This window comes from Molossus molossus, unplaced genomic scaffold (assembly GCF_014108415.1).
Source record: "Molossus molossus isolate mMolMol1 unplaced genomic scaffold, mMolMol1.p scaffold_m16_p_8, whole genome shotgun sequence".
NCBI lineage: Eukaryota > Metazoa > Chordata > Mammalia > Chiroptera > Molossidae > Molossus > Molossus molossus.
The window spans coordinates 4,693,639-4,759,655 of record NW_023425402.1 but is presented as its reverse complement, the minus strand read 5'-3'; the positions used below and the strand labels follow the sequence as shown (position 1 = coordinate 4,759,655).

General features: G+C 54.9%; 5 protein-coding genes and 1 pseudogene across 9 annotated transcripts; 3 read left to right on the top strand and 3 right to left on the bottom strand.

Annotated features, from left to right (window-relative positions):
- Positions 1-14,324: 14,324 nt before the first annotated feature.
- On the bottom strand, positions 14,325-18,584 carry RING1 (ring finger protein 1). Its single transcript, XM_036248400.1, has 7 exons — positions 18,453-18,584; positions 18,221-18,352; positions 17,093-17,253; positions 16,777-16,992; positions 15,670-16,059; positions 15,015-15,288; positions 14,325-14,739 (listed from the first exon to the last, which is right to left on the bottom strand). The coding sequence occupies exons 2-7, from the start codon at positions 18,296-18,298 to the stop codon at positions 14,638-14,640; spliced, it is 1,221 nt and encodes a 406-aa protein (XP_036104293.1). The 5' UTR covers positions 18,299-18,352; positions 18,453-18,584; the 3' UTR covers positions 14,325-14,637.
- Positions 18,585-20,231: 1,647 nt separating this feature from the next.
- HSD17B8 (hydroxysteroid 17-beta dehydrogenase 8) lies at positions 20,232-22,393 on the bottom strand. The gene is made up of 9 exons (XM_036248852.1): positions 22,311-22,393; positions 21,949-22,166; positions 21,733-21,849; positions 21,529-21,621; positions 21,352-21,437; positions 21,147-21,231; positions 20,874-20,916; positions 20,609-20,683; positions 20,232-20,415 (listed from the first exon to the last, which is right to left on the bottom strand). Exons 1-9 carry the CDS (start codon positions 22,354-22,356, stop codon positions 20,399-20,401), a joined length of 780 nt encoding a protein of 259 aa, XP_036104745.1. The 5' UTR covers positions 22,357-22,393; the 3' UTR covers positions 20,232-20,398.
- A 199-nt stretch (positions 22,394-22,592) lies between these two features.
- SLC39A7 (solute carrier family 39 member 7) lies at positions 22,593-26,380 on the bottom strand. Of its 2 annotated transcripts, XM_036248850.1 has the most exons (8): positions 26,288-26,380; positions 25,579-25,981; positions 25,321-25,489; positions 25,106-25,159; positions 24,819-24,971; positions 24,529-24,669; positions 24,133-24,329; positions 22,593-23,473 (listed from the first exon to the last, which is right to left on the bottom strand). In XM_036248850.1, exons 2-8 carry the CDS (start codon positions 25,978-25,980, stop codon positions 23,201-23,203), a joined length of 1,389 nt encoding a protein of 462 aa, XP_036104743.1. In that variant the 5' UTR covers position 25,981; positions 26,288-26,380; the 3' UTR covers positions 22,593-23,200. The 2 variants fall into 2 exon arrangements, with proteins under 2 accessions (XP_036104743.1, XP_036104742.1); XM_036248849.1 differs by having other exon boundaries at positions 25,579-26,362.
- A 191-nt stretch (positions 26,381-26,571) lies between these two features.
- Positions 26,572-33,168, top strand: RXRB (retinoid X receptor beta). 2 transcript variants are annotated; one of them, XM_036248844.1, is made up of 10 exons: positions 26,572-26,977; positions 27,652-27,905; positions 28,403-28,559; positions 28,887-29,066; positions 30,153-30,325; positions 30,730-30,859; positions 31,055-31,187; positions 31,291-31,394; positions 31,727-31,832; positions 31,970-33,168. In XM_036248844.1, exons 1-10 carry the CDS (start codon positions 26,749-26,751, stop codon positions 32,115-32,117), a joined length of 1,614 nt encoding a protein of 537 aa, XP_036104737.1. In that variant the 5' UTR covers positions 26,572-26,748; the 3' UTR covers positions 32,118-33,168. The 2 variants fall into 2 exon arrangements, with proteins under 2 accessions (XP_036104737.1, XP_036104736.1); XM_036248843.1 differs by having other exon boundaries at positions 26,577-26,977; positions 31,303-31,394; positions 31,970-32,368.
- A 1,146-nt stretch (positions 33,169-34,314) lies between these two features.
- On the top strand, positions 34,315-64,085 carry COL11A2 (collagen type XI alpha 2 chain). Of its 3 annotated transcripts, XM_036248154.1 has the most exons (66): positions 34,315-34,619; positions 37,234-37,383; positions 37,518-37,728; positions 38,176-38,338; positions 39,729-39,920; positions 41,376-41,453; positions 42,076-42,138; positions 42,817-42,996; positions 45,100-45,159; positions 45,258-45,299; positions 45,503-45,565; positions 45,864-45,938; positions 46,411-46,497; positions 46,734-46,790; positions 46,950-47,003; positions 47,089-47,142; positions 47,237-47,290; positions 47,472-47,525; positions 47,677-47,730; positions 47,809-47,853; positions 47,980-48,033; positions 48,434-48,478; positions 48,647-48,700; positions 48,888-48,932; positions 49,112-49,165; positions 49,390-49,434; positions 49,630-49,683; positions 49,787-49,831; positions 50,031-50,084; positions 50,732-50,839; positions 51,784-51,837; positions 52,102-52,155; positions 52,243-52,287; positions 52,368-52,421; positions 52,506-52,550; positions 52,680-52,733; positions 52,832-52,885; positions 53,049-53,102; positions 53,497-53,604; positions 53,990-54,079; positions 54,259-54,312; positions 54,620-54,727; positions 54,851-54,958; positions 55,094-55,147; positions 55,251-55,304; positions 55,489-55,596; positions 55,830-55,883; positions 56,125-56,178; positions 56,387-56,440; positions 56,586-56,639; positions 56,957-57,064; positions 57,373-57,426; positions 57,602-57,655; positions 57,792-57,845; positions 58,508-58,561; positions 58,807-58,914; positions 59,004-59,057; positions 59,200-59,253; positions 59,492-59,599; positions 59,728-59,781; positions 60,061-60,096; positions 60,269-60,322; positions 60,413-60,680; positions 61,186-61,298; positions 61,597-61,803; positions 63,005-64,085. In XM_036248154.1, the coding sequence occupies exons 1-66, from the start codon at positions 34,538-34,540 to the stop codon at positions 63,143-63,145; spliced, it is 5,211 nt and encodes a 1,736-aa protein (XP_036104047.1). In that variant the 5' UTR covers positions 34,315-34,537; the 3' UTR covers positions 63,146-64,085. The 3 variants fall into 3 exon arrangements, with proteins under 3 accessions (XP_036104047.1, XP_036104048.1, XP_036104049.1); XM_036248155.1 differs by lacking the exons at positions 41,376-41,453; positions 42,817-42,996; XM_036248156.1 differs by lacking the exons at positions 41,376-41,453; positions 42,076-42,138; positions 42,817-42,996.
- LOC118622085 lies at positions 53,615-53,712 on the top strand (annotated as a pseudogene).
- Positions 64,086-66,017: the final 1,932 nt, after the last annotated feature.

The window sequence follows — 66,017 nt, the reverse complement described above, 5'->3', positions numbered from 1 at the left end:
TTGATGCTGGTTTCTTTTGCTGTGCAGAAGCTTTAAGTTTGGTGTAGTCCCATTTATTAATTTTTTCCTTTGTTTCTCTTGCCCTAGGAGACTTATCAGTGAAAATTCCACTACATTTTGACATTATGTCTGAGATTTTTCTGCCTACATTTTCTTCTAGGATTTTTATGGTATCACGGGTTACCTTTAAGTCTTTATCCATTTTGACTTTATTCTTGTGTAAGTTGGTCTAGTTTCATTTTTTTGCATATAGCTGTCCAATTTTCCCAGCACCACTTACTGAAGAGACTGTCTTTTCCCCATTTTATGCTTTTGCTTCCTTTGTCCAATATTAATTGAGCATACTGTCTTGGGTTGATATCTGCATTCTCTGTTCTGTTCCATTGATCTATGTGTCTGTCTTGTGCCAGTACCAGGCTATTTTGATTATGATGGTTTTGTAGTATAACTGATATCTGATATTGTGATCCCTTCCACTTTTTCTTCTTTTTCAAAATTGCTGTGGCTATTCGTGTCCCTTAGGGTTCCATATAAACTTTTGGAGTATTTGTTCTGTATCTGTGAAATATGCCATTGGTACTTTAATAGGAATTGCATTGAATCTGTAGATTGCTTTGGGTAGTATGGACATTTTAATGATGATTTTTCGGATTCATGAACATGGTATGTTTTCACCTTTTTGTATCTTCCTTTATTTCTTTATTCAATATCCTGTAGTTTTCTGAGAACAGGTCTTTTACCTCTTTGGTTAAGTTTATTCCTAGGTATTGCATTTTATTTTTCTTGCAATGGTAAATGGGATTTTTTTTGGTTTCCCTTTCTGAGTGTTCATTATTGGTGTGTAAGAATGCCACTGGCCCTGGCCGGTTTTGCGGTTAGAGCATTGCCCTGCAGACCAGAGAGACCTGGGTTAGGTTCCTGCTAAGGGCACGTACCTCGGTTGCAGTATGTACCCGGCCCTGGTTGGAGTTGTGTGGGTGGCAACCAGTCGACGTGTCTCTCTCACATAGATGTTTCTTTCTCTCTCTTCCTCTCTTTCTCCCTTCTGCTCTATCTGAAGATGAATGTAAAAATGTCCTCGGGTGAGGATTTATTTAAAAAAAAAAGAAGAAGAAGAATGCCATCGATTTCTGGATGTTAATTTGTATCCTGCTACTTTGCCAAATTCATTAATTAAATCAGGTAGATTTTTGATGGAGTTTTTAGGGTTTTCTATCTACAATATCATGTCATTGGCAAATAAAGACAGTTTAAGTTCCTTCTTTTTAATTTGGATTTCTTTCTTCTTTTCTAACTGCTGTGGTTAAGATTTCCAGTACTATGTTAAATAAGAGTAGTGCAATTGGGCATCTCTGTCTTGTTCCTGTTCTTAAGGGAAATGCTTTTAGTTTTTGCCCATTGGGTATGATGTTGGCTGTAGGTTTTTCATATATGGTCTTTATTATGTCACAATACGATCCCTCTATTCCCACATTGCTGAGCATTTTCATCAGAAATGGGTGCTGGATTATGTCAAATGCTTTTTCAGCATCTATTGATATAATCATATGGTTTTTGGCTTTCATTTTGTTTATGTGGTGTATCACACTTATTAATTTGCAAATATTGTACCTACCTTGCATCCCTGGGATGAGTCCCACTTGGTCATATGAATAATTTTTTAATGTATTGCTGGATCTGAATTGCTAATATTTTGTTTAGGATTTTGGCATCTATGTTCATCGGGGCTTTTGGCCTGTACTTTTCTTTCCTTGTAGTGTCTTTATCTGGTTTTGAAATTAGGACTATGCTGGCCTCATAAAAAGAATTTGGAAGTCTTCCTTCTTCTTGAATGTTTTAAAATAGTTTGAGAAGAATGGGTATTAGTTCTTCTTTGAATGTTTGGTAAAAACCCTCTGAAGTCATCCAGGACTGGGCTTTTGTTTGCTGGGAGTGTCTAGAATACATCTCCAATTTCCTTAGTAATTATTGGTCTGTTCAAGTTTTCTATCTCTTTCTGTTTCGGTTTTGGGAGACTGTAATTTTAGAAATTTGTCCATTTTGCCTAGATTGTCCAATTGCTCACAGTATTTTTGTTTGTTTTGGTTTATTTCTTCCCATTCCCCAACCCCTTTCCCTTTGAGGTTTGCCAGTCTGGCAATGAATTTGTACTTCTTAATCCCTTCACCTTTTTCACCCATTCCCCTAGCCCCCCTTCCATCTGGCAACAAACAAAAAGTTCTCTGTATCTATGAGAATGTTTCTGTTCTGCCTGCTCATTTTGTTTGTAGATTCCATTGTCTATTGATGTACTCATTGCCGTTTTGTTTGTTCATATGTTTTATCTTTTTCTTCAAAAAGACCCTTCAACATTTTATATAATAATGGTTTGGTGGTGATGAACTCCTTTAACTTTTTCTTGTCTGGGAAACTATATGGCCATCGATTCTAAATGACAGCTTTACAGGATAGAGTAATCTTGGTTGTAGGTTTTTGCTTTTCATCATTCTGAATATTTCTTGCCACTCCCTCTGGCCTGCAAAATTTCTTTTGAGAAATCAGCTGACAGTCTATGGGAACTCCCTTGTAGGTAACGAGCTGCTTTTCTCATGCTGCTTTTAAGATTCTCTCTTTGTCTTGAACCTTTTGCATTTTGATGATGATGTGTTTTGGTGTGGGCCTCTTGAGGTTCATCTTCTGTGGGACTCTCTGTGCTTCCTGGACTTGTATGTCTGTTTCCTTCACCAAGTTAGGGAAGTTTTCTGCCATTATTGTTTCAAATAGGTTTTCGATTTCTTGTTCTCTCTCTTCTCCTTCTGGCAACCCCAAGATGCGAATGTTGGCACACTTGAAGTTGTCCCAGAGGCTCCTTACACTATCCTCATTTTTTTGGATTCTTTTTTCTTTTTGCTGTTCTGATTGGGTGTTTTTTGCTTCCTTACATTCCAAATCAAAGGTTTGCTTCTTGGATTTACGTACTCTACTATTGAATCTGTGTAAATTATTTTTTATTTCAGTTAATGCCTTCTTCATTTCTGACTGTGCATCCATCATTTCTGACTGGTCCTTTCTTATGCTCTTGAGGCCCTCACTAAGTTCACTGAGCATCCTTATAAGCAGTATTTTGAACTCAGGATCTGTTAGGTTGCTTATCTCCATTTCGCTTAGTTCTTTTCTTGGGGTTTTGTTCTGTTTTTTCATTTGGGACCTGTTTCTTTGTCTCCTCATTTTGGCTGCCTTTCTGTGTTTGTTTCTGTGCATTACTTAACGAGCGGCATGGGGCTAGCTGAGTACAGATGCTGCTTGTTTGAAAGAATTTAGGAAAACCTGAAGCAGGATCCAAGACAGGCCAATCCTATGGTTAAGCAACTGGCAACAGCTTGGGTGGGCTTGAAAGTTGGGTGGGGCGGGGCCTCAGGGAGTCACCAGGGCGGGGCAACCAGTGTGAGCCAGGTTGCTGGAGTCCCAGATATGGTGACTGTCTGCCGCCCCAGGGAAGGGCTCACCAAAGGAACAAAGGCCTCCGACAGCACGTTTGTCCCGGAGAAAGCCCCCTCTCCAGCCCTTGCTCCAGTGCCAAACAGCTCAATTCTTCCCTGTATGTCTCTGGTGCCCCTCGAGCTGCCTCCCCTCTAAGTTTAGAGGAAGGGAGTCCAATAAGTTCGTGCGCAGGCCCTTTAAGAGGAGTTGCCTGGGGCTCCAGCCGCCTCAGCCTCCCTGAGCCTTGGTTCCCACTGGTTTTCCAGCCAGAAGTGATGGGGATTCTCTTCCTGGCACTGGAACCCTGAGCTGGGAGCCTGGTGTGGGACGGGGACTCCTCAGGCCTCAGGAAGGACCTTCCCAGCCGAGGTGTCCTCCTGATTTTTATCCACCACTCGTGGGTGTGGGACCAGCCTGTCCCCTCCACCCTCCTACCAGTCTCGATGTGGCTGCTGCTTTAATTCCGTAGTTGTAGGACTTCCATTCAGCTTGATTTCAGGCGGTTTTGAATGATGGATGTTCTGTAGTTTAGTTGTAACTTTGATGTGGTTGTGGGGGGACATGATACCGCGTTTACCTACCCGCCATCTTGACTGGAAGTCGCTCATAGTATTTTTTAACAATCTTTTGTATTTCTGTGGTGTCAGTTGTTATTTCTCCTCTTTCATTTCTGATTTTATTTATTTGGGTCATCTCTCTGTTTCTTGGTGAGTCTGGCTAAGGGTTCATCAATTTTGTTTATCTTTTCAAAGAACCAGCACTTTGTGTCACTGATTGTTTTAATTGTTTTTTAAATTAAAAAATTTTTTTTTAGTCTCTATGTTGTTTATTTCCATTCTGACCTTTACTATTTCTTTCCTTCTACTTGCTCGGGGTTTTTCTTTTAGTTTACTTTCAAGTTATTTAAGTTGTGGAGTTAGATAGTCAGAAATTTTTCTTGTTTCTTGAGGTAGGCCTGTAGTGCTATGAACGTCCCTCTCAGGACTGCTTTCACTGCATCCCATAGATTGTTGTGTGTTCATTTTCATTGATTTCCAGGAAGTTTTTTATTTCTTCCTTGATCTTCTTGGTAACCCTTCATTGTCTAATAAGGTGCTGTTTAGCCTCCACGTGTTTGAATGTTTTTGAGTGGTTTTATTGTAATTGATTTTCAGTTTCATGCCATTGTGATCTGAGAAGATGCTTGACATGACTTCAGTCTTCTTGAACTTGTAGAGAATTAGTTTGTGTCCTCGTATGTGGTCTGTCTTTGAGAATGTCCCACGTGCACTTGAGAAGAATGTAAATTCTGCAGTTTGGGGGTATAATCCTCTGAAAATATCTATTAAATTTATTTGATCTAGTGCATCATTTAAAGTCTCTGTTTCCTTGTTAACTTTTTGTCCAGAGGGATCTATCTAGTGATGTCAGTGGGGTGTTGAATTCCCCTGCTATGACTGTATTGCTGTCAATTTCTCCCTTGAAGTACTCCAGAAGTTTTTAAAATATATTTTGGTGCTCCTATATTTTCACTGATACTACACCTAAGGCAAGAGAAAAAAAGGAAAAAATGAATAAATGGGACTACATCAAACTAAAAAGCTTCTGCACAGTGAAAGAAACAATCATCAAAATGGAAAGGGAACCCACTATATGGGAGCATAATTGCCAACAATACATCAGATAAGAGGTTAATTTCCAAAACTGATAGAGCACTCATACAACTCAACAAAAGGAATATAAATAATCCAATTTAAAAATGGGCAGAGGACCTAAATAGACATCGCTGCAAACAGGACATACAAATGGCCAAGAGACATATGAAAAAATGTTCAACATCACTAATCATCAGAGAGATGCAAAGTAAAATGACTGTGAGGTATCACCTCATACCTGCCAGAATGGCTGTTATCAACAAATCATCACACATCAAGTGCTGGTGAGGGTGTGGAGAAAAGGGGGCTCTAGTACACTCCTGGTGAGAATGCAGACTGGTGCAACCACTGTGCAAAACAATATGGTGTTTCCTCAAAAAATTAAAAATTGAACTGCCATTTGACCCAGTGATCCCACTTCTAGGAATATACCCTAAGAAGCCTGAAACACCAATCAGAAAGAATATATGTACCCCTATGTTTGTTTATAGCAGCACTATTTATAATTGCCAAGATCTGGAAACAGCCCAAGTGTCCATCAGTAGATGAGTGGATAAAAAAATCTGTGGTACATATACATAATGGAATACTATGCAGCTGTACGAAAGAAAGATCTCTTATCCTTTGAGATGACATGGAGGGACTGGAGAGTGTTATGCTAAGCAAAATAAGCCAATAACTCAAAGAACTTATATGCATATGTGTATAACCAAGGGACATAGACAACAGTGACTTGGGGGTGTGTGGTTGGGATCAGCAGGAGGGTATCAATGGGGATAGAAAGAGAAACATCTGTAACGAAAATAAATTAATTAATAAAAAAAGAAAGAAATCATGCGTATCCACCAAAAAGATAAAAATAACTAAAATAGCCCTGGCCGGTTTGGCTCAGCGGTTAGAGCGTCGGCCTGCGGTCCTGAGAGACCCGGGTTCGGTTCCCGCTAAGGGCATGTACCTCGGTTGCAGTTTGTCCCCGGCCCTGGTCGGTTGTGCGGGTGGCAGCCACTCGATGTGTTCCTTTCACGTCGATGTTTCTCTCTCTCTCCCTTCCTCTCTCTCCCTCCCACTCTACCTGAACAAAAAATGGAAAAATGTCCTCGGGTGAGGATAAAAAAAGAAAAAAAAAAAAATAACTAAAATAAAACAAAGCATTACACATATGGCTAAAGCCCATCCCATCACTCCCCTTTCTGGGTGGTAATTATCATTCTGAAGTGCTGGGGATTATTTCATGCATATTTTGTACTTTTAACAAGTGTTTACTTTCCTAAATATGTATCATTGTTTTGTGCATTTTAAAACTTACATAAATGATAGCATACAACATCCATTTTTGCAACCTCTTTTTTTTAAAATTTTTTATCCTCACCAGAGGACATTTTTGCATTTATCTTCAGATAGAGCAGGAGGGAGAGGAAAAGAGAGAGAAACATTGACGTGAAAGGGACACACTGAGTGGTTGCCACCCACACGACTCCAACCAACTCCAACCGGCCGGGGACAAACTGCAACCAAGGTACATGCTCTAAGCGAGAACTGAACCCGGGATTCTCTGGTCCCCGGGCTGAGGCTCTAATCGCTGAGCCAAACTGGCCAGGGCTTTGCAACCTCTTTTACTCATTGTATTGATAAATATGGCTATGATACATTTATTTTAACTGCTGTGTTGCAGTCCACTGTAAGAAGAAACCACAGTTTATCCTCTCCTTTATTTTAAGGACAGATTAGCTTGTATCCATTTTTTCTTGCCTATCAAATGGTACTGCAATGGTTCTTACCCTTGCCTCCTTGTGCACATGTAGAAATGTTCTTCTGAGAAACACCTCTAGAAGCAAGGTTTTTGGGTGTTAGAGTGTGTGCATTTTCATCAAGTATTGCTAAACTCTTTTAATTTGTCATAGCTGTTCATACTTCAACACAAAATTAGGAGTTCCTATTGGTGTTATCAGAGTGATTTTTAGTTTGCCGATTCGATTTGTGTCAAGTAGTATCTCATGGTTTTGACTTGCATTTCTACATTCCCAGTGAAGTTGAGAATCTTCTCAATGTTTATTGGCCATTTGGTAAATAGAAATAATTAGAACTCATATTCTTGTATCAACATTGAAAGTTGTTTGCTATTCCTAGAGCTCTTTGGTGTTTGCCTGTCATAGCTTTTGTTCATTTTCTCCTGCCTTGTCCTTTTCTTATTGATCTGCAAGAGTTCTTTATAAATCCTAGATAATACCTGTCCTTTGTTAGTCATATAAGTTGTAAATATTCTCTAAGTCTGTGGCTTATATTTTTATGTTATTATGTCTCTTGTCTTATAGAAATTTAATTTTTTTGAAATGTATAGTCATGTACCAGTCTTTCCTTTTACTGTTTGTACTTTTTGTATCTTAAGAAATCCTTCTCTACTCTGATATCATCAAGATATTACCTTGTATTTTCTTTGAACAGTTTTTAGCCACCTGAAAGTTATTTTGGGGTATGTTGTAATGTAATTTACTTTTTCCCATTTGGATAGCCATTGAACCCAAGACCATGTAACAAATAGTCCATCCTCTCCCATTGACATCTGTGCTGTTCCGAGTTCTTATGCCTTTAAGGGTCTGATTCCAAGACGTTCTGTTCTGTGCCAGTGGTCTGTCTATCTGCCCACATGCCAGAACCACACTGCTTTACTTATTTATTTATTTATTTTAATTTTTAATTTTTTAAATCTTTATTGTTGAATGTATTACAGATGTTCCTCATTTTCCCCCCATTGACCCCCTCTTCCCCACTCCCGCCCCCTTCCCGCCTTTTCCCACACTGTTGTCTGTGTCCATTGGTTATACATATAAGTTCTTTGGTTTATTTCTTCCCACCCCCAACCCCTTTCCCTTTGAGGTTTGTCAGTCTAGCAACGAATTTGTACTTCTTAATCCCTTCACCTTTTTCACCCATTCCCCCAACCCCCCTCCCATCTGGCAACCAACAAAATGTTCTCTGTATCTATGAGAATGTTTCTGTTCTGCCTGTTCATTTGGTTTGTAGATTCAATTGTCAATAGATATGCATTCATTGCCATTTTGTTTGTTCATATATTTTATCTTTTTCTTCAAAAAGACCCTACAACATTTCATATAATAACGGTTTGGTGGTGATGAACTTCTTTAGTTTTTTCTTGTCTGGGAAAGTCTTTATATGGCCATCGATTATAACTGACAGCTTTGCAGGATAGAGTAATCTCGGTTGTAGGTTCTTGCTTTTCATCACTCTGAATATTTCTTGCCACTCCCTTCTGGCCTGCAAAGTTTCTTTTGAGAAATCAGCTGACAGTCTATGGGAACTCCCTTGTAGGTAACTAACTGCTTTTCTCTTGCTGCTTTTCTTTTTTTCTCACCCAAGGACATTTTTCCATATTTTGTTCAGATAGAGTGGGAGGGAGAGAGAAAGAGAATCATCGATGTGAAAGGGACACATCGAGTCGTTGCCACCCTCACAACCCAACCAGGGCTGGGGACAAACTGCAACCGAAGTGTGTGCCCTTAGCAGGAACCGAACCCGGGTCTCTCTGGACCACAGACCAACGCTCTAACCGCTGAGCCAAACCAGCCAGGGTTCTCTTGCTGCTTTTAAGATTCTCTCTTTGTCTTGAACCTTTTGCATTTTGATGATGATGTGTCTTGGTGTGGGCCTCTTGGGGTTCATCTTGTTTGGAACTCTGTGCTCTCTGGACTTGTATGTCTGTTTCCTTCACCAAGTTAGGAAAGTTTTTTGCTATTATTGTTTCAAATAGGTTTTCGATTTCTTGTTCTCTCTCTTCTCCTTCTGGCACCCCCAAGATGCGAATGTTGGCACGCTTGAACTTGTCCCAGAGGCTCCTTACACTATTCTCATTTTCTTGGATTCTTTTTTCTTTTTGCTGTTCTGATTGGTTGTTTTCTGCTTCTTTATATTCCAAATTGATGGTTTGCTTCTTGGATTTACTTACTCTCCTATTGAGTCTGCAGAACTACACTGCTTTAATCACTCTAGCTAAGAATCAGGTTATGATATATGGTAAGGCAAGTACTCTGGTATTTTCCCACTTCAAACTTGTTTCGGCTCTTCTTGGCCATTTACTTTTCCATAGGATTTTTAAAAACAGCTTGTCAAATTCCATAAAATATCTTGGAGTTTTTATTAGAATTGTACTGAAAATATAGATTTGAGAAAAATTACTTTTATATTGAACTTTCCTCTTTATGAGCAAGGCATATCTCTCTTCTTTTATGTCATCTTTTCAAAATGTTCTCCAGTTAAGTTATAATTTTCTCCATAAAGATTATGCACACATTTTGTTATATTTATTCCTAAGTATCTCATAGTTTTTGTTATTACAAATGACATTTTCTGAAAACAAAATCTATTTGTTTATTGCTGTGGTTATAGGTATATTGATGTTTGTATATTCATCTTCCCTCCAGAAAGGGATATATTAATTTTGTTTGTAGGTTCTCATATATTATCTTTGTAAATAATCCATCATCTATATATAGTGATGACTTTATTTCTTCTTTTTCTAAATGTGCCAGTTCAGACACCCCCAACAGTAAAAAGAAATAGTAAAAACTAGTATCCTTAAAAATTTTTTTTCTTTATTGATTTTAGAGAGAGAGATGGAAACATCGATGAGACAGAACATCAATTGGCTGCCTCCTGCATGCCTCCCACTGAGGATGGGCCCACAACCTGGGTATGTGCCCTGACTGAGAATCGAACCAGCGATCTCTTGGTACATGGGTCCACACTCAACCACTGAGCCACACCAGCCAGGCAAAACTAGTATCCTTGTATTGACCTTGGAAGTTATTTTCTACTCCTAGTAAGCTAGATTTTTTAAATATCATGAATTAGTGTTAAACTTTATCCAATGCATTCTCTGTACTTACTGGGACAATCATATATATATAATTTTTTGTTGTTGGTAATCCTCACTGGAGGATATTTTTCCATTGATTTTTAGAGAGAGTGGGAGGGAGAGAGAAACATTAATGTGAGAGAGACACCTTGATTAGTTGCTTCCTGCATGACCCCAACCAGGGCTGGGGATTGAACCTTCCAGTCAAGGTATGTGTCCTTGACTGGAATTGAACCTGAAACCCTTTGGTTCATGGGCCAACACTGAGCCAAGCTGGCCAGGGTGAATCACATGTTTTTTACCTTTTTCTAATCTTCACCTAAGGAATGCTCTTATTGATTTTAAAGAAGGGAGGGAGGAAGGGAGGGAGAGAGGGAGAGAAAGATTGATGTGAGAAACATTAATCAGTTGCCTCCCATATGCATCCCAGTTGGGGATCAAAACTGCAACCTAAGTATGTGCCCTGATCAGGAATTGAACCCACAACCTTTTGGTGTATAGGATGACACTCCTAATTGAGCTACCTGGGCAGGGCTGTTTTTTTTCCTTTTAATATGTCAATGTCATAAATATTGTTAACAGGCTTTTAAAGTAGACCATCCTTGCATTCCTGGAATAGACCCTTCTTTGTCACACATGCACATATACACACATGCACATATACACACAGTTGCACAAACTCCACTGGATTTTGTTTGGTAATATTTTATTTAGAATTATTAGTTTTAGAAGTGTGATTGGCCATTTTTTCCAGTTTCTGGGACAGTTATATAAATAAACAGTTTCTCTAAGTCTGGCCAGTGTGGCTCAGTGGACTGAGCATCCTCCCATGGACTGAGAGGCCCTGGTTCAATTCCCAGTCAGGGCACATGCCCGGGGTTGTGGGCTGCTCAGTCCCCAGTGGGGGGCATGCAGGAGGCAGCCGATTGATGCACATTGATGTTTCTATCTCTCTCCCTTCCTCTCACTCTAAAATAATCAATAGAAACATTTGAAAAAAAATTGGTAGAATACATCTATAAAACTGTCTAGGTACTGTGTATGTGTGCATTTTTAGCTTCTAGTTCAATGTTAGAATTTATAGATCTGTCTAGGTTTTCTATCTTTTGAGTCAGCTTTGAGTACCTTGCTTTTAATTTCCCCACCTCTTCAGGACCAAGACCTCACCTCCTGTCCCCAGGAGGCTAAAACTCAGGCCCTTAGTTAAAAGAACCAATTCTCCATCAGCCCCCTTCTGGTAACTGTAGCCCCAGTCAGATCATCCTCTGGTTTTCCATTTCCTCTTTGTTTTTAGTACCTGGGATTTTGCTTTCCTTTTGAGAACTCGGTCATATATTTAATTTTCCTCATATTGTATCCAGTATTTGTGGGTGGTGGTGCTTTCAGACTTCCTAATTCTTCTATTTGCTTTGATTCTGAAGTTCCCATTTTATAGATAAGAAAGCTAGGGTTCAGAGTGGTTTCACATCCTGCTGAAGGTCACACCAATAATACTGTTAACCTAGTTACTGAACCCAGACATTCTGGTTCCTGATCATTATTCCATGCGGCCTTCCAAAGCCTGAAGCATCTAGCCCCTTGCCCCAGATCCTGGCACTGATGCATCCACTTGACCAATATTTCAACTCACTATTCACGGAGTGTTCAGTTCCAGGTCCAGGGAGTGGAGAGTGAGCGCGCGGCCACGCCCCGCGCCTGGCAGCTGACCCGCTCAGGGAAATGCACACTCGCAACCGTGCCACATGCGCAGTAACCGGGCACTGAGCTGACTGGGGCTCCAGTTACCAGGAAAGGTACACCGTGGTGTGGGAGCTCAGAAAAGGGGAATTTGACCCCAAAAGGAAGGTTAGGGTACCTTCCCTGAGGGTGGGGTAAAGAAGCTGAGATCTGAAGAATGAAAAGGACCCGAGAGATGGAAGAGCCGTTCAGGAGGAGGGTCCAGCCTCTAGCAGGCACCGAGGCTCCCTGCGGAGGAAGCACAGGCGGACAGGAAGAGAGAGGGGCCTCGGGGCGGGTGAGGGGAGAGTGAGAGGTGGGAGCTGAGGCCAGAGAGGCTGGCTGGGCCACACCTGGGAGGGCCTTAGAGGCCAGGTTAGGGACTTGGGTCTTCAACCTGCGACCTTTGGGAAACCACCCAATGAGTTTAAGTGGGGTACCTGAAACAATCAGATTTGCATTTCAAAAAGGTCTCTCCTACTGGGCGTGAAGCCTGTATTAGAGAAGCCATTCCCTGCCACTGCAGCTAGCGCCAGGATTCAGACCAGATGGTCCAGCGGGTGGCTGAACTGGGCGGTGGAGGATGAAGAGTGGACAGAGGAGAGATATTACAGGGGATACAGTTGATAGGACTAAATGCTGGATTCAGTATTGAGATGCGCACCGTGAACACCTCTCCATCAAGTCCTTGGTAGGCAGGGGCCATATCATATGTGTGTGTATAATATCCAGGTCCCGGAACAGGCCCGACCCATGGCGGCCTCGATAGTATTTTCTGAAAGTGTGAAACTGGCTAGTGGTCCCTAAGTGATTTATTTTAACTGTGAGGGTCTTGAATTCCTTCTTGCCCAGGTCTGCCTGAGTCTAGTACCAGCCTTTCTTTCTCCACCTTGCTCCTTTGCATTGTTAGTTATTCCCCTACATGTATCTCAGTCATTATCAAAATAGTCAAGTTCCCTTTTGTGTACTTTGTATCTCTCACTTTGTCTAGCCCATACATGCAGACTTAACTGTGAGAAGCTGATGGACTTGGGGGAACTAACCCAGGGAAGCCAAGACTGGAACAGAAGCTGAGCACCACCTTCCTCCACACCTCCAGCCAGACTGGGGAAGAACACCTGGTCAGGTAGGATCGTTATTTTTTCCTGGTAGGTGGGTAAAGGAGACTTACCTAGGTCAACACTTCGGTGTATCTCCCCCACGGTGTCACCTAAGAAAACAGGCACGTCTGCAAAGTTCACTGTCATGGGGGCACAGGAAGGTGAGAGGACACTGGTTGCAGAGAGGGCGAGAGGAGAAGTGCGAGGTTGAGAGATGAGGAGGGATAGAAGGGCTGTGAGGCGGAAGGACAGGTGACGGGGCTGCAGGCTGTTCCAGAGTGAAGAGGACGGGAACAGAGACAGAAGAGGCTGCCGGGTCAGTTAGGTCTGGGGAGAATGAGTGGGGTGACGCTCCCTGGAACCAAAAGCGAAGCCCCCCCAATTTCATACTCTTGGCTTTCCTCTCCCGACTCCTCAGCATGTTTCTCTTTGAAATTCCAGGAGCAACGCCTACCTTCCTCCCGCCCCAACATGCCCTCGCGCCGCACTCCCTGGATACCAGGGGTGGGGATCAGGTTCCTGGGAGGTGGGTGTAGAAAGGGGCTCCTTAGAGGGTGGAGGGGGTGTTGTCTATTTCTGCCAGGCGAGACATCTCGGGGTGATCCCAGGTCTGTGGTACTCGCAGAGACGGAAGGATTCCCGTGCGTCTGCGGTATGGAGGGTGCTAGGAATGAGGGAGTAAACTGGAAATCCTGAACGTGCACTGGGGTGTCCCGGCCGGTCACACCGAGGCCGATTCCTCCGCCTGCAGAGAGCCAAGCAAGCCACAGGAATTTGGGGCGGATCGAGGTGGGGGTGGGGGGCGAAGGGCAACGAAAACAGGAAGTGAGGGGCAGAAAGGCTGAAGCTGGAGAGGGAGCCAGGGAACGGCCGTTCTTCCGGGACAGGCGGTTCCTCCTCTCCACTCGCTGCCCTCAGCCCTGCACCCCTGTCCTGGGCTCGCTCTTGGAAACCTGGCTTCACTTTGATGCCCCGCCGCTCGGCTCACAGCCGCGGCCCTAACAGGCACCAAAGGACAACTGAGGCGGCCCTCCCTCCCTCCTCTCTGCCCGAGCCACCCCTCCTCCCAGACACCGGGTGGCCAAGGAAGTGAAGCTGGGAGGTTCTCCCAGCCTTCCCCACCTCCCTCTTTTCTTCCCAGCTGTAGAAACCGAATCATTGCAGTGAAGGAGTTCCCCGCTGGCAAACCTCACCGTCCTGTCCCCCTACAAACATTCCTTACTCTCGAGCTACTTTCCTGCTTTCCCTTTGGAACTGAAACTCTGATTTCAGCCTGGGTGACAGGGTTTAGGGGGCCAGTTTGGCACCTGACTTCGCATACCTCTGGGCTCTTGCTCCTGTCTCTACCAGCTTCACTGATTGTTCCTCCCTATTTTTGTACTTGCTATTTGGAGGTTCAGAAATATGGGAATTATACACCTTGAAAAACCTTTGACATTCCCCCCCATTTCCAAGGCTGATTCTATGTGACTTCTGGGCTTCCCTCCCCAGTTACCCCGCTCCCTTCTAGTACACCCCTGATAAAGAGACACACAGAACTGCAGGTTTCAAAGAGGAAAAAAAGCAAAATTGTTGTTGTTGGTAGGAGGGCATGGAAGGAGGGCTCTTCACCTTACCCAGCTGTCTTGTAGATGGGCGGTTTGAGGCAATAGAAAAGGCAGTCGATGTGGGTGCGTGCCCCACTCTGTACAATATAGAAGAATCTGATATACTTTGTATAAAAGCCACATGTCCTCATTTGTGTCCTCTTGCTGGCTGGCCAGGCTGGGGAGGGTCACTGGGGGACAAAAGCTGGGGTGGTGGGCCAGGACACAGGGATACCCCAGGGTCCCCATCCTCTGGCTGTCCCCTTGTGGGGTCACTTTGGATCCTTGGTGGGGGCATAGCAGAGCTCCAGTGGCCGGGACACTTTCCAGAATTTCTCATTCACCAGCTCCAGCGTCAGAGAGCCATTTAGTGTCTACAAAGGGAGTGGGCGAAAGAGGCAGGGGAAGAGAAAATAAAGTTGGAGAAGACAGTCAAGGAAATGAATGAGAGGCGATCAGGGGAGGAGGTAAGAAAAAGAAATAATGAGGAGATGGGGCAAAGCAGGAGCGCGTGGAGTGACAGAGGAGAAGGACAGGGAAGGAGAGGGAGATGCAGAGGAAGAGAGGCCAGAGTCAAGGTCATGGCTGTGTGTGGCCCCAGGCCACCCTTCCCTCTTCCCCAGACCACTGCCCTCTCAAAGGCTCTCACCGTGAAAGCTCCACCCCCGGGGGCGATATAGATGGTGTACTGCTTTTCACTGACACCCTCCAGACTGGGCAAGGCAGGCTCTTCAGGGCTGTCACCTCCTCCGGCACCCCCACCTTCCCCACAACCCCCATCAGGTCCCCCAGCATCAGAGGCGCCCCCTCCAGGTCCTCCTGGCTCCCCGGCCTCTTGCTGCTGCCTCCGCTCCAGGGCTATGCGCAGGGCCAAGTACTTGGAGAGATGGTCCACGGTGGCATTCCCAGTTGTCTTCACATACCTGCAGTGGGAAAGAGGGCACATTTAGGGCACAGGAAGCCTCAAATGCAGAAGAGAAGTAGGGACTTTCCAAAAGGGTCTCTGGGTTAGGGTTTCTTTCTTGGCTGGGTAAAGCCCACTTTTTTTTTTTTAGTGGGAGGGAGAGAGAAACATCGACGTGAAAGGGACACATCGAGTGGTTGCCACCTGCACAACCCAACCAGGGCCGGGGACAAACTACAACCGAGGTACATGCCCTTAGCGGGAACCGAACCTGGTCTCTCTGGACCGTAGGCCAACACTCTAACTGCTGAGCCAAACCGGCCAGGGCGAAGCCCACTTTTGATGGGAGGCTATGTGATCTTTGGTTTCTCAGTGGTCTGGGGAAACACAGGGCTCTCACCTAGTCTGGCAGTATTCTCCTTTCTCCACGAGCAGTGGGTGGGGCCGGAACACGAGCTCAATTTCTCCACCTGGCTCCGGGGGACTGGGGGCCCCAGGAGGGCTTGGGGGACCCAGGGTACCCCCTCCCAGGGTCCCTACCCGGTCACCAGAGTCTTCAGAACCAGCGCCACCACCCACCCCACCAGTGCCTCCTCCCCCTGTCCCTACACTGCTCCCCCCTGCACCCCCTACACGGCGTCGCTTGGGAGCAGGGCCCGGGGCAGAGTCAGGTGCAGAGTCTGAGCTCACATCCTCCCCATCCCCCTCTCCCTCCCCGGGTTCTCCTTCCCCTCCACTCATCGTGGTGGTCTGATCTGACCCAGGCATCGGCCGCCTCACACGCTGGGCCCTGTAGAAGCAAGTGGTTGAGGTTAGAAAGCATCAAGGGTAAGGGGTTTAGACTTTAAACTTGAGATTGAAGAGATTGGGGAAATCTTAACGATGACACCTGATATTTATTAAATACTACCTATGTGCTAAACACACTGCTAAGTGTTTTGCATTGATGGCCTCCCATAATACGTCTTACAAGACAGGTAATTACATTAGCTGTATTTTATGCCTGAGGAACTAAGGCTTAGAGAGGTTAAAGAACTTGTTTGCGATCACGGCCTCTCACCTTTTCAAAGGCCCGTCCAAGCACCGGTAGGTAGCATAAGCTTATAGAAATGCAGAATTTCAGGCCCAACTCCAGACTTACTGAATCAGAATTTGCATTTCTAACAAGACCCTTAGGTAATCTGAATACATATTAAAGACTGAGCAGTGCTGGCCTAGCGGGTGACCAATTTCCCAGGGTGTGAGTCCGGAGGTCATACTCTAAATCACTTCACTGTTCTAACTTATAGAAAGTTAGAAGGTGAGCCATTTTCTTCTTAAGAATAGCCGTGTCAGTTGCTAAGAAGCTGCGATTTACATCCATGACTTCAAAGCCTGACAGTCAGGTGACAGTTAGCTCTTAGGGTGCTAAGTCTTAGAAGATGGCAGGCAGCAAAGTCAGCACCGGGAGTCTGACCCGCGGATCTGTCCCACCAGCCCTGCCACCGCTTCGCTCCTGGTCCCGAACCTGTGCATGGCCTGCATGCGCAGCCCTTCCTCGATGCTGGAGCTCAGTGCCTGCTGGTTGTGCAGGCGGCTGAGTCGGATGAGCACCCGGTCTTGGTGGGCCTCATATTCCTCCCGGCTTGGATAGATCTTCGAGATCAGGGCATCAAAATTAGGGTCTGGTCGCAAAGACCGCTTAGATACCAGCTTCTTGCGGCAGGTAGGGCACTCCTTGTTCCTGGGGTGGGAGAGAGTAGGTCCTGAGCAGTCAGTCACCAGGGCATTGAGGCCTCAACTCTGAATCTTTTACCCCATCTCAAATCTGTCCCTCCTATTACCCGCTCCGCAGGGCTGTGACAATGCAGTCAGAGCAGAACCGGTGGAGGCACTCCTTGGTGGTCATTGTATTCTTCAGCATGTCCAGGCAGATGGGGCACATGAGTTCTGAATGCAGCGACCGAGGGGAAACTGCAATCTCTGTGCCATCCATGATAGCTTCCTGGAGGCATCAGCGAGTGGAAAGGTGGTGGTGGATTGGGGGTGGGGGGGAAAGTTTTAGAAATAAGTGGTCCGCCCTGGCCAGGTAGCTCAGTTGCTTAGAGCACTGTCCCAATACCAAGGTTACAGGTTACTCCCTGGTCAGGACACATACAAGAAGCAACCACTGACTGCATAATACGTGGAACAAGTCCAAACTTCTCTCTCTCGCCTTCCCTCTCTCTCTCAAATCAATCAATCAATCAATAGATCAATCAATAGAAAACAAAACAAACAAACAAAAAAGGAACAAGTGGCCATGGAATGGCAGTTTTGAAAAATACATGGAGATGGCAGAATCTGGGTATCCCATGTTGGCCACTTGAGAAAGACGGGAATTCTGAGAGAGAGAGGGAGCTACTGATTTGGAGGGAATGGAGAACAGAAAGAAGAATGTCCTCTAATTAAGAGTAGGAGCTTTGCAACAGGAGGATCTGAGGTTTGGAGAGATACCTGAAGAAGGTTGGGGGCGGGGGCACAGATTTGTGGTTTGAGGAAGACTTATTCAACAGAATTTCTTAAAGTGTGGTCCTGGTACTACTTATATCAGACTCTGGGGCCCCATCCCATTATTGTATAAGAAAGTTGTTGTGGGTGGGAGGCAGGCCCAAAGCTCCATTTTCAATAAACTCCCAAGGTGAGTCTTATAGGCACTGGTCTATGACACTGAACTGAGAAACAGGAAAAAGGTCAGTGCTGTCTGTTTACTATCTTTCAAAAAAAAAAACAACAGTAAAATTTGCTCTCTCTCTCTGGCTGTTTTGAGAAGTAAATGAATATGAAAGTGGTTTGAAAAGGTTAAGATGATTCATAGGTAGGGCCAGGGTTCAGTAGAAGGGGCAAAAAGTGGAAAAAAGGTGGTGAGAGGAGGTCTGTGGGTCGAAGGGCCCGGGGACAGGCAGTGAGCTGTGAAGGGAGAATCCCGTCACCTGCGGGGTCCGGTGGAGCTCATACAGGCTCAGTTCCCACGTTTTGCTGGCATTCTGGGCATTCGCCGGCGTCGTCATGGTGACCGAGCACAGACCCCTGCCGGGGCTCCGCGGAGGAGGAGGAGAGGTGGGCTGGGGAGAGGGGGAAGGGAAGGGACAGGGTTAGGGGGCCCCTCGCGCAGACCCCGCCCCCCGGAGCCCCACGCCGTTCCCGGCCAGCGCGGCCCCTCACCCGGCTCCCGCCGTCCGCGCCGCCGCCGCCGCCGCGCCCGCCCGGGTCCCGACTCCGGGCCGAGTGCGCTCGGTCCGCAGCAGCTCTCAGACAGCAGCTCCCGCCGCCGCCGCCATGGCCCGGGCGCTGGGGCCCGACGTCACTTCCGCCTGCCGCTCCGCTCCACTCCCCCCACCGGCGGAGACGTCACCCGCCACTCGCGGCACGGGTGGGACGCGACGTGGAGCCGGGGTTCCCCCGCCCTCGGGACGCGCCCGCCCCACTCCAGGAGCGGCGTCCCCCGCCACGTGGGACCGCGGTCTTCCGCCCCGGCCCAGCACCGTCGCGCGGCCACCCTTTGCCGCCGTCCCTTCCCGCGGCCCCCGCCGGGCCTCCGCTCCGGAGGGCGGGGCCTGGGGTCGCTCGGAGCCCTGGAGGGGACGGGATGGGGGTTGCAAAAGGGCCACCTCCCCCACTCCGCATCCCCTCGCGGCTCGGGGGGACTGCTCCTCATCCCCACCCGCAACTTCTTCGTAACCCCAGCCCGGGATTCCAAGGGGACGCTGCCGAGGATCCTCTGGCGCTCGGTCCTCCAGTCCTGTGAATGCAACTAAGTCCCGAAGTGCCGGGATTCCCCTTACCACCCTGGGGCTGGCTCCACCCTCCGCTTGGCTCTCCCAGACCCTCCGACCTGCTCTCCCCGCGAGGTTTGGGGGCGGCGGCTCGGGACGTCCAGACTCAACTCTCGGCCGGAGCCAGAGACTCGAGAATTGCGTTTGGACAATCAGGAGCCGCGGCCCGGGCGGGGGAGGGAGGCGCACGGGAGGAACGGGGGAATGGAGACACCACGCGGAAGCAGGGACACACACACAAGATGGGGCCCCTGGCGGGGAGGGGGTGTGCGCGCGCGTGTGGAGCGGGGCACAGGGGCCGAATGTCTGGAGTGGGAAGCGGGCGGAGGCCTCCTCCAGGACTTTGAAGTAAAGGAAGAGGACCCGGAGGCAAGAGAAGAGGAAGGGGCAGAGCGATCCCCATTGAGGGAAGGAGATGAGAGGGATACAGGGGGAAAGAGACCGTGATAGGCGTCCCCGTCTCCTCCAGCCTGAGCTCCCGGACTTGGGCTGCAGATGCCAGGTGTGGCCTGTTTCTGGGACAAGGCAGCAGTGGGTCCCCTCACCCCCTCCCCCAGTTACCCCCTACTTCCCTGTCCTCTCTCCTTCAGTCCGTGGCCAGTCCTTATGTGGGCTCCAGAGTCGATTAGCGCAGACCCCCTCCCCTTCCTCCTCCTCCTGCCAGCCCCCTCCTTTCTACTCTCCTCTAGCTCCTTTCATCGCTGGTCCATTCCCCTAATCCTGGCCCCCTCCTGTAATCCCCCCCATCCGACCCTAGGCCGGCTGCAGCTATTGTAAGGTGGAGAGAAAGGGGAAGGGGGACTCAGATAAAGGAGAGGGGTGGGGGAGGGCCACCTGTTCCAAGACCCCCTCCTAAGGCCAGACTGGACATCTCGATGGGGCCATGAACAAATCACCCTTGGGGACTATAACAACCCTGAGTACTGGGGGGAGGAAACTGGGGCTGCAGGACTAGAGGTAGGGGGTGGAGCATAGACCCCCTCCCTCCAGAAAGACCCAGAGTGTCACGAATACACAGTGACACACACTCCCTCCTCACACCCGGCGGCAGGGGTTGCCCTGGGAGACCAGGCAGTGAAAGGGAACAATCCTTTGGGAAAGGGGAAAGAGGGGGAGGTGGGGAAGGGTCTGAGGGCTTGGACACAAGAAGAACCGGAGGTGGCAGGGAAGAGGATTTGGAATTTATTAAGGTCACAAGCTCCCCTGCCTCCCATATTCAGCATTCTTGAGCCATACACTGCCACCTCTTTTGTAGCCTGGGAACTCAGTCCTCATCAGCAGGAGGCTGGGCAGAGTGGTGGGGGGAGTGAGCGGAGTCCAGGGTCCTTGAGGCAGTTACATGAAAAGACCTCCTGGGAGGGGCAGAAACATTTGGACAGATGCATAGGTGGAGACAAATGAGCTGGGAGGCGCCCACCCTCTTCTATCGCTGGCCTTCGGGAACTTCTGCCCTTCCTTCAGTGGCTCCAGACTCCTCTCACTCACTTTCACCTGTCATCTGGGTTTCACTTCCCTGCCCTCTCCCTCCCCGGGATGGCCTCATACCAGTGACTTCCACTGAGGCCCCGGTGATGTATCCACTGTCATCAGATGCCAAAAATGCGACCACATCTGCCACATCTATGGGAATGGTGAGGAGAGGGCAGAATCCTACTTACTCTTGTAGACCCAAAAGAGCCATCATCTTCCACCAGAAACCCCCGCCCCAAAACACAACTTTAACCCTGGTGAGACCCTCTCAGATACCACAGACTTTGGGACCAGTTCATTCAGGGCCTTCCCCAGGGCTTACTCTTCACTCAGTGCTCACCCTCAGGGTTCCCCAAATGTCCCATTGGGATCAGTCCAGTCACCTGTAAGGAAACACTCATATGTGTCTGGAAGTTTCTTTCATGGATTTTTTTTTTTCCTTTTTGTAGATTGAGTCTGTGACCCTTTTTACTTCCGTCTTCATTCTGTGTATACTTATCGATTGCCTGCTTCTTGCCAGGTACTGTGTCCAGCATTCTCTTGCTCTCTCAAGCCCAGAGAGGCTAAGTCCCTGAATGTTTCTGCTCTCTGCCCTCCACCCATGGCCTCCTACCTTGTCCAGCACTTTCTGTGACACTTTCTGTGTCATGGGTGTTGTTATGAACCCTGGAAGGACGGAGTTACAGCGGATCCCATGTCTGTGGAAGGGAGAGCAGCTGCTGACTCTGGAGAAGACTGAACAATGACTCCCTCCTCCCCCTTCATCAGCTCCAACATGCTTCAGCAAACTCCCCTGTACCCCCAGGTATCTGACCAACCTTCCAAGCTCCCGGGCTACAGTCTGGGTCAGCCCAATCACTCCAGCCTTGGATGCTGAGTAGTTTGTCTGTCCCATGTTCCCCACCTATAGATGAGCCAGAGATGTGGGATGAATCAGGAGTCCCAAGGAGAGGCTCTCATCTCTATGCCCTGACCTCATCCCAATTCAACCTGACCTTCCCTACGATGCTACTGATGTTGATGATGGAGCCGTGACAACCACTGGACACCAGGGCTTGGGCTGCGGCCTGGGTGACTAGAAAGATGCCCTGGCAGGGGGAGAGAGTAACACAGTAGAAAGGATCAGCTGGGTGACAGTCATCCTCCAACTCTCTTCCCAGGTTCAAGGGGCCAGAAGTCACAGGTTCAGAGGTCACCACCTTGAGGTTGACAGCTATGACTTTGTCCCAGTCATCCTCAGACATGTGGAGCAGAAACTCATCCCTGGTAATACCCGCACAGGACACAACGACAGATGGCGGGCGAGAAAAGCAGGCCTATGGAAGAGGGAGGTTACACACCAAGAAACCAGGAAGAGCCAGGGGCAGTGGAGGCAGTTTGAGCGCTTAAAAGGGGCCGAGGTAGATCGTGTTCACCTGCACTTGTTCCAGCAGGTGCCTGGCGGCCTGGGCCTCAGACACGTCAGCCTGGAAGGCAGCGTGGGCTCCGCGGGGCGCCCCCTTCTCGCTCCCAGGCCCGCCCAGCAGCCGCACCGTTTCCCTTGCCGCTGCCCCGTCCAGGTCGCAAGCGGCCACGGCGGCCCCTTCTTGGGCCAGGCGCACACTGACGGCTCGGCCGATGCCGCTACCCGCACCTGCAGTGGGACAGAACCCGCAGGGGTGGGGTGTGGGGAGAAATGGGCAGGGGTCAGAGGTTAACGGCGCAAAGTTACTAATATTCGAACAGTGGCGAGAGGTTACTTCGGCACCCCAACCCGCCCTGAAAGAGCACCCCCAACCTGTGACCAAGGCCAGCGCAGAGCGGAGCCGGAGCTGAGTCGCCATGGCTGGCTGTGGGCGGGCGGGCACCCCAGCCCGGAGCCAATCCGGGCGCAGAAGAGGCGTGGCGAGAGCAAAGCCGAGCCAATTGTAGCCCCGCCAGCGTTAGGCCATCTGCGGCCACCCGCTCCAATCGACCTCCCACTGCGGGGGCATGGCCAGACATTACCACTTGGGGCCTTGAGGAGCAGAAAGATGGGCGGGGGGCCCTCCCCCCAAAAAAGACAAAGACTGCGATTGGGGCGGAAGATCCGAGGACTTTATTTCCGGTCACCACCCCACGCCCTCGATTCAAACAGCGATATAAAAAAATTTAGAAACAAAATAAAAATCAGGCCATGAGATTAGCAACTAAAGCCCCTCCCAACCCTCCAAATCACGATACACGATTGATGTTTAATAGATGTTTATCCCGACTCCTGCTGCCCCCTCTGCCCAGGGCTCTCCTCCTCCCTGAGGCCTCCTCCAGCAGGTGGGAGGGACCGAGGAGGACCTTGGAGAAACCTGTGTGGCAGCTTGGTTCTCTGAGAACAGATGGGATAGGAGACTAGGGTAGGCTGCCATCACTGGTCTCTCCCAGCCTTCTACACGGCGCCATTTAGCCCCCAATACCCTACAACATGGTCAGCACATGCCCAACATTATGGTCCCTCTGGCCTCTCATTCTCATCCCTACAGCCCCTATAAGACTGTCAAACCTTGCTACCCTCATGCCAAAGCCACCACTTCCTTAGGATACAACTCCTTCCTTTGGCAGATGTGTCTGGCCAGGGCCCCCAAACTCTACAGACCCCAGACCCAAAGGGCTTAGAGGCTAGAAGTTTGGGGTTGGGGCAGTTTATCCCACCTCTCACTCGAGGTGGGCAATCAGCACCATCATGACAACTCCTCCCAGCAGCCCCAGCACCTCCAGAAGTGACTGCAATGGTGACGCCTCCCTCAACAGCTCAGGCAACACAGACACTGTTGCTACGTAGATAAAGCCACCTGCAGTGAATGGCAGAATCCAGCCAGGACCTGTGCCACCTGCAACTTCACTGCTCACTGCCCCTCCTTCAGTTAGGAGGGCACAGGCTGTGCCTGCCAGTGCCCCTATTGACGTCAGTAGTTGCAGACACATTGCCTGGTGGGCAGAAAAGAGAGAGAGGCACTCATCAACATCTAAAGTTTATCAGTGTTAGACGTGGCTGATAGGGTGTAGGTATATATGGGTAGGGTGTGTGTCTTTGGGAAAAAAACAGTATGGCAAAAAAGGGGGGGGTCTAGAATAAACACTTTCTGAAAAGTCTTAGATATCAATAAGGTCTTTTCCACAGACCTTTTGATTTAGTAATCCAGGGTGGGGAGTGTGGTGTGAAAGACCCCCATTAAACCATTCATATGGTTTATAGACCACAGTTCAAGAAATATTAAGTGCCCTGGCTTATGTGGCTCAGTTGGCTGGAACTCTGTCCTGTACACCAAAAGGTTGCGGGTTCGATTCTTGGTCAGGACACATGCCTACGTTGTGGGTTTAGTCCCTGTTGGGACATGTAGAAGAGGCAACCAATGAATGTTTCTCTCTCCCTTCCTCTCTCTAAAATCAAAGAACATATATCCTCAGGTGGAGATTAAAAAAAAATACTAAGCTATAAGAAAAAGAAACAGAACTTCCTCATTTCTAGATTTATTCTCAATAGTATGACTTGTTTGGAACTAAGGAAAGGCAGTCTTGGGTTTGGGGTGGATGAGCAGGGGGTAAAGGGTTAGAAGCAACCATGTTTGGTGCACATCATCACCAACCTGCTTTTTGCTGCAGCCAGACTGGACCAAGATGGCAAAGTCCCCAACTTCATGGGGCACTTCATGTAGCAGGACAGTCATTGTGGTCAGGATCCCTAATCCCCAACCCCCTCGAAATGAAGCACCAATGGCCAGACCATCTGTGAAGTTGTGTGCCAAGTCAGCAGCCAGATTCAAGTACCCTGATACACGTAGGTCTTACACAGGAGGAAAGGAAGACAAAATAATTAGATGCTCCATCACCCCCATCCCAGCCCTGGTAAGCCATTATCACATCTACCCCCAGAGACTACTAGACACCCAGCCCCTCAGACATCTGCCATTACCCAAAGCACATATTTCATGTGATTCATGATGATGTTCCTTGCCCAAGCTTATCACCAAATCTGGACCTACCTGAACCTGTTTTTTCCTCTTCAGGATTCTGAGGTCTCACTGGCCCATCTTTGGGCCCTGTGCCCCCTCCTCTCCGCTTCCTCAACCCCCCTGCTCCCTTTTCTTCTTCCTCTGAATTCTGTTTCTCCTTTGAAGAATGCTCTGAGGGAAGAAAGGAGTTGACAAGAGTGGGGAACAGAGACCTCCTGATATGTCCTCAAAAGGGAAGTCCCCTCCCACCCAAGAGCCATAAAGTGAAGGGATTCTGAGGCAAGCAAGGTAGCTTTCAGGAAAGTTGTTTCTGTGCTTACCCTGTGTTCCATGTCCATGACTTCCGTGTGTGTGACTGTGTCCATGACTGTGTCCGTGTCCTCCTTTCACGTGTCTCACAAATTTCTCCACCACAAGAAAGGCGACAATTCCACTGAGGACCCACAGTCCCACAGACAGAATAGGGCCCTGGCCTGGAAATGGAGGCATTGAGACATTAAGGGAGATGTGGATTCCAGACTCTTCCTCCTTCCCAAGTGTAGAAAAATTGGGAGGGATATGTCTTCCTCAGCACCCCAATCCCTGTCTCCATCTGTCCCTTCCTCACCACTGTGGGAGTGTCCATGTCCCGGCTGGTCCTGAAGATGGTGAGAATGAGGCTCTGAAAAAAGGGGTAGAAAAGGCCAGATGAAAGAATACCCGACTCCAGGGGTATATATTTGCAGAAATATTGGGAGGTCAGGGATTACAAAGGAGATAGAGTCGTTTTGCCCAAAGAACAAAATATATTAAGATCTGAGGTACAGACTTGGGGTTACTTACCCAAGGCATGAGGAATGAGGTGCAGGAAGGCATCTCCCAGGAGCCCACCAGAAGCAAAACTGAGCAAGATCTGGAGCAGAGAGCGGTGCCGTGGGGAGTTTGACTCCACAGGGATAAGGAAGAGGACGAAAAATGGAGCTGCAGAGATCAGCACTGTGGCCCCCAGTGCCTGGTGAGGAAGAGTCAGGGGTCAAGTGTGTGGGGGTTTCTCAACAATCCAGAACCAGTCCCTCTCTCCCCTATCCCCTAGGGACTCACATAAGCCCAGAGAGTGACAGTGTCCAGGTCCTGCTTGATGCCTGGAACCTCCCCAGAGCCTCCATGGCTGTGCTCATGGTCATGTCCATGTCCTCTGTGGTAGAGGTTCTCATGGGAGTGGCCATGGCTATGGTCATGATGCAAATCCTCATGTGAATGTCCATGGCCATGACCGTGGGTATGCCCATGCCAGATGCTCTCATGAGTGTGACCATGGCCGTGGGCGTGGCTGTGTCCATGGTGGAAATCCTCATGTGAGTGGCTGTGGCCATGGAAGTCCTCGTGCAGGTCCTCGTGCAGGTCACCATGACCCCCGTGTCCGGCCACTAGCAGCCCCAAGGCCGCCCAGGTCAGCAGTCCCACGGCCACCCAGTGGGGGGCCCCCAGGCCTCTGGCCATCATGCTGACCAGAGGGACAGAAACAGTGACTCCACTTGATCAACTCTATACCTATGCGAGGTCCACGTTACTCCGCTCGCGCCCTCCGTCCACTTCTAAGAGCCGCTCCCCCATTCCATTCTGCCCCCACCCGCATTGTTCCCAAGACTCGTTCTTTTTATTCCGAACCTCCTCCCGGATGTAGGGCCCCCGGGGACACGGCTCTAAGCTTTGATCATCCACCTTACAGACTCTCTGGGACCTCGTCTCTATGACGAGGTGGGGGAAAAAAGCCTGGAAAGGACGATAGGGAAAAGCGGGGAATTCTCACCAGCTCCGGGATCCTCTCCTTTCCAAGTTTGCTCGGACGTGGCAGTCCCGCCTCTAGCTCCCGCGAGAACAGGAAGTTCCGTCTCTCTCAGTCTCAGTACCTTTACCAATATGGCGCCTCTCCGGCAGCGGCGCGGCTGCCCTGCCCCGGCGCGCATGCGCGGGTGTGGAGGTTATTTGAGGGGAGGGTGGGCGAGGCCGGCTAACAGGCCAGAGGAGACCGCCTCCTCCGTTTTCAACTAGACAAGGGGGCGGGAACTAGCACGGAGACTTCCCTTCTATACTAAGATGGCTGCCACATCGGCGCTGTCATTTTGGTACAGGGCAGAGCGGAGCGCTTAATTCGATCCGGTTCAGCCCCGAGTCTTTTTCTCTAGGGCTTCTTCGTGCTCAGCTAGCCCCTCAGTCAACCTTCAGGAATCTCTGGTACCTCTCCGGTCTCCCTACACTCAGCCAGGAATCATGTCTTGGGCTGCTCGCCCGCCCTTCCTCCCCCAGCGGCATGCCGCAGGGCAGTGTGGGCCGGTGGGGGTGCGAAAAGAAATGCATTGTGGGGTCGCGTCCCGGTGGCGGCGGCGACGGCCCTGGCTGGATCCCGCAGCGGCGGCGGCGGCGGCAGCCGGAGAACAACAAACCCCGGAGCCGGAGCCGGGGGAGGCTGGACGGGACGGGATGGGCGACAGCGGGCGGGGTGAGTGTCCTAGCGAGCGGACCTGGGAGGCAGTGACCGCGTTATCTGCAACCCTTCCCCCTCTCTTGGTGCTCTATCCCTGGCGCTCCCGCCCCCTTGTTTGTAAACACGCGTCCCCTCCCTCCCGAGGGCCCTAGCGCCCTCCCCCCGGGGCGGGGCGGGGAGGGGAGGGGGGAGCTTCCGCCCTCCTAGCCCTGGCCTTCTGCGGCCCTCCACCCCGCCGCTCCCCGGCTTGGGCCACGAGTCCTCGACTTTGAGAATTCCAGACATTTGAAGGCAGGTCCTGCATTCTGGGAGGGGTCTCTGCCCTATCTCTTTTTCCTGTATGCTCAGGCGGAAAGTCGGGAATGGAGGTTTATCCCTCGTGTTGCCCCACCCACACGAGACTGGCTAGGACGTCTGTCTTGGGGTGACCAAATACATTGCTTGGAGTATTTCCTCACTTGAACTATTCTCCTCTCCTTTGTGAACCCCTTCCTGTCACCACAATTAGGAATTGAACTGTTGTGTGACAACAGGGTGTCTCTGGACTTGGGAATGGGGGTGGGAGTGGGGTGGGGCGGGGCAGGGAGCAGTGGAGGATTTGAAAGTCTTCAGTTGGATGATCGAAGACTTATTTTCTCTTTTTGTCTCCTGTCTGTGTGTCTTTGTGCCTCTGTGTACCCCTCCCCCAGATTCCCGAAGCCCAGACAGTTCCTCCCCAAATCCCCTTCCCCAGGGTGCCCCTCCCCATTCTCCTCCTGGGCCACCTCTACCCCCTTCAGCAGCCCCATCCCTTGGAGGCTCTGGAGCCCCACCCCCACCCCCACCCCCGATGCCACCCCCTCCACTGGGCTCCCCCTTCCCTGTCATCAGCTCTTCCATGGGGTCCCCTGGTCTGCCCCCTCCAGCTCCCCCAGGATTCTCCGGGCCTGTCAGCAGCCCCCAGGTGAGAGGTCGTGACCCACATTCTGCCTCTCCATTTTCACTTCCTTGTGACCCCAGATCCTTGTATGAATTTCCCCATGACCCACGGACTTCCGGATCTCTAATTCTGGAAGGCCTGTGGTCCTTGTGAGACCCCTTGCCCTTCCTGAGGTGACTGATCTTGCAGTGCATGTGTCCTCCCCATCCCTGAAAGGAACCTCAATATTCCTAATGTCCCTTTCATCCATCAGTGATTTTCTGCCCTTTTGGTCCCATCTGCCCTTCTGAGATACATGCCTTTCAGGGCCACTGTGTTGCACAGTTTCAAAGGACACTGCATGTTTAATCTCTGGGTTGTGCTCCTGGGCTGGCCCTTCACACAGGCTGCCGTGTAATAATGCCCTCTGGGATGTGCAGTGCAGGGCCCTGCCTAGGTGTTAGGGCATGATTTCCATCACTGCTGAGAGATTCTCTTTCCCAGTGAGTCTCCCCATGACTTCCCTATTTCCCCTATCCCAGATTAACTCAACAGTGTCGTTCCCTGGGGGTGGGTCTGGCCCCCCTGAAGATGTGAAGCCACCAGTCTTAGGGGTCCGGGGCCTGCACTGTCCACCCCCTCCAGGTGGCCCTGGGGCTGGCAAACGGCTATGTGCAATCTGCGGGGACCGAAGCTCAGGTATGGGGTTCAGAGGACCAGCGGAAAGGAAGAGAGAGAGAGAGAGTCTACCATTTACTATCCCCTGTGGGATCCTCATGGGGTTTCTTTGGAGCAAGTGAGCTGGGGGAGGCCCAATGAGAGCTAAAGAACCTGAAGCTCAGATGGGATGGGGGGTGGTCAGAGGGAAGAGTGGGACTGGACTACCTCTCATGTTCTCTTCTCCAGCTCGGTATGTGACAAGCACAGAGTAGACTTAAACTAAGTTTGCTGGAGGCAGATTGGCAAGAGAGTTAATGGTGAGCAGTTTACATGCAGCTTTTTATTGCTATTCTCCTCCCCCTGTAGGCAAACACTATGGGGTTTACAGTTGTGAGGGCTGCAAAGGCTTCTTCAAGCGCACCATTCGGAAGGACCTAACCTACTCATGCCGGGACAACAAGGACTGCACAGTGGACAAGCGCCAGCGGAACCGCTGTCAATACTGCCGCTATCAGAAGTGCTTGGCCACTGGCATGAAGAGGGAAGGTGAGGGCCTGCCCCACCCGGCTTCCTAGTCTATCCTATGGGAGAGGAGGGAGGAGGAAGAGGGAAGATTTCAGGAAATCTCCAACAAACCAGAGGCTGGACTGTTCTTTCTCTCCTCCAGAGGGCGATATTTGATTTCTCTCTCCCCTCATCAGCTCTTCATCCTGATACCCTGATCTGGTCCCTTGAATTTCCTTCTTAATGGTCTGCCTCTGGCCTGCACCTGTGACCCCTGCCTAGTCTGGTGTGAGGGTAGGATAACTTTCCTTCCCATGATGGGCTTCTCTGTGTCCCCTCTCCAACCTAAATAGCCTTTCCTGTCTTTGATCCAGTGCTCCCTCTATGGTCTCTGCCTCCCTGTTATCTGTGATCTCTCCTCCAGATTCTGGGATTCCACTCTTTTAATCTACAGACTTTACTGAAGACCTCAGGGCTGCTTTCCCTCTGCTTTATCTTATTTTCTTTTGTGTATTTCTGGAATTCTGAGATCCTTTAGTGAATAGCTTGATCAAATCCTTCATTTTAGAGATGAGCTTGAGGCCTAGATTTTCCAAGGTCATGCAACAAAAGTGTGGTAGAGCTGGGATCAGAACTCACATCTTTGAAGACCCAGCTCCTTATGCTGCCTCTTTGTTGAGTCAGAAGAGCACACAATTTGCAGTCAAGCACACTTGGGTTCAAGTGTATGACTTATTGTGTGTTGTGTGAACTTGGGCAAGTTATTTAACTTCTCCAGGCCCCAAATTCTTCATCTTTGGAAATGAAATGAGCTCATAGGTCATTATAATAGAGTAAATGTTAAAATGTGCTTGGCACATTTCTTAGTGTGTAGTCGACCCTTGGTTTAAATGTTAACTTTCTTCCTAATTCCTTTACCCTCTCCTTTCCTTCTCTTTCTTGGCTTTTGTGCCCTTTTTTAACCCCTGCTGCCAGACTGTCCCAGTTCACTGTTATTTGTAGTGACTTCCTCAATTCCTATAAATATCTCCTAAGGGCCATAAGATGCTGATAAGTCTCTAAAGACATTTCAGTACCTCCTCATGGCTGGCTGCTGACTTTCCACTTTTTCTCCCCCTTTCCCCCCAGCGGTACAGGAGGAACGTCAACGGGGGAAGGACAAGGATGGGGATGGGGAGGGGGCTGGGGGAGCCCCTGAGGAGATGCCTGTGGACAGGATCCTGGAGGCAGAGCTTGCTGTGGAGCAGAAGAGTGACCAGGGCGTTGAGGGTCCTGGGGGAACCGGGGGTAGCGGCAGCAGCGTGAGTGATGGGGTCAATCCACTCTCCTTCCTGATGTGGGGTGGAGGGGGTGGGAGCCTAAGTCTGTCCTGCCTTCCCCTCCCCTGTCTTCCCCTCACAATCCTCTTAACACTGCCTGGGATTGGAAGTGCTGCCCAACAAGGTCTCTTAAATATTTGAGGTGGGTGTTATAGTGTCCTCTGTCACCGCCCCCAAAACAACCCACTGCTTGGCAGAACCACAGGCAGGTCCCAAACCAATGTTTTCACAAATACCAGAAGAAAAGCCTGATTTACAAGGATTGATTTAGATGGGGCTTGAAGAGATACACTGTGTTGTAGGAGAGGGTGTCAAAAGTCTCTTATAGGGGGGGCTCCCAGTATACCCTCAGACTTCCCATAACTCTTACCCCTCATCCCCTGCAGCCAAATGACCCTGTGACTAACATCTGTCAGGCAGCTGACAAACAGCTGTTCACACTTGTTGAGTGGGCGAAGAGGATCCCACACTTTTCCTCCTTGCCTCTGGATGACCAGGTCATATTGCTACGGGCAGGTCAGTGACCTTGGATCCCTTTGACCTCTTGACATTTGACCCCTCTTTGACATGACTTTTAGTGATCCCAGTGCACACTTACATACTCAGGGAGCCAAGCTCATTGACCTCGCCACCTCTTCTTCTCTTCCCCTGGTGGGCTTTGAATCCCATGGCCTGATCTCTGGCTCCTGACCCTTGCTGCCCCCCACCCAGGCTGGAATGAGCTCCTCATTGCCTCCTTCTCCCATCGATCCATTGATGTTCGAGATGGCATCCTCCTCGCCACAGGTCTTCACGTGCACCGAAACTCAGCTCATTCTGCAGGCGTGGGAGCCATCTTTGATCGGTCAGTGGCCCTCCAATGGGCTGGCCTATAGGTAGAGGGGGTGGGGCTATAGGCTGGTCCGTGTCCAAGGCTGGCTGAGCTGTGACCTTTGAGTGACCTGCAGGTCCCTCTCCAGGGTGCTGACAGAGCTAGTGTCCAAAATGCGTGACATGAGGATGGACAAGACAGAGCTTGGCTGCCTGAGGGCAATCATTCTGTTTAATCCAGGTAAGAGGAGGTCATCCTGTCTCTCAAGACCAAGGCAACCTTGGAGCCTCCTCTCTTCTGGAGACTCCTAAGTTACTCAGCTTATCCCCTTCAGTAAGACCCTCAGCTCGGAAATCTCCCAGATGACCAAGAACAACCCACATCCACTGATACATTCCCCTTCAGACCCATCCCACAAATCTAACATGCCCTGCATTCCTTGCCAGGAATCTGGAGAAGGGCAAGTAGGTGGGGCCTGAAAGGGACATCACATGGGCCACATCTCCCTGTTTGTCCTGCTTTGATTTGCGTGCCTTCCTCTTCTCTTCCTCCTCTCTTCCCTGCTGTTTCAGATGCCAAGGGCCTCTCCAACCCCAGTGAAGTGGAGGTCCTGCGGGAGAAAGTGTATGCATCACTGGAGACCTATTGCAAACAGAAGTACCCTGAGCAGCAGGGACGGTGAGAAGGAGCTTTGGGGGTGAGGGATTGTGGGGCCCAAGGCTCCCACAGGGGTGGAGGTTGGGGGGCCACGAGGGTGTCTGTTCAGAGTCCTTGTGATTCCAGTGCTGACTGTACTTCTCTTACCCCTACCTCAGGTTTGCCAAGCTGCTGCTACGTCTTCCTGCCCTCAGATCCATCGGCCTTAAATGTCTAGAGCATCTGTTTTTCTTCAAGCTCATTGGTGACACCCCCATCGACACCTTCCTCATGGAGATGCTTGAGGCGCCCCACCAGCTGGCCTGAGCCCAGACACAAACATGGTGCTTCCCACACTTGAGGAGTGCACGTCTGAGAGGGACTCCGAGCTTTGGGGCAGGGCAGGGAGGGCCGTGTCCTAGAGCCTCGGTGGGGTGAGGACTAGGGAGTAGAACTGAGACCTCTATGCCGGTCCATCAACCCTCCAAGGGATTTGCTTGATATCCCAAGTCAGAAGGGACCCCAGACTTCTGTGAGGGCTGGACCTCTTCCTTCAGTGGCCTTGAGTCTCTGAATTTGTCTGGGTCTGCCATGATTTGGGGCGAGTTCTCACCCCTGCCTGGAATAATCTCCTTTCCCCGGCACAGAGCACTGGCTTGCTCCCAGGACCTTGCTTCCTTCTCATTTTGCCTCACTCAGCTCCCTGTCTGAGGAGTGGATATGGGAACTCTCCCAGAGATGGATATTGGGGGGCAGGCCCCCCAGACCGATGGACATGGGAGCAGGGCTCTGACAGGCCTTCCCCTAACCAAGCCTGGCAGATGGGGGCTACATTGGAAGAGCGAGGGAGCCCTGTCACTGTCTTCTGTCTGGAGTCGCCTCTCACACTTCACCTCCTTCTGCAGTCAGACTGAAAAACAAGGTGGTGGTGGCTAAGGGGTGGGTAGAGATGTAGGAACCCGTCTGCTATTTTTAATTTCCTCTGAGGATAGAGACTTACAGTTAGACTCAAAGAAGTACTGTACTTTCCCAGGTTGACTAAGAGATGCCAGTGGTGGAGGTGGTATTTGGGAAAGGCAGGGCCCCGAGATGGTTTGTCCCTGGGGCTCTTGAAGCACTGGCCTTCTCAACCCTCCTCCCTCTCTCCCTGTCTGACGCGGGGAAGCGGCCTGGGCTGTGATGGCAGGGCGCTTCTCAGCCCTGGGCACACGTTCTGTAGGCTGGGGACACAGGACCCAGCCTGAGAATTGAGGGGAGGTGGCCAGCCTGCAGAGATGGGGTGCTGGGGCTGCATGATTTTGCCCTGAAGCTCTTCTCTCTAGGGTTTCTTTCCCTCTTTCACTCATATAAAATCGCTTTCAAATTAAAATCGTTGTTTTCTGGACTGAGGTGACTCTGTTGGGTGGACAGCGCTGCATGGAGCAGGGTGCAGGGGGGTATCCGGTAGGTTGGGACCTCCGGACGCTCCCTTGGCGCTAACACCAGCCCCTGAGGTTCCCTGGGGCCCGAGGGGCGGCGCAAGGTGGGGGACACAAGGCCCGCTTTGTTGGGGAGGGGGGAAGAGGGTGTGCCAGGCGGGGGGCGGGGCCGGCCGGTGGAGGAAGGGGGGCTGCGGACTCTCAAAGGCGCCTTGTTCGCTTGCGCCCTCCTAGCGCCAGCGGGCGGCGGCGCCTTGCCTCGCTCGCGTCTCCTCACCGGCTGTCGCGGGCTCCGGGCAGACCCGGCGCTGTGCCCGCTTCGTGGGGCTCACTGGGCGCTGGGCTCCGCGGCCTTCTCAGGCCTTGCCCTCCTGGAGGCAGCCTCTTGTCCCTGAGTGACCCCGTTCCCGGGACTCTTCCAGCCAGTGTAGACCGTCCCCTCGTCTCTCCACTGGGTCCCTTTCCATCTGGGTTTCGGGACTCCCTTACCTCATTCCCCATTTTCATCTCCCGGGACCTCATTAGCCCGTTTTTCTGTCTAGTCTCTGCCCCCACGTCAGCTCCCTCCGCCTCTCCTCTCCCCCATCCCCTGCGGAGTCCGGCCCCCGGGTCTCCAGCCGCTATCTATAGCCTTGTCTATAAATACCCCTGCCCCCCGCCGCTCTGTAATTATACTGGGCGGGGCGGAAAGTAATTATGGAGCCCTGATGGGGGGAAAAGCGACCCCCAGGCCCGCCTCTTCCCGCCCACTGCACCCTAAATCCCACCCAGGACTCTGCTGAAAGGGGGCTCTGGGCCCCTAAGGGGGAGGGAACTTGTGGGCGGGGGGCTGTGACTGAACGTCTGGGCCCTAGAAAAGGAAGGGGTTGGAGAAGAGATATAGGGGTTCCCGAAAAGAATCTTAGGGTATAGGTCACTGAGTCCTTGCAAGGAGCGAGGCAGAACAGTCGGAGGGTCAGCGAGGGAGGAAGTGATCCCGTCCCGCCCCCCGGCCCCAGGTGGAGACCGAGGGTGGGGTTTCTCCTTGGTTGTGGGCGGGCAGCTGGAGGCGGGGGGCTGGGCCGGGGGCGGGGTGGGGGCTCTGGGCTGCCGGGGTGGCCGGGGACACACAGGAGCAGCGGACACCAAGGAGGGAGCAGCGCCAGAGCCCCGACGGCGCCTCACTGCATGGAGCTGGGCTGCTGATAGCTGTCGCCAACCGACAGCCTCTGACCTCCAGGGACCCCTGCGTCCGAGGCTCACAGTAGGCTTGCTCTCCTTGCCAGCCTCGGACGTCCAGTGCCTCCGGCGCCCTTGGGTCCCTGGGACCCGGCGTTCAGGTCGCCAGCTATGGAGCGGTGCAGCCACTGCCATCGCCTGCTCCTGCTCGTACCTCTGGTGCTGGGGCTGAGCTGGGCCCCGGCGTGGGCAGGTAAGAGGAGTCCTGATGCCTGAATCCTCGGAAGTCAGGCTGGAGCTCTGAGTGTCCAGGGCAGGGACAGCTGGTGCCTGGGGAGGAGTTCTGAGTCAGGCAAGGGGATTTGGGGGATCAAAGGTCCCAGGTGGAGGGCAGGACACCTGGGTCCCTTGGAGCTAGTGTAGGGATCTTTTTCACTCCTTGAAGTGACGGGGGAGGGCAGCTAAAGTTGAAGGTGGAGTCCCACCTAGTTGTGAGTGGGGCAGGATGCTGGGGTCCTGGGGAGGGCGGAAGAGTGCCAGGGCTGGCGTGGTCCAGTCTGTAGTGGGGTGATGGGTAGATGCCAGTGTGGATGGGTGAGGGGTGCATGCATGTCTTCTGGGCTTTCTGTCTGTCTTGGAGCTGGGGGAAGCATCTGTGTGGGTCATAGCAGAACCTAGTAAGTAGAGAAGGAAGGGATGCCTGGACTATTTGTTCCACTGGCTTCCTGGACAGACAGGATCCCCTTCCCCCTCCCTGTGCCCTCGATGCTGCCACGCGGCTGGCTCTGGGGAGCACTGGGGCTGGCTGCCAACAGGACGGCCGCTGGACAGGCTGGGATCAGGTGTCTGAGGTGGGAGCCAACTCTTTGCATTCCTGCCCCACCCCTCCCCCTCTGGCCAGCCAGGCTCTCCTGGGACCCTGGTGTCCACAACCCCAATCTTTTTCTTCTTTTTCCCAGGATCCAGGATTCCTGGCTCCTAGGAAAGGGGATTTGATGTCAGAGAGGAGGGGGCTGAGAGCACCTGGGTGCTAGGCAGGCTGGAGCAAGCCCCCACCCCCTTCCTGAAAACACTGTAGACTGATTTGCATATAACTTGACTATTCATTTTTTCTCTGTTTTGGAAAGAAAGTGGTCATAATAACAGCAGAAAAGATTTAGATTAGAGCACAGGAGGAAGAACTTCCAAGGTGTGAGCAGCATGGGGCTAAGGGACAAGGAGCACGTGTGCAATGTCTAGACTCTAGAAGTCTTTCTTGGAGGAAAGGGACCTTGTAGCACGGAGGTAGGGAGATGGCTGAGATGACCGTCTTAGTTTGGAGTTGAGTGGGTAGAGGTGGGACTGTACAATGTGGAATTCAAAAGAGTAAGAAATGGGGCGTTTGGGGACCCAGAGGTAGAGCGGTGGTGGTGGGGTGATGGGGCTGCCAGTGGGGAGCCTGTGGGGCAGATTGAGGTTGAAAACAATGAGGCACGGTTTGTGGCCTGAGGTGGGAAGACAGGTGGGCAGCCTGTGGGTGGGTCATCTGTGGGATGGAACTGCACTTTCCTGGGAGTTGGTGGAAGGTGGGGGCCTCTGAGGTCTCCTTGGCCTAGGGTCTCTGTGAGTCTCTGTATCTCTGTCTCACTCACCCTCTGTCTCTCAAAGCAGCCCTTGTGTGTTGGTGTTTGCGGAGCTGCCACACGCGGGGCCAGGCTAGGGCGGGGGTGAGGTGGGGGGGCAAGGCCGTGGTTTCCCGGCTCCTGGACTCAAAGGGCCTTTTCTCTGCCTGCCTGCCCCACCTCACCCACCCCACCCCGCTCTGCTCTCCTGATCACTCTGGCCCCTGCCCTGCCACATGCTTCTATGAAAGTCTTGCAGGGACTTTCTTTGGGATTTTTCCAATCTGGAGCCAATGGTGTGAGGAGAGTGTATAGCAGGGAGCGAGAAAAGGAGAGGTGACCTTTGTCTTCCTGGGAGTTTGAGCCCCAGGAAGCCGAATTCTAGGTGGACAGGGCTGGTGGCCTGGGTCTTGGATCTTTGGTTGCTGAGTGGTGGGGGTGGTGGGGCAGGGTCGAAGTTTCAGGTGTGGGGAGCTTGCCCGGGTTTTGGGCAAGGACTCTGATGGGATCCACAGATGTGTGGCTCAGGGCCCTGGACCTGCTCTGGCTCTGCGTGGCAGCTTCAGGCTCCCCTTCGCCCCGCCCCCAGTCCATCTCTCAAGCTAGGGACACAGGCTCCTGGGTGGTTCTTTCTTGCATCTCTGTCCTCAGCATGGTCAGAATTATCCCCACCTCCTCAAACATGGGCATGGCAGCAGTTTGAAGCCCCTTCCCCATAGAGCTGCCTCTCTGCTCCCTCCCTGAGCCTCCTGCGCCTCCCATGCCCAGGATGATCGATTGCCCAGATGTTGTTTGTGCTGGAGACATGGGACAGAGGCCAGAGACCAAGAGATACAGAAAGGGAGCGAGAGAGTGGGAGAAAGACAGGGAAAGAAAAAGTTGGACAGAGTGTGAGGGAAATGGAGGAAGACAGAAGGGACAGGGAGACAGAAAGAACAATAGATACAGAGACAGAGAGAGTAAGAGAGGGTGAGAGAGAGAAGAGGAGACAGGTGGAGAGTTGAGAGGCATTAAGAGAGAATAGAGAGAGATTCATAGGCTGAAAAGCAGAGCTAGGGAGAGAGTGAGCATGACGGCGCTGGGAGGGAGGGCAGGAGTGAGCAGGAGGACAGCGTCAAGGCTGCTCTGTGATTCTGCTTTCCCATTCATTCGGAAGCAAGTGAGGGAAAGGTGACCCCAGGGCGTTGAGTTCTAGATCCCAAATGTGCCCTCTTTAGGCCCTCCTGAGGGGTGTCCCTTCCCCCTGACCTTCATGGACTCTCCCAGGTGCACCCCCTGTGGATGTGCTTCGGGCCCTGAGATTCCCCTCCCTCCCTGATGGTGTCCGGAGGACGAGAGGCATCTGTCCAGCTGATGTGGCCTACCGAGTGTCCCGACCTGCTCAGCTCAGCGCACCCACCCGCCAGATCTTCCCAGGTATGGGTGACAGGGTGGGTTGGGTTAGCTGGACTAGGTCGTAGGTGGGGTCTGAGGTCAGAAACCTGAAGGGAATGGGTTTATGGCTGTCTTTGTCCTTCATTCCATCTGTGTGTGTCTGTCTTGGGTCCCAGGAGGTTTTCCCAAAGATTTCTCTCTGCTGACTGTGGTCCGGACCCGCCCTGGCCTCCAGGCACCCCTCCTGACTCTCTATAGTGCTCAGGGCACCCGGCAGCTGGGCCTGGAGCTTGGCCGACCTGTCCGCTTTCTGTACGAGGACCAGACCGGCCGGCCTCGACCTCCCGCTCAGCCAGTCTTCAGAGGCCTGAACCTAGCGGATGGCAAGTAAGTTAGCTTGCTCCTCTGCTCTGCTGGGCCTGCGCTTCCAGGAGCTCCCCGTGGCCACTGCCCAGGACCCCACTCCCTAAACTCGGAAGCCCTGCCTACCCTTTGGCCACATGTCACCTACCCACTGCCCAGACTTCAGTCACTTGTAGCCCAGAGTTTGGGGGTTAGTGTTTAAATCCTTGCATGTGTTGCTCGCCTGTACCTTGGGCAAGTTACTATACTGTTTGGGCCTCCCTTTCTGTTTGTGAGATAGGGATAGTACACTCATGAGAATCAAATTAGAAACTTATTTCCTGCTGCTGGGTGCATTTTAAGCACTCAGTAAATAATAACTACTGTGATCACTACTAGAATTATTATTATTGGCCTTAACCGTCCATCAACTGCTCCCCAGTTCTGTTGACTTTCCCCTTCAGTCACTTGAACCTCTCCTGCCGTGACCAGGTGGCACCATGTGGGTGTGGCTGTGAAGGGCCAGTCTGTCACCCTCATTGTCGACTGCAAGAAGCGGGTCACCCGGCCCCTCCCCCGAAGTGCCCGGCCAGTGTTGGACACCCATGGAGTGATCATCTTTGGTGCCCGTATCCTGGATGAAGAAGTCTTTGAGGTAATTAGAGGACACGGTGATTTCTGGTCCCACATCTTGTGTCTACTCTCCTGGCCCCAGCACGCCGTCTTCCTACTCCCTTCATTTCTCCTCTCCTGAATTTATATTCCTATTTCCTATCCTCAGAGCTAATTTTCTCTGTAGAAGGACTAGATGTCCACTTATATGGCAGGACTATACACAGCCACTTATTTTCTCACTCAGTTTCATCACTCTGCCCTTCTATCCATCCATTCAACCAGTCTCTTTATCTACCCATTCATCCACTCACCCACTCACCCATCCATCCCGGTACACACTTACCCACCTACTCAAGCATTCAGGTTTGTATCCATCCATCGGCCCATCCTTCCCCTGCTCAGCCACTCCCTCCTTCAAACCACTTATCAGTCTAGCCTCTATCCATCTGTCCTCTGTAACTCATCCACCCGCCCACCCCGTCTACTCATGCATATAAGGAAGGATGCATGCAATCACTCACCCACCATTTACACATGCATCTCACCTACCCATTCTCCACCCAGCCATTCATTCATCCACATACTCACTTCCACCCTTCTACCTATGACCAATCTGATCCCATCTATTCATTCATTCATTCATTCATTCACTCATTCACTTCACCATCCATCAACCTTCCCATTCAGTCATGCATTTGAGTTCCCATTCACTCACCCCCCCACCCAACTGTTCACCCATTTATCCACCCAGCCAATTAACATTTTCTGAATACCTGCTTACCCAATGCCAAGGGAAAACCAGAGGAATAATATAAGATTTCTATCATTCCAAGGAGCTCCCCCATTCTACTTTGGAGATGAGACAGTACCCCCAAAGTACAATATGAGGAAGGGTGTGTTAAGCACCACGTATGGGCACATACACAAGCCACTGGGATTCCGAAGCAGCTTTCCCCTCCCTCGTTTCTCGAGGTCCTGAGACTTCTCGGCAGTACTGCCACTGGAAGGTCAAAGCAGCCAAGGCTGGGCCACTGTCTCCAGAAGCCCCTGTGAAAAGGCTCAAGCGTTACCACAGGGGCAGGGCGGGTAGGCAAAGAATATTGAATTTAGTTAGTCGGTATGACTTCTAGTTCTGATTCTATCACTGTGAGTGACCTTGGGCTAGTCATTGCCGCTGAGCTTTCCTGAATGGAATGTACCTGAAAAGTGGGCATAAAGATCATTGTATGGCTGACTTTCCAGTGATTGTGAAGGTCCAAGGGGAACGGAAAAGGGCTGTGTACCCAGAGGGCTGGTAATGACCTGCTTCCATTATTTAGTTTTACCTAGGATTGGTCTCCTATCCTTTGTCCCAGACTGCACCCTTTGTCTCTCTCTCTGAAGCCCTCTCTGTCTCCCTCCATCTGTATTCCTTCCTCGTGTCTTTGTAGGGTGATGTCCAGGAGCTTGTTATTGTTCCGGGGGTACAAGCTGCCTATGGATCCTGTGAACAGAAGGAGCTGGAATGTGAGGGGGCCTGGAGGGAGAGACCTCAGAAACAGCAGTCTCACAGGGCCCAGAGATCTCCGAAGCAGCAACCAGCAAGACTTCACAGACCCCAAAACCAGGAACCCCAGCAACAGGTGAGGGAGCTGGGCAGACCCCACATTGTAGCATCCCTCAGGGAGGGAAGACACCCAGACCTCTCCCCAGGGGAGTTCTCCCAGTGTGCAGAGTTTCCCATTCTATTTGGGTTTCTGTCCTCCCGCCCCATGCCCCTCCTCAGCCACACCTCCCTATTCCATCACTTACCCCTCAGTCCTCATCAACCTTTTTATTTTCATTTAAAAATAAAAAGAGCCATTAAGAAGAATTTGTGGCTGGGAGCTGTGTCCCTCCTGGTGTCTCCTCCTCTGCCAGTCTTCCTGGAACTGTGTCCCTGAGTTTCCCACCCCTCCTTGAATTAAGAGATTGGGAGAGAGGGTGGGGCGAAGCTCTGAGACAGAGGATGGGAGAGCAGATTAGGGGAGAGACAGAAACAGGGAGAAAGAAAGTGTAATGGTGAGACCTCGGAGGGGATCTGGGGAAGGAGTAGCAGACAGAGGGAATCCCCAAAGAGTGGTGGGTCTGTGAAGGTGGGGTGGGGCTGTCTCTGGCCCCCTGCATGTGCAGGTGCAGGATAAGGGGCGTGTGGGGAGAAGGGCAGGGAGACTCTGGCTTGGGTGTAGTTCTGAAGGTCAGGATGACAGATATGACCTGGGGTCAGTAGTCTAAGGTTGAAACATCAATCTCTTAATTGTGTCTGCTTCTGTCCCCCATGTGGGATCCACCCCCTTCCTGCCTCTTCCATCTCTCTCCTGTCCCCCAACCTCTCCTTTCACCCCCAACTCTCTGTTTTCAACTCTGCCTCCCCATTTTCCAATCCCACACCACCTCACCTCCCTCACCCCCTTCCTGTCCATCCCCCGCCCCTTCCCTACCCCATTTTCCAACCCCACCACCTCACCTCCCTCACCCCTTCCTGTCCATCCCCTGCCCCTTCCCTACCCCATTTCTCATCCCCACACCACCTCACCTCCCTCACCCCCTTCCTGTCCATCCTCCGCCCCTTCCCTACCCCATTTCTCATCCCCACCACCTCACCTCCCTCACCCCTTCCTACCCATCCCCCGCCCCTTCCCTACCCCATTTCTCATCCCACACCACCTCACCTCCCTCACCCCTTCCTACCCATCCCCTGCCCCTTCCCTACCCCATTTCTCAACCCCACACCACCTCACCTCCCTCACCCCTTCCTACCCATCCTCTGCCCCTTCCCTACCCCATTTCTCAACCCCACACCACCTCACCTCCCTCACCCCTTCCTACCCATCCCCCGCCCCTTCCCTACCCCATTTCTCAACCCCACCATCTCACCTCCCTCACCCCTTCCTACCCATCCCCTGCCCCTTCCCTACCCCATTTCTCAACCCCACACCACCTCACCTCCCTCACCCCTTCCTACCCATCCCCCGCCCCTTCCCTACCCCATTTCTCAACCCCACCATCTCACCTTCCTCACCCCTTCCTACCCATCCTCCGCCCCTTCCCTACCCCAGCCCCTTGAGTCTCTCCACTATGACTACCAGCCCCTCTCTTACGATGAGATGACTGCGGGGACGACCCCTGACTACCAGGTAAACTTGAGGGACCCCTCTTTTTTCCTGTTCCTCCCACCACCCTGTGCGAACACCTATGACCCCAAGTGTGAGGAGACACACTATGTATTTAGATTGTGGGAGTTTCCTCATTGCCCTCCCATGTCTCTCTGCTGCAGCGGCCTGGGAGCCCCAACCACAGGGCACCCCCTCCCCCCAGGGGGCGTCGCACCCCACTCAGAAAGCCTACCCTACCTGCTAAGAGGTCAGCAGCCCGGCAGGCATCCCCCTCACCAGGCCGGAGACCCTCTCGAATTGGAGGTTCTGGGCCAGCACGGGGCCAGCTGCCCCTCTCCCGACGCCCAGCTCGACGGGCAGCTCCCCCCACTGCCCGGGGCCCCCCCAGGACCAGAGGCAGCGGTTACCGGCAGGTAGAGCAGGGGCATCCAGATCTCTGCCCCCAAACCTCTATGGCCTGGGAGAGTCACTCTCCCTAAACTGTCCCCTCTCCAAAGGGGCTGCAAGATCTGAGATTTCCCCCACCCCCCACACAGAAACACTGCCCTCAGGGCGGGCCGCAGTGCTGCTTTGCCCCCTTCTTGCTAACTCTCCTCTTCCTTCCCCGCCCCATGCTGCTCTTCTCCCCTCCCCCTTGGGGTAGTACCCCGCCCCGGGCGAAGAGGAAGGCGTCCTGGAGTCAAGCCCCTTGCCACCCCCTGAGGAGGTAACTCCATCCCCCACCCTCACCCCAGCTGGGGGCAGTGGGCGGCTGTGACCCACCCCTCGGGCCCCTGTCACCTTGCTGAGTCAGCCCCTCCTCTGGCCGGAGGGCTCTTTGTCATGTCCATTTATGGCCTCTGTCTTCTGGTCCCTCCAGACCTGTGGGTCGGTCGGCTTGGCTCTCTCAGTACAGCCACTTCTCTTTAGTGTCCGTGTCTTCTTCCATTATTCTTTGATTCTGGAGTGGCCTCCGCTCCATGCCGCTGTCAGATGTTTTACTTCCTGTGTCATGTTTCGGTTCTCAGGGGCCACTTTCTGTCCAGTGCTGGCACTTTTTCTCTTCTACCCTTCTTTACATCCACTTCTTTGGTCACTCCCTGGACTCTGTTTCGTGTCATTATGTCCATGGACTGTCCACTCTGTCTAGCCCTCCGGCCACCCTCTTGTTATCCAGCATTTATTCCTACCAAGCCCATTTCGGGACATCCCTCCCGATTCTGGGTCTGTGATGGCCACCACCTTTCTACACAGCTGCTCCCCTTGCTCTCTTGGGAGAAAAACTCCAGTCCCAGTCACCCTCAGAATCTTCTGGGCTAGAAGTTGTCACATTTGGGGTCCAGGGAAAACTCCTCTCAGCCCTAATGCCCCCCGTCTACCCCTCTCCCTCCCCATCCCCGGGAAGGAGCACACAGATCTCCAGGTCCCCTCCACAGCCGACAGGTTCCTGGCAGAGGAATATGGGGAGGGTGGCACAGACCCCCCAGCAGGGCCCTACGATTACACCTATGGCTATGGGGACGATTATCGTGAGGAGACGGAGCTTGGCCTGGCCCTGTCTGCGGAGACAGCCCACTCAGGAGCCGTAAGTGAAAGGAGCTCCTCTGTTCGTGACTCCAGTGGGAGCCGCGGCAATGGCTTCCTGGCGTTTCTGATCACTGTCCGTTGGCTGCGAGCTGCTTCCCGCAGGTGGTTTGCCATTTGCTGTCCACATGGGATGTGTGTGTTGCTTGAACATATTATTTCCTGCCTGCCCTTGCCAATGTCTTACCCTGTGACTCTCTGGATCCTTCTGCCCAGGACAATGGGATTTAAAAAATTCTTATGGCCACTTCCTGTCTTTTTTTTTTTTTTTTTTTTTTGCCACTTTCTGTCTCAAGCTGGATTTCATAAAGCTTTTTGTCCGTTTTCAGTCTGTTTCCATCATTTCTTCTTGGTCAAAACAGTTTTTTATCCACGTGCTGCCAATGATCTAGTTTCCTACGTCTCCCTTCCTAACCTATGGGCTGCTTCCTGTCTGTCCCTTCCTTCTTCTCCAGCCAGGCCCTCGTCTGGTGACTGTGCCACCCTGGGCTGAAAGGGACTTCATGTGTGTGTTTCACCTCCAGTTTCTCATGCTGTCTGTGACAGTTTCCTTTGATGATGAGCCACTTCCTGTGTGTCTAGGTCATCCAAACCATCAAGTTTCCATTGTGGGCCTCGATATTTACCACCGTCACTTCCTGTGTGTCCTGGCTTTGGTGCTCCTGTTTTCCAGAAGCATTGTCTTTCATCGCCATCAGCTCCTACCCAGGAATCATTTCTGTCTGTTTTAGGAATTTCTTATTTCTGTTGATCATGGTCCTCAGGTGGTTGTTGAAGGTCCACTTCCTGAAGTTTCTTTTCTTGGCTGCTTCCTGTCTGTCCCACCACTTCCTGTTTGTCCGGTTCATTTTCTAGCCATTTTGGCCATGTTTCATTTTTCTTGGCCCTGGCATCATTCTTGCTTCCAAGTGTTTGTCCCTGCATTCTGTTGCTTTTCATTGTTTCCCATGCCTTCAACCGCTCCCTCCTAGTTGGGGTATTTCCTGTTGACCCCGCCTCACCTTTTGCCTGCCTTGCGGTTAGAGCTGCCTCTCTCCCCACTGCCTCACTCCCCCTTCCCTAACACTGCCACCCTCACCCTCTGCTGCCTTTCTTTTATGCTGCTTTCTGGAAGTTTGGGGTTGACCTGCAATATGGGAGAGTTTGGAAATGGATCAGTACTGTTTGGTCGGGGTGGAGGTGGCGGGAGGCGTTCTGAAGGTCTTCTCCGGGAGGGTGGGAGGTGGCGGTGAATGTCCTGTTCTCCCTGTCCTTACCTGGTTCTGGCCCTAGAGCTGGGGGTGGGCATCTGAGTGGACGTGCGGAAGGGAGGCAGCTGGGGGGCTGGCGTGGAAACGCGGGCCAGAGGGAGAGTGCTGCGTCCTGCTGGGAGGGGCTGTGGGGACTGGGGGGTCTGCTCTGACGCTTGAGTAACTTAGCTCTAGAGCTGTATTTTCTCAATAATGAGTTTTTGGGCCCAAGTTTGGGATATCGGTGGGCACTGCCCTCCAAATCTCCGTATAGTACAGATGGTTACCCTCCAGGGAGTTTGTAACTTGTGAACCCTTGAAACTCTAGGGAAAAGTCTGTGCATAAGGGCGTGCATGGTTCTCTTCTAAAAGTCTGTAGATCCCATCAGAGTCTCACATGGATCCATGCTGTCCCCTCAAACTCCGATAAAAATCTGTCCATGATCTTGGAGAGATTCTTATTTGGTGGGTTGGAGAGGGTGAGGAAGTTAATGGCTTCTTAAGGTTCTGAGGATTCCTGGGGTCAGAGGAAGTTTGGGGGGTAGGCTGGGGTCCCCCAGCAGAGGCTTTGGGGGGCTGGGGGTTTGGATGCCCAGAAAGGGTGTGGGAACCTCCTGAAAGAGGTTCTCAAAGAGGCGAGGAGATTGTCTCTGCTGAGGTGGGGCTGGGAATTGGGGTGGGGTGGGAGCCTTGGGATCTCCTTGGCAAGCCTGGAGGTCTGTGAAGAAAGTCTTGGGGAGGGTGGGTGATTTGGGGGTAGGCTCAAGGAGGTCCCCAGAAGGCCTGAGGTTGAAGGTGGGGGATGGGCTGGGAGCAGGCCCAGTGACCTGGCTGCTCACAGGCCCCACTGGGGGTTACATGTGTGTCTCCCTCAGGCTGCCCGTGGACCCCGGGGGCTGAAGGGAGAGAAGGGGGAGCCTGCGGTGCTGGAACCTGTAAGTCACTCTGCTCATTGAGCTGAGGGCAGTGGGAAGAAGGGAAGAAGACAGGGGTGCTAGTCCTGTAGCCTCTGACTTTTAACCTTTGACTACAGGGTATGCTGGTGGAGGGGCCGCCTGGCCCAGAAGGTCCTGCGGTGAGTCTAGCCTTGATCCCTAAGCCTCTATTCTTTTCTCGTAAACCCTTCTACACAGTCACCCATCTCTGCCCCACTACGCCCAGGCCTCCTCCGAACGCCTTCCAGTCAGGGCTCCCAGCTCTCTGTAGAGGCCACCCCTCGGCCACATACCCTCTTCTCCCGAGTGCCCACACCTGCCTCCCCCCTCTCTTGTTCCTTAGGGATTGACTGGTCCCCCTGGCATCCAGGGCAACCCAGGCCCAGTTGGAGACCCTGGAGAGAGGGTAAGGGAACCCCTCTGCAGGGAGGAGGCTGCAGAGGGGCCAGTAGTGCCTAACGGAGGCGCCGTGCTTAGTGGCTGATGGATGAACAGGGGCGGGTGTGCTCCCCAGCACTCAGAAGGGGAGCAGATTCGTTGGGGAGGAGGACAGCAGTCTGGTGTCTTACCCCCGCTTTTCTCCATGGGGTTGGGTGGGGCTCCGGGAAGATGTAGGGAAGCCGCCTTTATCTGTGAGGAGTGCTTCCAAACGGTTCTAGGCCCAACACTCCTCTGTCTGTCTCCCCCTCCTCTCTCTGCTGCAGGGCCCTCCGGGCCGAGCAGGGCTCCCTGGATCAGATGGGGCCCCTGGCCCGCCTGGCACATCCCTCATGCTCCCGGTGAGTTGTCTCCGGGCTTTGGAATGGGCGATGGGGCGGGCAGGGGCATTGTGTTCGTCGCCAAGAACCAGAAGGTCGGGAAAGCGGAGGTGCTTCTTAAGACCATCAACCCAAGGACACTGATCTTTTGGATGGAGGGACGAGGCCTCATTAGATGACCTGGAACCAAACATGGATTTTCTAGAATCACACGGGATCGTCTAGAACCAAGCAGAAAGCCTTTTATTTCAGGGGATCTAGGACCGAAGGAGAGTCTTAGAAGGGAGAGGCTGGAGCGCAGGGGAAGAGGACAGGACTAGTTTCTGAAAACTCCAAGTGATTACGTGAAACCTCTTGTGGAAGACGCTGGATGAGGGCATGGGGTGTCCCTGAGCCTGGGGGGTGGGGCGGAAATGCTGGATGACACCTCTGGCTGGGAAGGTCACATGGGTTTCCTGGACGAGAACCTGGACCTTCTCCCCTTGCCCATCAGTTCCGGTTTGGCAGTGGTGGGGGTGACAAGGGCCCTGTGGTGGCGGCTCAGGAGGCTCAGGCCCAGGCGATTCTGCAGCAGGCGCGGGTGAGTGGGGCTGAGAGCACTTGGTGGAGGGAGGGTATGGTGGGAAAGGGGGGACTCTAGGAGGGGCTGGAGGGTGGGCAGGGGGAGGTCTGGGTTGGTTGGAGGCTGGAGGGCAGTCGGGAGCACACAGGCAGGGAAAAGGATTAGGAGGAGAAGGATGAATTTGGAAGGTGTCCTGGGGCTGGGAGTTTTCCAGCTGCCTCCTCTCAGCTCCGCTGTTTGCTCTGCTCCACTAGCTGGCGCTCCGCGGACCCCCCGGACCCATGGGGTACACAGGCCGCCCTGGACCCTTGGTGAGTGGGTGGGTGTGGGGTAGGAGGGTCTGTCTTTGTGTGTGGGAGTATGGATAGTTCTGGAAAGGGGCCAAATCCAATTATTGTGCATCTTTTGGGGAGGGTTTTGAGGTCACTGTTGGGTATGTCCTTCAACATAGCCATTGTCTTCCCTCTCAGGGACACCCTGGAAGCCCGGGCCTAAAGGGAGAATCCGGAGACCTAGGCCCCCAGGTGACCCCCCACCCATCTGGTTCCCAGCCCAGCGCCTCCCTCTCTTTCTGTCCCTGTTAACCCTGCCCTCCACTTCCCTCCCCAGGGCCCCAGAGGACCTCAGGGCCTCACCGGCCCTCCTGGCAAGGCTGGGCGCAGGGTGAGTGAGGGAGTGTGGGGCGGGTGGGTGGGAGAGGAGGCACAGAGCACGGAGGACTCCCCCTGCTTGCTCTGACACCTCCCCGTGTCCACAGGGCCGAGCGGGTGCTGATGGGGCCCGAGGGATGCCTGGGGAACCTGGAGCAAAGGTGACAGGATGGGTCCCTCTCTGACCTTCCCCTTTAGCCCCTTCTGAGCGCTTTCCTTTTCTGGGGTGACTGAGTTCCCCGGGTTCCCTCACGAAATGGCACCTCCCCACTCGGGTCACAGAGGGAGGGCGGGGGAGGGAAAGGGACTGGGACTCCACGGGGCTGCCTCTCTTCCCCCTAGGGCGACCGAGGCTTTGATGGACTCCCAGGGCTTCCTGGGGAGAAGGGACACAGGGTGAGTATCCTGGGGTAGGAGTCTCGAGGCGAGGGAGGCTGAGGGTCCCCGCAGGAGCTCGGTGGGTGAAATCGCTGGGTAATTGAAGAGGGCCAATGTCGGCCAGTGTCGGGGTTCTGAGGCTCCTCCTACTTGTCTGCCCATTTCCCAGGGTGATACTGGTGCCCAGGGCCTTCCTGGGCCCCCTGGCGAGGATGGAGAGCGGGTAAGTGTGGCGGGGCAGGGGCTCGGTGTGGGACAGGGCTGGAAGGTGAGGCCGCTTCACCATGTCCTCCTCCTCCAGGGAGATGATGGGGAGATTGGGCCTCGGGGGCTGCCTGGAGAGTCTGTGAGTGTCGGGGCTCCGGTGCGGGGGCGGGGCAGGAGGGCTCTGGGGGCGCAGAGGCTGCCACGGAGGGGAAAAGGAAGACTTTTCTGTCTCACGCGTGCCCTGCCCTCCCTCACCTGTGTGCAGGGACCTCGAGGTCTCCTCGGCCCTAAAGGCCCACCTGGGATTCCTGGACCCCCGGTAAGCGATTGCCCCTGGCTTCTGACCCTGATCCTACTCCCTGATTTCTCCAAATCTCATCTCCCGAGCTGCCCCGCCCCCCCACCTCCCCCTCGCTGCACCCACGCCCCACGGGCCCTCTTAGGGACTTATGGTGCAGGGCACCAAAGGCTCTGAGAATAGCACAAAAAAATATCCTCAAGAAAAACAAAACAAAAACCCACAAACCCACAGACCCACGCCCTGCCCTGCGGATCTGGGCCGGCTGTTTGCTTAGTGCTGGGATGAGCTGGAGGACCTACCCGGGCCTGGGCCCTGGCTCACCCTCTGGAATGTCCAGGCCCCTCAGAAACCACAGTGCCCTCCCTGGGCAGGCTGCCTTCTGGCCTCCTCACCTCCTCACACCCCTCTCATGTTTCAGGGAGTCCGAGGCATGGATGGTCCCCATGGTCCCAAAGGGAGCTTGGTGAGTGACAGGCAGGGCGCTTCCACCCTGCACTTTGCCCCCGAGTTCCCTGCCAGCCTCCTGCTCCCTGTGCCAGTGGAGCCCACTCTGGATATTCCCACTGGGACTCCAGCCTCCACCCTGCTGTTGTCCCCATCCCCTTATCCTTGCCTGGTTGCTTGTTTCTAGGGGCCCCAGGGAGAGCCAGGACCTCCTGGACAACAGGGCACTCCCGGGACCCAGGTGAGTCCTGGCGACTCCCTCTCCGGCTTCAGTGACTTGCCCTGGGCCTCCGCCGTGGGTCAGACCCCGAGGGGAACAGGACATTAAAGGGTGGAGTCTTCACTGCTTCTGCTCGGAATGGGGGTGCTGCTGGAGGAGAGAGCCCCTACCCCGTGGGCCCCAGTGACTCCTCTCTCCCTGTGTGCAGGGTCTGCCTGGGCCTCAGGGTGCCATTGGCCCTCATGGAGAGAAGGTGAGAGGCACAGTGACCTGGGAACAGGGAATGTGACTGTGTGTGACTGTGTGTGAGTGTGAGTGTGAGTGTGTGTGTGTGTGTTTGTTTCGGGTGGGCCCTAAATGTCAGGCTGGGACTTTAGCCATGTTCAGACCTGACCCCTCGCGGTGACCCTGAACCTTTTCATCCTCCTGCAGGGTCCTCGAGGGAAGCCAGGGCTGCCGGGCATGCCTGGCTCCGACGGACTCCCGGTGAGTGGCCCGCACTTCCTACCCCAGGTCCCCGACCCTCCTCCCCACTGATCGGACCTTCAGGGACTGTCTGTACTGTGTCCTTGCACTGGGAGGACACCGATGGTGCCTGCCCGTGGTCAGTGGCTTTGTCAGGTCACAGGGGAATTTGGGTTGAAGAAGTGGAGAGGGGTACAGGGAAGGTGACAGGGGCCAGTGGTCACATTCTTCTTCCTTACCCCCAGGGTCACCCTGGGAAGGAAGGTCCCCCTGGAACCAAAGGAAACCAGGTGAGATCTTCAGGCCTCCTTTCTCCTTCTGGGGTTCCCACCCCGACTCGGCTCTCCAAGTCCTCGGGTTCCCCCGTCTTGTCGTCACCGCGGCTCTGGGCGTTTGCTCTCCAGTGTCACGTCTGTTTTTCCTCACCCTGAGGCCCCCACAGCGACACCTGTGACCCCTTCATAGATGCCTCTTTCTTCTTCCAGGGTCCATCTGGACCGCAGGGTCCTCTAGGATACCCGGGACCTCGAGGTGTCAAGGTCAGACCGGCTGGGCGATAAAGGACATTTGGGGTCTCAGGAGCTCAGTCCTTCCCACCCAGGCTCCATCCCTGACCTCGTCTCTGCCCCTGTCTAATTCTAGGGTGTGGACGGAATTCGAGGTCTGAAGGGTCATAAGGGTGAAAAGGTGAGCAATGTGCCCCCAACTTGCCAACACCTCCATCCTGCCTCCGCCAACCTCCGGCCCTCCGTTCCCACCTCCGCCCTTCTGCCGGCCACGCTGTCCCTCAGCTCCTGGATCGACCCTCCACCCCGTTCTCCGAAACCCTCCATTTTAACCTCCTGACCCCGTCATGGGGGTGTCCTCTCACTCCCAATTTTTTCAGGGCGACGATGGCTTTCCCGGGTTCAAAGGTGACATGGGTGTGAAAGGTGACAGGGTGAGTAGAAATCCCCCACGGGCCCCCCAATTCTAAGTCCTAATGATCCTTCACTTTGGAGCCCCCAGCTGATTGCTTTGATGCCCAGACAGCATCCCCAGTGCTCTGCCCTCGGGGCCCGATCCCGGCAGACAGCACCCCCAGTGCTCTGCCCTCGGGGCCCGATCCCGGCAGACAGCACCCCCAGTGCTCTGCCCTCGGGGCCCGATCCCGGCAGACAGCACCCCCAGTGCTCTGCCCTCGGGGCCCGATCCCGGCAGACAGCACCCCCAGTGCTCTGTCCTCGGGGCCCGATCCCGGCAGACAGCATCCCCAGTGCTCTGCCCTCGGGGCCCGATCCCGGCAGACAGCACCCCCAGTGCTCTGCCCTCGGGGCCCGATCCCGGCAGACAGCATCCCCAGTGCTCTGCCCTCGGGGCCCGATCCCGGCAGACAGCACCCCCAGTGCTCTGCCCTCGGGGCCTGATCCCTGCACCCCCAGGGTCTGTGTCCCTGCAGCCACAGCAGCCTCCCTTCCCCTTGCGGCTCCCTGTCCTACAGTAGCTTCTGGGACTCCCGCCAACACCACTCAGCCGCTCTGGGGCCTACCTCTCACCTTGGGGCCCACCCCCACCCCCAATACTCACCTTTCCCACCTTCTCACTCAGGGCGAGGTTGGAGTCCCTGGTTCCAGAGGAGAGGACGGCCCCGAGGGGCCAAAGGGACGCACTGGACCCACTGGAGACCCTGGGCCCCCTGGGCTCCTGGGCGAGAAGGTGACAGGGACGAGGGATCTGTGTCTGTGTCCTCTAGGGACATGGAGGGGACGAGGGCCGGGCACTGGGATCAGGGTGGGCGTGGGGTTGCCAGCAGCTGGAGTCAGCAAGTCCATCGAAGACGACCATATTGCTCTGCGTGGCACCTCCTGGGCACTGGTGGGCTGAGGGGCGATGGACAAGTCAAGGAACAGTCCCATCACAGAGTTTACAGCAGCTTGAGGGGGACAAGGCAGAGAGGCTGCTGCGGGGTGAATGCAGGTGCAGGGCAGAGGGTTCTGGGAGAGGGGCTCTCGGGGCGCCTGCCAGCGCCGGGGAGGAGAGGAGCTGGTGGCTCTGAGGCCTTCAGGGCCTCCCTCAGGGGCACGGGCCAGTGCCGGGCTCCTGCCCTCCATCCCGGGCCACACACCTGTACATCCCTGCTTCTCAGAGGCTGCGGAGGTCGAGCTGCTTGTCAGTGTTCAGCCAGTGGGGTGCAGAGCCGGGGTCTGAGCCCCGACAGCCAGGCTGCAGAACCCCTGCTCCAAGCTCCACTCCACGCTGCCTCGGACAACAGGCCCTGCACATGGGGGCAGGTTGCAGGTGGGGGACAGAGCAGGAGCAGAGGGCGGAGGGGGTCCCCAGCTGTGTGTGCTGAGGGAGGTGGAGCCCAGGTTGACAGGTAGGCAGGGACTAGATCGCAGCCCCTGAGGACCTGATGGAGGGACAGACTTTAGTCCCCAGACAGGGGAGACAAGATCCCGGCACTGGCCTCGGGGAAGTCACTCTCAGGGAGGACAGCGACAGAAGCCAGGCGGCCCAGGCCGCGGGAGGTGAACCGCTGCAGGTCTGGTGGGTACAGTGCTGGGTGGGGGCTGGCTCCGGCTCTGGCTCTGAGGGTCGGGCTCCAGGGACAGTGGAATCTGTGGCCCCTCTCGCTCCTAACTGCCCCTGTCCTTCTGCAGGGCAAGCTGGGTGTTCCTGGTCTGCCTGGCTATCCCGGACGCCAGGGTCCCAAGGTGACGTGACACTCTCTTTGTACCCCCTCTTCCTTTTCCCTCCGGACACCAGACTGCAGGAAGCACAGACTGACCGAGCATTGGGGTCCCGGAGAGAAGGGAGCCCGCCCTGTTCCGCAGAGGAGGGAACAGAGGCCCAGAGGGCAGCAGGGGCTGGCTGGGCACAGCGAGGTCTCCCACACCGAGCCTCTCCTGAACCCCTTAGCCCTTCCTAGGCCCTCCACTTTCCTGACTTTTCAATTTTTCCCTTTCTGTCTTCACCAGGGGTCCCTAGGATTTCCCGGTTTTCCCGGAGCCGGCGGGGAGAAGGGAGCCCGGGTGAGCTGGGGAAAGAGAGGGTGCGGGTGAAGGGCCACTCCGTGTGGAGACCGGTCCTCATATGCCCCTCTGCTTCCTTCCCACCAGGGCCTGTCGGGGAGATCAGGGCCTCGGGGAGAGCGGGGCCCCACGGTGAGTGCAGTGGGGAGACCTGTGGCTCAGGATCCAGAGGGGTGCGTGCGTTCTTCTGACAACTCCTCTTCCTCTTCTAGGGTCCGCGGGGTCAGCGGGGACCCCGGGGCGCCACTGGAAAGTCTGGAGCTAAGGTTAGTGGTCCTGACGGGGCTCCTCACTGGTCTGCTCCTGACCCCAGCACCCTCACAGCTCCTCTGACTCTGTTTCCCCCACAGGGAACCTCGGGTGGTGATGGCCCCCATGGGCCCCCAGGAGAAAGGGTGAGTGTGCCGGGGGGGTGTCCCGGCCCCGCCCTCCTCAGGGAGCCGGAGCAGCTCCTCCCCCAGGGGCACCCATGTCCCTGCCCAGCCCCACCCCGACCTCCACACTCAGCCCAGCTCTGTCTCTAGGGTCTCCCTGGGCCTCAGGGCCCCAACGGATTTCCTGGCCCCAAAGGACCTCCGGTAAGCTGACCTCTGGCCTCTGGCCTGCCTTGGTTCTCTGAGTTTTTCTCCATTCCCTTCCCTGCCTAGAATTCACCTGGTATCTGCACCCCTTCCAGGGCCCCCCTGGGAAGGATGGGCTGCCAGGGCACCCGGGCCAGAGAGGAGAAGTGGTGAGTGATGCCCTGGCCCCTCGGTCCTCGAACCCCAGTGCTGGTGGAAGGCCCCCGGGAGCTCCGAGGCCGTGATGATGACCTGCCCTTCCTCCCGCAACCTGGGCTCCATCCCAGTCTGTGCCTGACCACGTCTTCTGACTGCTCCCTCCGCTCTTCTCAGGGTTTCCAAGGGAAGACCGGCCCCCCTGGCCCCCCAGGGGTGGTAGGACCTCAGGTATGTCTGCCTTCCGGAGGGAGTGGACCCCAGACCTGGAGTCGGTGTGCCTGCCCTTCCCGTTCCCAGCACAAGCCCTGCCCTGGAGCCAGGGGCGGGCAATGGGGGGCTGGGGTTGGAGCTCTGATGCTGACTTCAGTCCGTTTCCTGGGCCAGTGCTCACCCTCCGGGCTCAGAGAAGAGCCAGCTCCACAGCGGGGACTCAAGGGGTGTGGTATTCCACGCTGGGCACCGAAACCCCAGTGTTGGCCTGGGGGAGCCCCAGGAGTCTCCCGGCAGCTTTGGGGCAGGGATAAAGCGTTCCAGAGGGGTATTTTAGGGTGGCCCGCGAGGCCGCTTTGGGCAGACAGTGGGTGAAGGGTCTGAGATTGGAGTCTCTCTGTCTCTTTCCCAGGGAGCAGCAGGAGAAACCGGGCCCATGGGGGAGAGAGGTCATCCAGGCCCCCCAGGGCCCCCAGGAGAGCAGGGACTGACGGGGACAGCTGGAAAAGAAGGGACAAAGGTCAGTGAGGGTCACTTCAGCAGCACGTGTACTAAGTTGGAACGATACCGAGAAGATTCGCCCCTGTGCCAGGGTGACATGCAAATTCGTGAAGTGATCCACAAGTTTGGGCAAAGTGGGGGAGTGGGGATGGAAAGAGGCTTTGCGTGGGGTGATAGGCACACGATCTAGTGTGCGGGTGATGTTTTGTTGAGTTGTACACCCGAAACCCGTATGGTTCTACAAACCAAAGTCACCTCAATAAATTCAATTAGAACAAAAAGGTCAGTGAGGGGCTGGGCAGAGGGGACGCTGGGGAACAGGGCTGGGGATTTGAGGGGCTCGGAGGTCTCTCTGCATAATCTGGGAGCATGGCTCTGGCTCATCACTTTTCCTTTCCCTTCAGGGTGACCCTGGTCCTCCTGGGGCCCCCGGGAAGGATGGTCCCGCCGGGCTGAGGGGCTTCCCAGGAGAGAGAGGCCTCCCTGGCACTGCTGTGAGTGTGACCCCCCAGACCGGTTGTGATGAGTCACTGAATCCCGGCGTCCCCCAAGTCGCCCCACTCCCACCGCTCTGAGCCTGGCCCCACCCCAACCCTGCTCGTCTCCTGGACCCCGTCCCTGTGGTGCCCACCTTCCTGCCTCACACCTGTTGTTCCAAATCTCTGGTTCATAGGGCGGACCCGGTTTGAAGGGAAATGAAGGTCCGGCTGGTCCCCCGGGCCCTGCAGTGAGTCTGGGGTCCTGGGGCACTGGGGAGGAACCAGGACAGGGGCGGGTAAGGAAGAGTGAAGAGTGGTGTCTGGGTCCGGGCCTGGGCTGTGCACAGGCCTGCAGGGTCAGTGTGACATCGCTGATGCGGGAACCTGACCCCAACTCTCAGCCCGCCTCCACCCCACCCCCACACCTCACACGGCCAACTCACCTGTAGGCCGATGGGTCCAGGGGGCCCATTGAATCCTGGGAACCTGCTCAGGGGTCCTCTGGTGTGTGTACTCTGTGGTCTCCTCGGGGTCTGACTTCATTTCCTCTCTTAGGGTTCCCCTGGGGAACGAGGTGCAGCAGGATCTGGGGGACCCATTGGCCCCCCAGGGCGCCCAGGGCCTCAGGGTCCCCCTGGAGCAGCGGGAGAGAAAGGTGTCCCGGTGAGTGTGTGTCGGGGGTCCGGGGAGGGGGTCTGTGAGCTGCTGGGTCACAGAGGGCTTCCTGTGGGGTGTTTGAGGCTGAGGCTCATCTTTAAGTCACAACTCCTCTCTTCGCTCCCACAGGGCGAGAAGGGCCCCATTGGTCCGACTGGCCGCGATGGGGTGCAGGGCCCGGTGGGGCTTCCTGGTCCTGCTGGACCCCCCGGCGTGGCAGGAGAGGACGGAGACAAGGTGAGGGAACCCACAGCCTCCGAACCCAAATTCTCTCCAGATGAGATTGCAGATCTGGGCACAGCCCCACCCTCTCATGACTGTCCCCCGCCTCCCCACCTCCTTGCCTAACATCTCATCTGCCCCTCCTTCCAGGGCGAGGTGGGAGACCCTGGACAGAAGGGCACTAAAGGGAACAAGGGTGAACATGTAAGTGTCTGTGACCTTTGATTTCTGACCTCTGGCCTTCAACCTCATTGCACCGGGTCTCTCTCCCGGTCTTGGATGTCTCTGACTCTCTCTTCTCCCCCAGGGCCCTCCTGGACCCCCGGGACCCATCGGCCCTGTGGGGCAGCCCGGAGCAGCGGTGAGTGACGGATGCCCAGCCCGTCCTGCCAGAGGCCCCTGCGTCCCCACAGCTCCCATTGCCTTTGGGGATGGGGTGGGAGCAGGGCTCTGGGCCGGCTGCCCAGCTCTGTGTGGGATTTGTGGATAGAGAACACCTGGCCACAGCCATCCCTGGGCCTATTCCCTGCCTTCCCCCACCTCAGGGAGCAGATGGGGAGCCCGGAGCCCGGGGACCCCAGGGACACTTTGGAGCCAAAGGTGATGAAGGAACAAGAGGATTCAATGGGCCCCCAGGACCCATCGGCCTACAGGTGAGTTGGCGGGGTGAAGTTGTGGGGGTGGGGTAGAGACAGGCTGAGAGTTGGGGTCAGGAGCTGGGGTCTGCCCCATTCTGGTGAGGAAGGGAGCTGGGGTGAGCACTGGGGTGAGCATGTCAGATCTGAGGGAGGGGGTGGGGGCCTGGGGCAGGCAGGTGGGATCTGAGGGAGGCCTGGGGGCCTGGGGCGGCTGCTCACCTGCACTTGTGTCATGTAAACCTGCACAGGGTCTGCCAGGCCCCTCAGGGGAGAAGGGAGAAACAGGAGATGTGGGCCCGATGGTGAGTGTGACCCCACTGATGGTGTGTGACCCCAACTGGCCCCAGCCCCACCTGCTAGTCACCCCCCGCCCACCCAGCCCACCCCAGCACCCCACTGCCACTGGCCCTTGCCCCCTGGCCTGGCTGCCCTCCTCCTCTGCTCCGCCCAGGATCTCTGCCTGCCCAACCCCCCACGATTCACTGCACCCAGCACTGTCTCCCTCTTCCCTGCCCCAGCCCTGCTATCTCTGTTTCTCCCCAGGGACCACCTGGCCCCCCAGGACCTCGAGGCCCAGCTGGCCCCAATGGAGCTGATGTGAGTCCTCTCGGCCTCCTGTCCCCTCAGGCTCATGCGGCCAGTCCTCTGCCTCTTTCCCAGACTGCAGACTGGTCTCCTCTCCAGGGGCCTGGCCCTGGAAAGCCTCCCACTGTCACCCCTGTGACCTGGGCTCTCACCCGGCCCGGTCCCTGGAACGGCACCCCCCCCCCCCCGAGCTATGACCTTATTTCTGTTCCTCTTCCAGGGTCCTCAAGGTCCCCCAGGAGGTGTTGGGAACCTGGGTCCCCCTGGAGAGAAGGTAACTAGGAAGGGGGGATGGCCTGGTCTTAGAGGGCATGGGACTTGGACTTCTGCCAACTTTAGTTGGGGGTCAAAAGAGAATGAGGTGTGGGGACTATCAGGATTTTGGGGGTAGGAGGATTTTGACCATATTCTCCTTGCAGGGGGAGCCTGGAGAGTCAGGGTCTCCCGGGGTCCAGGGGGAACCAGGCGGCAAGGTGAGCAATGGCTTTGGGGCATCCCTGTCCATCCCTTTCACCCTCACCCCACCCCCACTGTTCCATGGCTTCCTGGGCTGACCCTCCTCCACCCAGGTGCCTGTGCCCTCCTCTGTGGGGCCTGTTGCTGGGTCGAGCGAACCCTGCCACCCTTTCCTCAAAGGGGAGAGGGGCCAGGGGACCCCCATGGGCTTGCCTTTCTGTGTGTACCCTGTCACTGGAAGACTGGGGGAGGCTGAAGGTGTCTCGGAAGCAGGGCTACATCCTGGATCTTCAAGACCCCTTGGTACCGTCTGAACCCTCTGCTGGTCTTCCAGGGCCCACGCGGAGAGCGCGGAGAGAAAGGAGAGTCTGGGCAGCCCGGAGAGGCGGGACCCCCAGGGCCTAAAGGCCCCACCGGGGATGATGGCCCCAAAGGGAACCCTGTGAGTTTGGGGGAGGGGCTGAGAGGAGGGTCCTGTGAATGGGAGGCCAGGGAATGTGTGTGAAGATCTTGGGGTGTGGGGAACCTAACAGGGTCTCCTGGGGAGGTATATGGAGTCTAGGATCCAGAGTGAAAGAACGTGAGAGCCGGCCTCTGGTCAGTACCCAGAGCATCAGCAGCAGGGAGCACGGGGAGGGTGCAGGTGGGCGCTGCTTGTAGAGGGGGAGAGTGGGCATGTGCCTGGGTCTGTGTCGGCTCTGGGTGGGCTCAGGCATTGCGAGCCTGACTTTCGTTCTCCCTGTGCCTTAGGGCCCCGTTGGTTTTCCTGGGGACCCTGGCCCTCCTGGAGAAGGTGGCCCTCGGGTGAGTCTTGCCCAGTGGGGGGAAGGGACAAAGGGGGTGGGCTCACAGGGCCTCTGTGGGGCTGATGGCCGGTGGAAGCTGGGCCATGGCCGGGCAGCTGCAGTGACGGGGGATCGGCAGTTTTCAGGTGATACCAGCCAGGCTGGGCCCCTCTGACCTTGCTTCATCCCTGCAGGGCCAAGATGGTGCGAAGGGTGACCGTGGAGAGGATGGCGAGCCAGGGCAGCCTGTGAGCGACCCGTCACCCCCTCCCCCACCACTGAGCCCAAGCCTTCAGACCCACTGATCCTCTTCGTTGCCCCACTCCTGAGGGGTCCCTTGTCTGGAGGCTAAACACTCACACACCCTTATGCTTCCTTCCCCAGGGATCCCCTGGTCCCACCGGGGAGAATGGACCCCCTGGACCACTTGGAAAGCGGGTAAGTGAAATGGACACCCGGGGTCCTCAGGGGCTGTCCGTGGGCAGGGTGGGCGGTGGCGGTGCGCTGGGCAGGGAGATGCCTGGTGTCTGGGTGGTCCGGGAGGCAGCACATGCTCCTAAGTGTACTTAGGGACTGTTTGTGCACATTCGGGATTGTTTGTTCCTGGGGTTGGTACGAAAGTTCTTACCGGGTGGTAGTGTGTTCCCAGTAATCAGAATAGACACTGGAGGAAGGGGCTGGCTTTCTAGAGGAGGCCCCGAGGGGCCAGGGGTTTGCCCTTCAGTTGCTGGGGCAGGAGAGGGGCACTAAGAGGCTCTTCACCAAATGCTTAGAACCACTCAGTCCGTGAGCAGCTGGCCCAGCTGTGCTGGCCCTCACCACCCGTGGAGGGCCTGTGCGCCCTCACCACCCGCGCAGTGCCTGTGCGCCCTCACCCGGCCCTCACCACCCGCGCAGGGCCTGTGCGCCCTCACCCGGCCCTCACCACCCGTGGAGGGCCTGTGCGCCCTCACCGCCTGTGCAGGGCCTGTGCGCCCTCACCCGGCCCTCACCGCCTGTGCAGGGCCTGTGCGCCCTCACCCGGCCCTCACCGCCCGCCCGCCCGCCCGTGCAGGGCCTGTGCGCCCTCATCCGCTCTCCCTTCCTGCTTCCTTCTGCAGGGTCCTGCTGGCACACCTGGTCCTGAGGGGCGGCAAGGAGAGAAAGGAGCCAAGGTGAGGGAGAGGTGGCCTGGAGTCTGGAACATTCCCTCTACCTTCTGTTCATTTCTTTGCTCCTCCACTCCTCTGTCCACCTCCCCCACACTGAGCCCCGGTGGGAGCGGGGTTCCCTATACTTGCTCCTGTCCCTAGAGCTCCTACTGTTTAGGCCCCACTTCCTGCCTCACCCTTTCTACCTTGGGCTCCCTGCCCCCACTATACCCCCTTCTGTCCCTTAGGACACATTCCTTGTGTTTCAGGGAGATCCTGGTGCTGTGGGTGCCCCGGGAAAGACAGGCCCTGTGGGTCCTTCAGGCCCAGCAGGGAAACCTGGTCCTGATGGTCTGAGGGGGCTCCCGGGCTCAGTGGTGAGTCACGGAGTGGAGAGGCTGGGTTGGAGGGTGAGGTGCCACGGAGGGGACTCCTCCTGACCTCTGTGGTCTCCTCAAATCTGTAGGGCCAGCAGGGTCGTCCTGGAGCCACAGGTCAGGCTGGGCCCCCAGGTCCTGTGGTGAGTGACTACGGGGTGGGTGGGGTGAGGGGCGCCCTGAGGCAGTGGGCATGGAGCTGAAGCCTGGAGGAAGTGGGAATCGGTGGGCGGAGAGCTTGGTTTCAGCTCTTCCTGGAAAGAGTGACTTTCTGTCTCCCCACAGGGACCTCCGGGGCTTCCTGGCCTCCGCGGTGATGCTGGGGCCAAGGGAGAGAAGGTGAGTGACAGACAGGTGGCCAGGTGTCTCTCCCCCTGGCCCTCACCCCCGAGTCCTGGGGGACACTGAGCTCCCACTGCTGAGCTCCAGGCCTCCAGAACCAGGTCTCTGGGGTCCTTCCTCAGGAGGGCTTCACAGCCCGGTGCTGAGTCCCTCGTCTTCCGGGCCCTGACCGCGTGGTCTCCTCCAGCACCCATGTGTCCCCTCTGCATCCCTGACCACCTGTCCTCTTCTCCAGGGTCACCCAGGTCTCATTGGACTGATCGGGCCCCCTGGGGAGCAGGGGGAGAAGGGTGATCGGGGACTTCCTGGCCCTCAGGGCTCCGCTGGACAGAAGGGGGAGACGGTGAGCAGAGGACGTGGTCCTGGAAGGTCTGGGGGGATGCGGATGGGGGAGGGGTTGCGGTGGACTCAGGATGGGGTGAGGAAGGGTGGGGAGGAGAGCCCAGCTGAATGAGGCCCTCCCTTTCCTAGGGTATCCCAGGAGCCTCTGGCCCCATTGGTCCTGGAGGGCCCCCTGGTCTCACTGTGAGTACCCCGCCTTGTCCTCCACTAAATCCCCCAAACCAATGGCTTCCATGGCAACTGCCAGCCTGCCAAGCATAGGCCTCAGTTTCCCCTGTGTGTCCTCACATCTGTAGTGTTGCCTCCCCCACCCTTGCAAGTTCTCCCAGACGTCCCCATGTTCCCTTGTCTGCGCCTCCTGTGGGAATCCCGCTGAGCTTGGACGTGTGACCTTGCTTCTCCATTCCTCTGTGTCCCGGCCACCCCTGTGGTGACCATTTCTTTCTTGTTTTCATTTTACAGGGACCTGCTGGCCCCAAGGGAGCCAAAGGAGCCACAGTGAGTGAACCCCAGCCAGCCCTGACCTCTACCCCTTCCCCCAGGCTGGACTTGGCACTGTCTCTCCAGAGCCAAGTGCTCCCCCAGTGGAGGCCCTCATTTCCAGCCTGGATACTGAGTTGACCCTTCTGTGACCTTGACTCCTCCATGACCTAATTTCCTCCTTTGGCAGGGCCCAGCTGGACCCAAGGGCGAGAAGGGCGTCCAGGGCCCTCCAGGACACCCGGTGAGTTACGAGTCATGGCCTGCTTCTCTGATGGTCCCCGTCCTCAGCTTCTCTGTCTCACCCTCACTCTCCACCTGTCCCTCCACCCAGGGCCCCCCGGGGGAGGTGATCCAGCCCCTGCCCATCCAGATGCCCAAGAAGACTCGGCGCTCAGTGGACGGAAGTCGCCTGATGCAGGAAGACGAGGCCGTGCCGACTGGGGGCGCCCCGGGTAGTCCTGGGGGCCTGGAGGAGATCTTCGGCTCTCTGGACTCCCTGCGGGAGGAGATAGAGCAGATGAGGCGGCCGACGGGGACCCAGGACAGCCCTGCTCGCACCTGCCAGGACCTGAAGCTCTGCCACCCAGAGCTGCCCGATGGTCAGTGCCAGCCTCAGGAACACAAAGTATTAGCAGCAGCGTGGCGTGGACAAGCAGAGTGGGCGGCCGGAGTCTTGGGGAAGGTGTTGGGTGGGGATGAGGGGACTGGAACAGTGGCTACTCACCAACCAGGTCAGAATGACTTCAGAACTAGAGACTGGTCTGGTCCTGCCAGTGTGCACCTGCCGGCTGTCAGCCTGCTGTCCACGGGAGTAGATGACCGTATGTGTGTGCACCCGTGTGTGCACTCACACAGACGGACACGTGTGCGAACCTACAGCCACACATGCGTGGTCCGCCGTCTAGTCAGGAGCCTGGGGGTGCTGCTGGAGTCAGGGTATCAGGGATGGGGTGGGCACGTAGGTGACGAGGGAAACTGAAGTGGGGGGCTGTGTTAGGGGCTCTGGTGGAGAGCAGGGGGCTGGGAGAGTCGGAATGTGGGTGTAAAGAGCATCTTGGGTCTGAGCGCTCAGGGCCCTGAGCCTTCCTCTTCCTCACCCAACAGGAGAATACTGGGTCGACCCTAACCAGGGCTGTGCCAGGGATGCCTTCCGGGTGTTCTGCAACTTCACGGCGGGAGGGGAGACCTGTGTGCTGCCTCGGGATGATGTCACACAGGTGACAGCCGGCCGGCCTCTCCCTGTCAGGGTGGAGCGGTTTCTGGGTTTATGGGACCGGGCCCCTGGCGTTGCTCCTGCTGAGACTACGGCTTCTCTCTTCCTGCGCCCCCTTCCTTCCCTCCGCCGGCCCCTGATGCCCGCTTCCCTCCTTCCTGGGCCGCCCAGTCTCCTGGCTCCCCTGGGCCCCTCATTTCCCCCCAGCCCTTTCCTCTTGCCGAGTCCCCGCTCAGGGCCTTGCCCAGCCGCTCTCTTCTGGCCACCCTGCGGGGCTGACCACAGTCCCCCCCTCCGGCCAGTTCTCCTACGTGGACTCCGAGGGCTCCCCGGTAGGCGTGGTCCAGCTCACCTTCCTGCGGCTGCTCAGCGTCTCCGCCCACCAGGACGTCTCCTACCCGTGCTCTGGGGTGGCCCGGGAAGGCCCCCTGAAGCTCAAGGGGGCCAATGAGGATGAGCTGAGCCCAGACACCAGCCCCTATGTCAAAGAATTCAGAGATGGCTGTCAGGTGGGAAGCAGGAAGGGCCCGGCAGGGGCGGATCCCAGCTCAGCTGCAGGGAGACGCTTTGGGCAGGGGCACCAGGGAGAGCAGGAGCCTGGCTGCCCTGAGCTATAGCTGAGGGAGCTCAGGTGGGGTGAGGGGGTGGGAGATGGAAGTGGGGTTCACCTGTGTGCAGAGAGCAGCATTACCTGAATACACACATTTACAGAGGTTGCCCAGCAGAGGCATGGGAGTGGGGGGTTGGGGGTGGGCAACACCCCCATGTAGGCACAGAGGTACAGATACCCCCAATCTGTGCATACACCCCCAGTGTCACCTGGATAGGGTCACACAGGCATACCCACATGTGGAATCATGTGAGCTAATATCACACAGGCCCCCCCAAGTCACATATACACACATCCCTGTGGAGTCACACAGACTCACATCACCACCGCAGGCAGACAATCTCAAAGACAACTGCAAAGCCACACAGACTGGTGTGCATGCACACACACACACCACACACACCACACACACATACCACACACACCACACACACCTCACACACCACACATACCTCACACACCACACACACCACACACACACCACACACACCACACATACCTCACACACCACACACACCACACACACACCACACACACCACACACACACCACACACACCACACACACATACCACACACACCACACACACATACCACACACACCACACACACCTCACACACCACACACACCACACACACATACCACACACACCACACACACCACACATACCTCACACACCACACACACCACATACACCACACCACACATACCACACACACCACACCACACATACCACACACACCACACATACCTCACACACCACACAAACACCACACACATCACACATACCACACACATAGCACACACTCCACACACACACCACACACACGCTCCCCACACCCATACCACACACATACCACACACACCACACACCCACTCTACACACACATACCACACACACACACACATACACACACACCACACACCACACACAGGCACATACAACTTCTCTGCCTTTCCCACTTCTGACTCTGCAGGAAAATTTGTCAAGTCTGAACACGTGATGCGATTGGGGGACAGCTCTCAGGGAGCTCAGAGGAGAGGCCAGCCTGGGGTGTGGCCCCTCCACAGAGCTCACTCCCCTCTCGTTGTCCCCTCCAGACACAACAAGGCCGGACGGTGCTGGAGGTGCGGACACCTGTGCTGGAGCAGCTGCCAGTGCTGGACGCCTCCTTCTCAGACCTGGGGGCCCCCCCGAGGAGGGGAGGTGTGCTGCTGGGGCCTGTCTGCTTCATGGGCTAGGACCTTCTCTGTCTGACCCTGTCAGTCAAAACCAGGCCCACCTGGAACCCCGCAGCATCAGCTCCGTGCTGCCTCCCAGGAGGGCTCCTCACCATCTGGGGGCCTTGGGCCGGGGCACTGAGAGCCCCCAGTCAGGGCAGACCAGGGGAGGGTGAAGTGGGTGCCGGACCACCCAGGGAAGGGTGGCGTCTGGGCTCGTGGCCCTCCCACGTGGAGCCTGTGACCTGTTAGACAGCTGACACACTTATTTAAAACTCACCTCCCAACCATCCCAAACAAGAAGAAGAGAAGAGAAAGGACACTGTGTATTTTGTATTTAAAAGTAATTATATTAATTATTTAAAGAGTGGAAAACTAAATAACAAAGATAAAGAAAGAAATGCCAACACAAATCAGCGGACTTTGGAAACGGGGCTCTCCAGGGAAGAGTCCCCGGTGCCCTCGTCCTTGCCTCAGGGCTTTCCTCAGTGACTGTGGGGGTTTGGGGCCGAACCCCGCTCCCTCACACCCACCTGTAGCACCCACTGTGAACATTGGAATATACGGTCTCCTTTGCCTCAGGGCTCTCTCTTCTCCATGTACAAGTGTTTGGCTCCCGACCTACACAGCTGCTCTCTTCACTTGGTCTGGGCCTTGCGGAAACAGCCTGCTGCTTGGGGACCAGGCCCTGCCCGGGGAGAACCGGCGCGAGGGGTGTGTGTGGCGCCTGTGCTCAGCAGACTGCTGAGTTAGCAAAATCTTCTATATTAGCTGGGAAGTCACCACGGCCCCGAGACCCCTAAGCATCCTGCTGCCACCCGGCCAGCCCAGCCCCTCCCCTGATCCTGTGATTGAAGGGATGATGTGTGGCAGGTGGATGGAAGGGACCACCAGGACCTTGTCGAGCCCTATAACCAGCGTCCATTGTGACTGATGGTTAAACAATGTGACTGTTTCCTCCTAGGCTGTATGTGTGTGATGCTTGTGTTGTTACTTGGATCCCCACCTAACCCTGTCCAACCCCCATTCTTCCCCCGAGCTGTAGCCAGGAATGGAAGGCTTAATCCCCGTTCCCTGGAGGGCCTGTCCAGCTGGGATGTCATAAAGACTGGCTGACATACAGAATCTCAAGTGGGTCCCCCAGTTCTGCATGACACTGGTGCTGGGCTGGTTCTGGGGATGTGCCTCAAACACCCCCTCCCCCATCTTTAGGGACTCAGGCCTGGAAGGAGCCTTAGATGGCCTAGCCCAAACCCTTTGCAAAAGACTGAGGCTCACTTCCTTAACAACTTTCCCACACCTGTAGCTCTGGTCCTGTCATCCTCCCCCTCAGGCTTGCCACGTCCGGTCAGAAACAGGCAGGGCTGCACGGCCTTCGTTCCGCGCCGCTGCGGGTACTAGTGTCTCCGTCATTCCAGGCTTTGCGCTGTGTCCAGAGGCAAGGTCCTGGTCCGGCTCCTCCCACTCGGTGCCGCCCCCGCTCCCTCCGCCCCGTGCGGCCCCGCCCATGACTTATTCTGCTGGAAGATCGGTGCGGTCCGGGTCAAGGACCCTGTGGGTCCCTTCGGCTCAGGGCCTCCTGCCTCTCCTGGGGCCCCACCGCACACAGCACTTCCTGGCTCCCGCCCATCCTGGCAGAAGATTAAAATTTATTCCAGGGCCTCATCTCTATCGGGGCACCCCTTCCTTGCTGGACGCCTGACTGCGGAGTAGGAGGGAGCCGGTGTGTGCATGGGTGTGCTCCGGTTTCGCGTCCACCCCGGGGTTGTCTTGCACCCACGGCCCAGAGGAGGCATCCACCCCCCCACCACACACACGCACACGCACACGCACACGCACACGCACACGCACATCTACTTCTTCCTCCGTGGATCTCTGACGGCACCGCCTTGATCGTCCCGATCCCAAGGACAAAACCCTAATCTTTGAAGCCCTGGGGTGTTGGACCTAACTCGTCTATATGCAGGAAGCTCTCCTGGGGTAGGGGAAGGAGGTTATCTAGAAGCTTGCACAGGAAAACAGATCACAGGGTAAAACCCCTCTGCGCCCCTTCCCTCGGGCTCCGCGCATCTCTCCGCCTCTGCTGCCCCCTGGTGCCGGCACCAAGACCGACACCCGCTAAAGGGCTCGCGGAAAGATTCCTGCCCCAAAGAAATAAAAACCACTGCCCCTCCTTCGTCACCCAGTGAACCCTCACTCCCAGTCTGACCACCCTAGGAGGAGGCCAAATGGAGGGGAAGACCCCGATCTCGTCTATTTGGGGTCAGGCGACGGACCGGGATTTTGGGATCACCCTCGCCCTCAGCCTCAATCTCCGAGTCCTGAGCGCTTCACACAACCCACCTTCCTTCCCTCCCAGGCCTCAGCTGAAGAGGTGATGAGATCTAAATGGACGCTCCCCGCTCCCCTCGCCTGCACCCACTCCCAGGGAAGCCCTGCCAGAGCTGAGGCTTCTCAGCACCGTCTCTGCAACTGGAGCCAAACCCACAGAGGTCGCCCCTGGAGCACAAAGGGGAGTGTCCCCAAAGGCCACTTTTGGTCAGATGCTCTGAGCTCAGAGGGCTTTTCTCCACGAAAACAATGCCATGCAGTCACTCAAATAACATTTATACATGGCGGTCAGTCCCCTGGCCGATCCACAAACGCCTATTTTATGAGCGGTTCTGTGCCAAGTTGCCGCTGAGAATGGCGGAACCACAGCCCTCTCTTTGTAGTGGGACTTCTCCCTGCCGGGCCAGCGGGGGCCCGGCTCCCAGGAAAGACGACAGGAGTGTGAGGGCCGGGCTCCAGAGCTGAGGGTTTTGGGTGGGGCTGGGTGTGGTAGTGCAGATGCCCTGGCATTTGTACATGTGGGTACTGGTAGTGGCTCTAGTGGCTTGTGGGCAGTGGAGGC

Coding starts and splice junctions, on each gene's coding strand:
- SLC39A7 (XM_036248850.1), bottom strand. CDS start 25,980: ATGATGGCCAGAGGCCTGGGGGCCCCCCACTGGGTGGCCGTGGGACTG. Junction 24,972..25,105: donor ACATGGACACTCCCACAGTG/GTGAGGAAGGGA, acceptor CTCCATTTCCAG/GCCAGGGCCCTATTCTGTCT. Junction 24,330..24,528: donor AGAGGAAAAAACAGGTTCAG/GTAGGTCCAGAT, acceptor CTCCTGTGTAAG/ACCTACGTGTATCAGGGTAC.
- COL11A2 (XM_036248154.1), top strand. CDS start 34,538: ATGGAGCGGTGCAGCCACTGCCATCGCCTGCTCCTGCTCGTACCTCTG. Junction 54,080..54,258: donor GAGGCCTCCCTGGCACTGCT/GTGAGTGTGACC, acceptor TCTGGTTCATAG/GGCGGACCCGGTTTGAAGGG. Junction 60,323..60,412: donor AGGGCCCTCCAGGACACCCG/GTGAGTTACGAG, acceptor CCCTCCACCCAG/GGCCCCCCGGGGGAGGTGAT.
- HSD17B8 (XM_036248852.1), bottom strand. CDS start 22,356: ATGGCGACTCAGCTCCGGCTCCGCTCTGCGCTGGCCTTGGTCACAG. Junction 22,167..22,310: donor TGCGCTGGCCTTGGTCACAG/GTTGGGGGTGCT, acceptor GTCCCACTGCAG/GTGCGGGTAGCGGCATCGGC. Junction 20,917..21,146: donor CACAGAAAGTGCTGGACAAG/GTAGGAGGCCAT, acceptor GTTTCCTTACAG/GTGACTGGACTGATCCCAAT.
- RING1 (XM_036248400.1), bottom strand. CDS start 18,298: ATGACGACGCCGGCGAATGCCCAGAATGCCAGCAAAACGTGGGAACTG. Junction 15,289..15,669: donor GGAGAATACTGCCAGACTAG/GTGAGAGCCCTG, acceptor TTCCCACTGCAG/GTATGTGAAGACAACTGGGA. Junction 14,740..15,014: donor CCGGGGGTGGAGCTTTCACG/GTGAGAGCCTTT, acceptor CTCCCTTTGTAG/ACACTAAATGGCTCTCTGAC.
- RXRB (XM_036248844.1), top strand. CDS start 26,749: ATGTCTTGGGCTGCTCGCCCGCCCTTCCTCCCCCAGCGGCATGCCGCA. Junction 30,326..30,729: donor CCGGGGGTAGCGGCAGCAGC/GTGAGTGATGGG, acceptor CATCCCCTGCAG/CCAAATGACCCTGTGACTAA. Junction 30,860..31,054: donor GGTCATATTGCTACGGGCAG/GTCAGTGACCTT, acceptor CCCCCCACCCAG/GCTGGAATGAGCTCCTCATT.